The sequence below is a fragment of the Ambystoma mexicanum genome, chromosome 1p (genome assembly GCF_040938575.1).
Source record: "Ambystoma mexicanum isolate Mex_15411 chromosome 1p, UKY_AmexF1_1, whole genome shotgun sequence".
Classification (NCBI taxonomy): domain Eukaryota; kingdom Metazoa; phylum Chordata; class Amphibia; order Caudata; family Ambystomatidae; genus Ambystoma; species Ambystoma mexicanum.
This window is the reverse complement of record NC_090921.1, coordinates 208,636,546-208,708,634: the sequence shown is the minus strand read 5'-3', so window position 1 is coordinate 208,708,634 and position 72,089 is coordinate 208,636,546. Positions and strand designations below refer to the sequence as shown.

Sequence of the window (72,089 nt, the reverse complement as noted above, 5' to 3'; positions counted from 1 at the left end):
TGTGTACAATCTGCATAGGGCTCCCCATGTTGCATTTAAACACATGCAACAACCGTGCGGTTCACACATTACTGGTCGCACATGCATTACCATGATGTCCCTGCACACATACATGCGTACATGGCCTATGTCACACATACAGGCAAGTATCAGACAACCAGCACACTGCAACATGCCCTGTCTCACACAGCAATGCTTGGACACTTACCGCTCAACTCCAGACGGGTCTCCCTCTCAAGGACCTGGGCGTGGAACACTGGGTGTATGCGTTCCAGGACCCTCATCTGGATGGAACTCATGCGGCCCCGGCCCCCCTCCACGAGGCGCCGGGCCTTTATGAGGGTCCTGGACCTCAAGTCCTCCCAGCGCTTCTTGACCTTCTGGATGGTGCGGGTTGCCACCCCCTCCGCATTGATGGCAACCACACAGTCGGCCCAGATCCTCTCCCGTCCTTCCTCGTTGGCGCGGGACGATCCGAAGAGGGCATCATACTGCCCCAGGACTTGCTCCACCAGGACACCAACTTCGGTGGCAGTGAAGCTGGTGCCCCTCTGGCCGGGGGTTGCCACTGGTGCCAGATGTTGATGTGCCCGACATGGCAACCCCAGGGGCAGGAGTGGGTGGGTAACTGGGTCCTGGGGCTGGGCTGTGGAGCGATGTTATCCGAGTCGGGAGTCTTCTGTTCCAGCAGGGGTGGACACAGCAACTGGACCCCTGCAGATGGCTGATGTGCAGGCACCAAATGGCAGGGCATGGTGGCAGCAGGCAGGCAGGCAGCAGCAGATGGCACGTGGGAGGCTGCTCGGGGCACTGGGGGGCAGTAATTCGGCCTTCTGGGCAGGAGCGTTGTCTTCCGTGTGTTTTCGCGTGGCCAGCTTGATACGGAGTGATTTGGCACGTGAAAATCCTGCACGTTAACGTGAAATTCGAGGAAAGGCCCTTAGCGCGTAAGCGCGTCAGCACGCGTATGCGATTTCATTGGACCAAAGGCCCTTACAGCGTAAGCGCGTCTGTGATGTTTCGCGCATGGGCATTGCCCTGGCAGGGCTTGGAGATCCCGCATGCCTTTAAACTGCTCTGTACGTGCTTTTCGTGCGGTGCGTGTGTTTTGCATCCGTTGGGGTTCACACGCTATTACTTCACAACGGGTGTTGGCTATGCCTTCTTCTACACGCAAGGCAGACGGTGAGTGGTACCTCGCTCCCCCAGGCCCGATCGCGTGAAAAAGTTCACGCGAACCCCTGAAATACACGTAGCCCGCTCCCCCAGGCCCGATCGCGTGAAAAACTTCACGCGAACCCCTGATATACACGTAGCCCGCTCCCCAAGGCCCGATCGCGTGAAAATGTTCACGCGAACCCCAGAAATACACGTAGCCCGCTCCCCCAGGCCCGATCGCGTGAAAAACTTCACGCGAACCCCTGATATACATGTAGCCCGCTCCCCCAGGCCCGACGCGAACCCCTGAAATACACGTAGCCCGCTCCCCCAGGCCCGATCGCGTGAAAAACTTCACGCGAACCCCTGAAATACACGTAGCCCGCTCCCCCAGGCCCGATTGCGTGAAAAACTTCACGCGAACCCCTGAAATACACGTAGCCCGCTCCCGCAGGCCCGATCGCGTGAAAAAGTTCGTGCGAACCCCTGAAATACACGTAGCCCGCTCGCACAGGCCCAATTGCTGTATGTTGCCACTTTTGTAATGCGCAGGGACGCTACCGCCTGCCTTCGTGTGGCGGACGTGTTTCGGCTTGTGCGTGTCTTTGGCTGTGCGTGGCTTTGCCCTATTCGATTCCATGAATACGCGTGGTTCGAGTGCGTGTGGGCGTTCCGTCTGCTTCCCTGCAGTACATCCCCAGTTACGCCCTTATTTTTGCCCGTTGTTCCCTATTCCGCGCGTTACGCACCGTGTCCCGCCCACTTTCTGGTGTATGCGCCGAGGTTGTGCGCTTTCACTGTGCGCGTCGCGCACGCCTTTCGGGATGTTGCAGTGACTTGTGCGCCATGCACGGGTTTGGTGCACATTATTAGGTGTACACGCGCCTGTTTTTTTCCGCTTGCGCCTGCTTGCGCCTGCTTGCGCGAAGATTTTCGCCGCACGTTTGTTCCATGAATTGGCCCCTTAATGTTGACACTGCGAATGAGCTGCAGGATAACAATCTAAACTTTTTTTTAAATTTACATATTGATTAAATCTCATAAGCAATAATGTCCATGGTTCTCCTACCGTTCTCAGTGTAATGGTGTCTACATCTGTGTGAATATGTCCTCAAACTCCTAGAGCGGAGGAATCCGTAGCTTCTATTGACTGTCATACGAATAAGACGTCTGAGCTTAGGGTGCTGTGGAGCGTTAAATGAGGCTAAAGTTACTACAGTGCTTACGAACTTGCATAAAAATGTAATTATTTCACACTGAACGTGTGTACTCACTTTGCTTGTTCTCTTGCGTTTAAGGAACTTGTCAGCATCGATGCGGTCAAGAAGCCGAGTCAGAGAGTTGTATTGAGTGGTATTTATGGAAATGTCCTGTTAAATTCTGATGCTGCGTATGCGTGCGTCTGTACGGACGGCACTTAGCGTAATTCTGTTACCTAGGTAACATGAATGCTAATACTGTAACGTTGGTCATAAGGAATGATCGTATAGTTCACGATTGTTACAAAGTGTCAAGAAAGTTAACTAGATTGTTATATCGTAAAGGTACAAGAAGTGCCAGGATGTTTGTTATTTGCATACCGGAAGTTGCATATCAGCCATATATGCATGTCTGTTCGAACTGTGCTATATACTGATCATTGAGATGCGTGGACAGTGTATTTGTTGGTAAGTATACTCGGTACAAGGATAGGTAGCTCAATCCCCTATTACCCAATCTAATGTCTTGTAGTAGATTAGACCTCGCATTGTACATCTCATGTCTAGTCTGCTAAATGCACGGCTAGTATTGTTAAAAAATCAACAAAATTAGCAATTAAAGGATATATGTTTGTTGTGCATTGCTCATGGTTTACATTCAGGGCTTGATGTGCGGCTGCGTGCCAAAGTAGTTGTACTGTTGTTCTTGAAAAAACACAATATGTAAACAAGAAATCAATTGATGGTTAAAAATACGAGATTCTACCAAAACATTTCAAGTAATCATAGTAATCTAAACATAGAGGCAAAATGCCTAACAAATCTATTAACTTATTCCAAGGTGGATAGATATGATGATTAGATCATTAGGGTGGTTTCTTCACATTTAGCTACTAATAGGGTTAGATTTGTGTCAAGATATCTACAAATTATCGGTCCACTCAAAAAATATGTATGCCCAGTGAGCCATAGTGTGTAGATAGCTGACAATTATTAGTTGTTCTGTGATGTAAAACAGTCATTGCAAGTAAAATCTGAAGACCAATTAACTCATGACTTCTTTAACATGTGCAAAGAGTGATATGTTTATCCACTATAGCAACAGTTCTATTTCATTCAAATATACGTACAGCTTATTTTATATAGTGGTCTATCACATTGCTTTGTTCAATATCAAACAATCAAACATAAATAAATTTCTGTGAAGTTCTGAAGTTCTTATTTTTTATAGGAAGCAGTGCAGATCTAATTCTTTGTTAAATCCACAAGGAGATACTGTCTTCATTCTCTCAATCCAATATGCTTCCCTCTGTTCAAGTTTTTTAGAGAAGCTAATCCTTAGATTGGTGGATTGTACAACTTCCAAAATTTGGAACGTAATCTGTGCCACTTGATGGTTAGCTTGATAAGAATTGATACATTTTTGTCACTAAACCTTTTATTCATTTGGCCCAGCACAGAAGAGTTGCATTGAATGAAAAGTATGAATGAGCTTATGATTGAGTACGCTTAATCAAATAGGTTGGATGGAGTTGGGGCAAATATATTTAAAAAGATATTTGCATATTTTTGACATTACCACATTTTTCAAGAATTGTGCATTTAAATAAATGTTTATCTTGTGACTATCCCTGGTTAGTAGTATCTATAATCAGTTCTGTTCACCACTTTTTGTCTCGGTTGGTTGCTTTGTCTATATTTACTGATCACCTGGATGATCGAGACCGTACCAGGTACCCTTAGTATAGTGTATCTTGTGACTATCTATAAAGCAAACCAAAATAGCTACTATTAAAAACAAGTTCTGTCTTCACTTCTCCATTTTAACTTGAGTAGATCACTTCACAATTCACATCTCACATCTATGAAAACGAGGTACCTACCTCAACAGATTGAGCCATGGACCTTGTCTACTATAATTTGTCATGCTCAGGTGACTGTCTCACTTGAAAATGAACCCACATAGTGCTACAAAGATACAGGGAAATGAAAAGAAAAATGCTCAAGTTTCTGCATCTATTTTGCCACAGATACACCAATGTGTGTCCTCTTTTGGCTGCAATTACTTACATAATACTGAAGCTTAATTTTTACCTCGTGCATGGGCAGCTACCCGTCTACTGGATAATGATGGAGCCTGCCATCTGTGCCTAAATTTTATCTAGGAAAAAGTAAGGGCATTTAAATCCCTATACACCAATTGAGACACCTAACACTGTACGTTTGTCATGTTAGGTACGGATATGGTCCTCACTTACCTCTGTTAGTGTGCTCTGACACCCAGGGTGTGGTTCATGTTTGCTCAATATAGCCTTCTCTGTCTTCTCTTTTGTGACGCTGTTTTCTGCTTTTCACCACGCCTCCAAAAACAGCGAGATGGTACACAGTCCAGGAGATATTAATCCCATATAAAAATAATAACTTCCACTATCTAATACATAATGGTATCTCATCCCTAAACATATCTGTTTGTTTAGATGTAGACATCTATATTCCTTCAATGTCACTTTGTCAAACTGCATTATTTTGGTTACTTAGCATGGGCTAATCCATTCATCCACTAATCCATTAATCCATTCATCAAGTCATCCATCCATGCACCCATTTAGTATAAGCCCTGTTTAGTAATCATGGGCAGCTACCCGTCTACTGGATAATGATGGAGCCTGCCATCTGTGCCTAAATTTTATCTAGGAAAAAGTAAGGGCATTTAAATCCCTATACACCAATTGAGACACCTACCACTGTACGTTTGTCATGTTAGGTACGGATATGGTCCTCACTTACCTCTGTTAGTGTGCTCTGACACCCAGGGTGCGGATCATGTTTGCTCAATATAGCCTTCTCTGTCTTCTCTTTTGCGACGCTGTTTTCTGCTTTTCACCACGCCTACAAAAACAGCGAGATGGTACACAGTCCAGGAGATATTAATCCCATATAAAAATAGTACAGTGGACATACATAATGGTATCTCATCCCTAAACATATCTGCTTGTTTAGATGTGGACATCTATATTCCTTCAATGTCACTTTGTCAAACTGCATTATTTTTGGTTAGTTAGCATGGGCTAATCCATTCATCCATTAATCCATTAATCCATTCATCAAGTCATCCATCCATGCATCCATTTAGTATAAGCCCTGTTTAGCACTATAGTTTGTTCATGGATCAATATTTGCTGACAGCCATGAAGAATTATGTACACGTGTTATTTTGTAAAGCGCACATTCTTGTTTCTAAGTGCTAAGATGTGGTTGGTTTTTGTCCATTATGAATCAGGCTGTTGCTGGGCATGAAAGGGAAATGTGTTCGCAACTGAACACTGTGTGTAGGGATGTTATCATAACAATTTGTGTCATGGCAGACTGTCAGATATAGCCTTGACTGTGCCAAAAGACAAGAATGTAAACACAATATGCTTTGTTGTTCTTAGAGAATATATAGGAGAACATGTCATGCCATCGTGAACTAGTACACTGCCATGTTGAAATATATGCACGCCCATAAGCAAAATGCTGTTTCCATGGATTGCTTTCATTGTAAAATGTACGTCAAATGATACTACGTATGACAGTTGTTTTCTGTTTACTAGAGAGTGTGAGTTAGAGAGAGGGTTTGCATTGCTAGAGGGTGCAGGAGGTAGAGCGAGTGGGAGCTAGAGCAGGGGGTGCTGGGATTACTGAAGCTCTCATTGCTAGAGAGTGCTGATTGCTTGGCTTGTTAGTGACTAGTGACTGCTGCCATGCACAATACACATGTATTCCTTTGAAAATATCAATTTTCGTTTCTCTGTGATCTTCTTTTTGTTTCAGTAGATATAGTTTTAGATCCACAATTTAGCATGTGGGTTCATAGCTACATATATCCTACCTACGTGTTTTCCCATGTATTACTTAACTGCCCCATTGTATTACTGTGCTGCAGTACTTGACAATACAGACACAAGCATAGCTCCAGTGCCCCTTGTCTACCTGTGATTTTCTCATCACATCACTTCCACTTGTCCAGTTTATTTGCTATGTGGGACTATATACTACAAGTCTCTCATTCACTACAGATAAATCTATCCTTGCCGATGTTTGTCTGAGGGCTTATGACTTACCTCAGCATATATGCTATTTCAGGATTCCATTGCGAGCATAGGAACTCATGGGCGTCTGTTTATAACGCCTGTGTAATTCCTCTCAATGAAAGTATCCGACATAGAAGAAGGACTAAAAGCGATCGATAGTAGACATAGAAAGGATGTTTAACTTTACATGCTGGTCGGGTAATTTACATCTCCTGGGACAACTAGCAAAATCGTAGATTTTGGGGAGCATCCCAAATTATACACAGTGTATATGTCAATTGTATGTATATTGGTGCCGCCGTTGGCAAATCCAATGCCTCTCCTGCAAAAATAAAGTTTTTATTTCATGAAGAACTGAGGAATTTAATCACGTAGAGCAGATAGTGATAATGATTCCTTGTATTTTGAGGGAATTTGTAAACAAATTTGACTGAGAGCCTCTGCATTGTGTCACTCTCTCCCTTGTCTGCATAAACAAGGAAAACTGCCAAAGTGCCCAGATACACAGACTTACGAGTAGATGTTTAAATACAATTCCTGCAGCTGTTACTTCTCCCTCATACATATACATCCACACAATTTATGTGAACATCAAGTTGTTCCATTCAACTGAAATATTCAGTCCTTGGTTCACTGTGTTTAAACGATTGATCTATATTTGCTCTAATTTATGCAACAGTGAGGCCATGTTGCCTCCTCATGGATGTGTTATTATGGCATGTAAAATAAACAAACAAAGGTCTTTATCTGTGTGTCCCATCTTGGTAGAGTGTTCCCCAAGTGGTTTGTCACATACTTTATTTCTGACACATGATCTATGTTTAGAAATACGTTGTTTTATGGGGCGAGTGGTTTTACCCACATACATTTGATTACAGGGACACATGATGTACAGAACATTTTTCATCTGACAGTTGGAGAGGCTGTTGGTGTGGTGACAAGCAGCCTGGACCCTTTAGATTGGAAATCTTCCAGTCAGCGTGGTCCCTCCTGATCTGTTACTATGACGTTAGAGCTGCCTCAGATTCCCTTCCCTGCTGCTTTACTTGTGGACAGAACTCATCCCCTGGAACAGGAATCTGCCTTTCTGATGCTCTTCAGTTGTCCTCTCCCTGATTCATCAATCCATAATCATAATGACATGTGGTACTCTTCCGTGCTGCTCTTTCTAAAATCAGAATCTCGTCCCCTCTGTGCTCAGACTTTTTAATGTATCAAAAATGCCCATGCTTATGTCAGAATGATGTCAAATTATGTGAATGGGCCATTGTTTCCTACCAATTATCCAACCTCATTGTCAGATACTCCTATTGAATAGAAACCCCCCAATCTTCATTAGATGATTATAATTTCTATATTTGTGCATTTGTGACCAAAATAGGTTGGGGGGCTATCTGCTCTTAAGACTTTAACTGTGAATTCGTTTTTCTTTCATAATTACTGGCATCCACCTGCTACCTTAATAAGATATTGATTTCTGAAATCTGTATTAGCAGACGCACGCCTGTATATGCAACATTAATGTGTGCAATACATATAAACAACATTACAATCAATAATAATTGTGTTCATTATTAACAATCTAAGATGAGTCTCTCGGCTTTGGAACCCACCCAATCACATGTTTGTACCTGTAATGGTACCAAAGTTAAGGGCCAAACCCTTTTCCAAATGTAAGCTAATTGCAACTAATGGGTGCATTTAAACTGTAAACAGGGTCTTGTGCCTTCCATGATGAGTCATGCAATAGTTCTTCAGAGGCCTATCTGTGAAACTAGTTTCCAATGATTGATCAGACACTAATGGCAAGCCCCTCTGTCCTGCTTGCATTAGTCCCAGCAGATGGCTAATTTCTATAAGAGTGGGGTCGAATGTGCCAGCTAATGGATGAATTTTCTTTTCAGGCTCCGTCATAAATCAGACCATCAGGCCACTCTAGACCTTAATCTTAAGACCTATTTTATTTATTTATTGTATTTGATTGTACGCCCAAACCCTTAGGTATCATGGCATAGTTACATACAACTTAGGAACTTGTGAAAATGCATGTATTTTGAACACATCTTGAGCAGTTACATTCATCATAGGCGTCTTGAGCATTTACATCCCTTTAGACAATTTACAGACAGTTGCATAGGTCATGGGTGAAATAAGCAGTTGCATGGGTAAGGCATTCTGTAATGGGCTTGCGCTGTTAGCATTTATTAAACAGCTAGGTTTTGAGTAACTTCTTAAACTTTGGGAAGAAGCTTCATTGCTAAGGTGGGTGGGGAATGAGTTCCAGACACGGGGAGCTGGTATGGGGAAGCTAGTGTTACCTGCTCTCGAGATTGTGAATCGTGGTATGTGGAGATGTGTGTTGGCACTGGACCTGAGCGTTCTGGCTGTGGTTTTGCGGGAGATGCTTTGGTTGAGGTAGATAGGGGCGTTATTAGTGATGCATTTGTGGGTGATGGTAAGGGTTTGTGTAGAATTCTGGCTTGTACCGGTAACCAATGTGCATCTCTTCTGTGTTGCGATATGTGCTCTCTTCTGTTGAAGCCCCGAGCTGCTCTGAGGGCTTTGTTGATGGATTTGGAGTTTATTTAAGTTTTTTTTGGAAGTGCTTAGCAGTAGGACGTTGCAGTAATCTATCTTTGCTAGGATCAGGGCTCTGGCGAGTGTGAGGCAATTCTCGGTGGAGAGGAAAGGCCTTCTTAGAGAGAAGAGTTTGGCTGTATATGCCGTGGATGCGGCAAGTGTGCTAATATGATTATTCATGGTGAGACTAGATTCAAGGTGAACTCCTAGCATTTTGACTTTATTAGAGATGTGGATAGGGGTGCTGTCTATCATTATGGATGGCTGGGGAGCCGACTATGAGAATCTCAGTTTTTTCTCCATTGAGACAGAGGCTATTGTTGGCCATCCAGTTTTGGATTAGGGAATACATTGTATTGATGGTTACCGTGTCCTGTTCAAGGTTGCATGTGATAGGTATAAGAATTTGTGTGTCATCAGCAAAGTTTTTGTAGATGACACCCATGGCATCTAGTGCTGCAAAGAGTAGTTTTGTATAGGCATTGTAAAGTGTAGGGGAGAGACAGGATCCTTGTGGTACTCATAGTGGTACTATGATGGGATCAGCTGCTTCATCCCCTAGGGTGACTCTTGAAGTACGATCGGAGAGAAAGGATTTTATCCATATATTTAATTTTCTTGGTATGCTAGTTTTTCTTTTTTTTTTATAAGAACTTGCCCTGGAAGATTCCAGAGTGCGGGAGCTAGTTTACTCTCTGCTGAAACCTGGGTCAACTTGAAGTTAACCAAATATAGAACTGACAAAAACACAAGTATTATTCATAACCAATACAGAACTGTTGCTTTCTCTTTTATTTACATTTTAAGATATTATTTAAAATCCAGATTTGGGTAAAGTTTATGACAATTCATGCTGATGAAATATTGCTGTAAACGTTGGGTTTATGAGGTCACACCTTTTCCTGCCAATCTATGTTGGTGTATACATGTAATGGGATTGGCCAGATGTTCAGAATGTTTCCTTCAAGGCATGTTGAAAGAAAGCAACCTGTCTAAATGACTAATGGCTTGCATCCGGTTTCATCTTGAAAATGTAAACCAAAAATAACTCTGTTTGCATCTGAGAAAAATTTGCAATATTGTTTGAAACAAAAGTGCAAGAATCGCAGAAATATAATGCAGATAGAAAATGTGTAGAGGATGCATTTTTTATTTGCCATACCCTGAGAAATCTACAGGCCACCTTATTCCCAAGCAATTCCTGTCCGTTTACACAGGGCTTTGCTGCCACTCAAATTATGTTTGGCCAGCCTCCTTGCATACATTAGTATTGGAAGCATATATGGTGCTCCATGCAACCAGAGGCGTTTTGCTGCAGATATATCTAATGTGTTTTTTATCAGGTATAGTGCTCATAACATTGCAGTTCTTTCAGATTAAATGGTATTCCTTTGAAGAACGTCAAGGTCCACATCAAGAATGCTTGTTATGTGACTGACTCTTCCCAAGCTATAGTGGCCTCTCACAGGTCTTTGAGCTGCTCCCATGGACTCCTCCTGTTATTATAAAAAGAATATCAGTATTCCTCATGGAGACAAACTCCGCAAGATGAAACATGATTCACTCCTAATACATAAGTGATTGCAGCCGTATAGGGCTTTGCAGAGGCCAATGTATTTTAATACATTTCCTATATTATCATATTATAATCCTCAATAATATACAATGTGTTGACCTCTGAAAGAGGAAAAGCAGACCCAGGCTGCTTGAAATGCTACTGACTTTGCTGGTCTGACATGCAATCTTAACATTCCCTACTTCAGCTTTACCCATTTGATCAACTTCAGAAGGATGAAAGAATTAGTCATTTTCACCAAGATTCAAACCCGGCACATGCAGGTTGCACATAGATCTCTTCGGTAGGTGCTTTCATCTACTAAAATATGTTACTACAGGGTTTAATGGGCTGTCCTACTTGAGTAACATTCACAGGACTCTATTTCCTCTTGCTAAACCCCTCTTCCCAGCCTCACCTGACACCTTCCTTTCACCTAGACTTTCTCTCCCTTCCTGATTCCTATTAAGTTGTTTTGTGCATGTTTTGTGCCCACAAATCAGCACAAACCTGCTCAATCTTCCCTGATGACATATGGCCCTTAAAGTGATGGCTCTTAAAGGAATGGACTGGAACTGGAACTAATTGAGATTAGAAAAATGTTATTGGTCATTCAAGAAGCATCTCAAGACTTTACTCTTCTCCACACACGTACTGCTTGTCTGTTCCACAGCCATACCTAAACTCTCCTCTGATGTATACCCATTGCCCTAACATTCAGTTTACTGTGTCCCTAAGCTCCCTATATACAGTTTCAAATTCTTGTCTTTGCAATTTCTTGCCAGCGCCTTGATGCCTGCGGGTTCACAAATTAAAAAATAAATTAAAGAAATTAAATGAAGGAGATTTGTGGGAGCCCATGGATTGGTCTTAAGATAGTGTGCCCAGGCTTAGCGATGAATCGTATACGTAGATATGCAGTTATTGTGGAATGCTCACTATTTATAGTTATTGTTTTGTATTATGCATGGGTTATTTATGTATATATGTGAATGTGAGTATGAAAGGTGAGTGTTAGAATGTTCACTTAACCTCTCCCTCATTGGGTATGCTTTCTATCATGTTGGGTCTGTTTGACAGTATATTTATGGTGTCTGTTTTTGATTTATCAGTGGATAAAGAAAAATATATTCTATTTGGTCTTTACTTTTTTACTTTGTATTGCAATGTTTACTGCATTCGTACATGAACACCCCTTTAAAATTCTATTTCAAGTTGATACTGAGGGCATCCATCTAAGTCCTCTCAATAGTGGGTTACAGGGCAGGTGTTTTCATGTCAATAGTTCATCCATCAGCAATGTCTCTAGTCTTCCTTGTGTTAGAAGCAAGAACCAATTATGAAGGGGACGAGTTTTCAGCCCAAGATCCTCCTTACGTCTACTCTTATATTAAAATGTAATCCTTCTAATAACTAGTACATCTTCTCTTATGTAGAAACCATCTTTCAAGCACCCAAATCATATTTCAAAGTCCAGAAAGAGAACAGGTTTCTTTATGGGGTCTTCATTCATGACATCCAATTAATCAACCGCCCATTAACCCCTTGCTGTGCTGTAGTCCCTAAGAGCATCAATATATATGAAATCTTGCCCAGCAAGCGCTTTTCTAACAATATTGGCTTCCATCAACGCCCTAAAGGATTATCATTACACTTGCGAAGGTCTTGATAATCTTCTTCATTTTCTTTCTTTTTAAAAATAACTTTATTCGGCCATAACGCTAATATAAATCGCTAATATATAGTCAAAAATACCATGATACCCCCCCTTTATTTTCACTGTGGAGTTAAAGCACACATAGTCCTTGTGCCATATTGATTGCCCATAAACCTTCTCCCCATGGAATTGAATTTGTTGTAGGTAATGTTTCCAGAGGGGTGTGTGATACCAATAGGAGGATGAGGGCTAATAGAGATTGCGCTATTTGTTTGCAGACCAGCTTTCACATTGCTTCTCAACACACCATTGGCCACCCTTCAGTCCCAGAACTCCAACCTCACAAGGTCACTGGTGGAATCACCCTCATGATCCAGTTTAGAACAGTTTGCTAATATTTCCCGGGATATGAAAGACCAGCCCCTGTGCACACGGAGCCAGTACAGAGACTTCTTTAGAAGCACAACCCTTGGTTCCCTTTGATTGGATTTCAGTTTCGGTACACTATGCAAGAATACTGTGCCTCTCTTTTGTCTCCAGCAGTCTTTTCTGTTAACCAAGCCCTCCCAGTTAAGAGATCTGGGTTCATTATAAAAGTTGTCATTAGGTCCATAATTCCCCACATTTATGAGAGTCCTAATGTCCCTTGTTACATGCTTAGTATTGGGGCTGTGTGGCTTATTGGGTTCCCTGGGTACCGACTACCAGGCAAAATTCCTATTCTGGTCTTGTAAGCCAGATGAGAATGCATGAGGTTCACAGCTATGTTAGAAACAGTCGGCATGAGAGGGCAGGGTGAACTACTATCTCCTAGTCTCACGTCCATCAAGTTCAAATACCAAGTACCCATGTTGGCAACAGTCCCTTTTATGAGTGTACCCCCAGTCTCAGATTCCATTTGTCCCATTGGTTCTCTGGCACTGTCAATCACTACCGGAATATGGGCCTCCATGGCTCCTATTTTCGAGTTTGGGATGGGATCTTCATCTACCTCCAAGTCGAATAGCTCTGGAAACCAATTTGAGGTAAAGAAAACTATACTGTCATCTTCTGCCTCAGGAGGAAGGCCAAAAGCCCTGATTTGTTTTGTCCACACCACATCATCCAGATATTCCAGCCTGATTTCTATGGTAGGTCTCCATTTGATTACTGCTGCTGTTTCTTTTCCCATCTGCATCACTGTTTGGATTATTTGGGTGCATTAAAGGTCCAGCTCAATGTTTCCCTGATCGAGGGTAGAGGTTCTTGGTTTCAGTTTGGCTACATTCACATTTATTTTATTACATGTTTTCTCTAGACCTGACATGGATTTTTCATTTTGACTTAACAGTGCCAGTACAGGCAACAGTGTGACTGACAGAGATGGAGGTCTTGTTCTAGCAGCAGGTCTCCCCCATTGTGCTCTGGGGTTGGTAGGGCAACAGAGCATGCCTCTGCCCAGAAGGTGAGAAAGACATGGACAGCTCCTGGCGAGGTTGCCTTCTGACTGGACTCTGTGGGACAAATAAATCAGAGAGATAGAAGATGCAGCACTCTGAGTAATGAAGCAGGAGGGTAAAGGCAATAATTAACAACGACTGAAATGACTGAAAAAAGAATATATATGGATACTGTTGACTGGTTGCACAGTTAGAGTTGGGAGGTTTGATATGTGGTGTCCAATGGTTGCAGTTCGATGGGCCACCAGGTTTGTTTTTAGGGGCAATGAAGATCGCCAGTGAAGATGCAGGTAGGTCAAACATCATTCCACTAGGTGCACTTCTCCCCCAGCCTCTCCCCTGCACTTCTTGTCTAAATGATACTAGGCTTAGTAAGATCATTTGTCTTATTCTCCCCTGTTTCCCCCTCCCTGCCTGGTTGCGCCTTGAAACACTTATACATAGGGCCATTATAAATAACCTATCAATCAAACAATAAATGGGCAGCAGATGCAACGTGGAGCTTCGAGCTGAAGCAATGACACACTCAGCTAGTGCTATGCAGGCGTGAACTGGTCAAACATGCAGGTCTGTGGTTCAAAGATTGAATAAGTGCTGAAGACAGCTCCGGAGGGTCCGGCTGGTTGAAGCTAGCTCGATTCAATTCTCTTTTTGAAATGATTCAATAGTAGGAAATGCAAGAATCTTGGCTCCCAGGTGCCGTGAGTCCTTCTAAGGGGTTCCAGGGACAAGTGCAGTCCTTGTTCTCGAGTTTTCAAGACAATAGAGACTGGTGCAAACTTCCACGGTCCTTCACCACAAAGAGGTCCTGGGCAGCAGTGTGACTGATAATGATATTTTATTTGTATCACGCTCTTACACAAGTGTTTGACTGGCAGAGACTGGCAGAGATGAAGGTCTTGTTCCAGCAGCCGTCACCACCAAAGTGCATGTGGATGGGTAAGGAACAGAGATGGCCTCTGCCTTGGCTACTCAGTCTTCACCTCACTGTTGGAGGGCTTTGGAAAGTCAACTCTGTCAACAGAAGTCCAAGGAATTCTTCTTAAGATGTTTGCTTCAAAGTGAATCAAAGAAGGAGAAGGAGACCCTATATTATGAAGGCAAAAGCCCACAACTGATTGGACTAAAGCATGCCTTTTTTTTTAGTGGTCCAATCCCTGTCCTGGGAAGAAGTGGACTTTGCCCTCTAACAATGAACCCAACGTGACTTGTGTTATAGGAAGTGGATGTGACAGGAAGGAGGAGAAACATATGGAGAGAACAAGATTGTGGAATCTTCTGTTAAGGTGATCTGAATCGATAAGCAATCATTAATAACAAGATAAACTAAAGAAAATTGAGTAACTACAAGTACACAAGAACACCCAGCTTTATTCAAACATGAACGGCCGGGAAATACATAAAAGTATTCTCAATCATTACAATACAAAACACAATCTTTTAAATGAAAAACATGTCGTAAATTGCATCATGGTTAGTGATAATTAACCACTTTGATTAACTTGCCCTATTGGTTAGTTAGATATAATACTTAAACATTCTATAGGTGAAGGCTACTACTAATGGATATTCTTTAACTGATGGCTCCTCCTCAGATCGTCCTACTAAAAATGTTACACTTGATTTCTACAATTTCAATGGTTGGCACAATGCTATAGTAGGTAAATACAATTAAAGTCAAAGGGCTGTCGCCTCCTGTCTGTACCCTAATGTCTGTAAAACAATCTAGACAGAAGAAAAACAATGTATTTCTAAATCTAAGTCCCTATAAATAACTAGTTTGCCCTGTGTACATTTCTACCTTCTGTATTGTCTAACCAGCCCTGGTGTTCACTGGTATGATGCCTACAAATGAGGTGTAGAGGTCCTCTCCCTTTCCTCACTCACTACTTTCCTATGCTTAAAAAGGTCAAGAGCACACTTATTGGTGGTCGGTTCTCATCTTTTAATATTACCACCTCCAATATGTGTGTTATATCAATACTGACTATTCAACCAATTGGTCAGCATGTGTTTAAAATTAGTTATTTATAGGGACTTAGATTTAGCAACAATTTTTTAACAAAATACAATGCTATAGTAGCCAACCTGGCAGATGAGATTGTAATTCATCGATGGTTTGCTCATCCAAACTTCTCCTTTATCACCTGTATATATGCAGCTGGCTCCACATGTATCCCCATTTATCCCCATTGTGCATTTCATATCCACACCCATGTCTGATGTGTCTGGGAATTGTACCCTCAATGCCCTCCAAACGCTGGGTAGCCTGCCCTTGTCCATCTATCTTCGGATTGTTCCCCCAACCAAGAACCAAAAGAAACTCTTTGTATCCCCTATTGCCGATGTAATTCCTGACGTTTGTTTTTCCAACTCATACATCCACTTACCTGCTGATGCTGTGAGTGATGGAACTTTAATCATTAAATTGCCTTTGTATGTCTGTGACCATGCTATATTCTGAGCCAGACCCCAGGCTTTCTGCAGCAACAGTACTTCTGTAATCCTGCCTTTCGTATGGCTGCAATCACACCCTTCTTTCCTTTTACGGTTATTACTATGCGATTTGTTGAACTGCCTGGCAAGTTCCTTAATCTTTTCCTTGCTGAATTTACTTGTTGAAGCTCCAGGAGTGATGAACTCCCATTATTTCGTAACTCACTAGCCTGCAAGTCTATTAGTGGATATTATTCTGGTGTTCCGTGCACACCCCCTTGAGCAGCTTGTATCACCTCTTCATCTCCCTCTTATTCCTCTTCTGAATCTTTTTCCTCATTTTCTTCTTTCACTCTATTGCAAAGACTTACCTGACATACACTCTGCTTTATATCTCCCCTATTATGTCTCTGATAATGCTGTCATAAACCTCCCTTGTGGTATCTTCTCTTTCTCTGTCACCCATATTCTAATGTTAGCATTAACCTCCCCCATGTACTCATTTCTCCTTCTCCCTTGCTCGCCTCCTCTTTCCAATGCCTCTACATTGTCATTTTCAGTGTTTATCCCATCTATTTTAAATACTATTTGCCCGCCCATCCATTTGTCTGAGGTAATTACTGGTTCTCGTCCCCACTTTCTCATACCTTGCACCATTTTCGATTCTTCTTTCACTTCTATCAACTGGGCTTCTACACTGCGCATCACATAACTTTCTGCTTGTAATGCTAACCCTTTTTTATCACCCTTCATTCCTTGTATGCTAACATAATGTTGTTCCTCTGGGGGTGAATGGTTGGGATTTGTATAGCCTGCGGTTGCTTGTAATGAATATAACCCTGTCACAGTCAAAAATGGAATTCATGGTTGAGGAGGAGGAAGAGCATTCAGCTGCACACACCATTATTCATGTTGATTATCTATTTAATATTTGTTAACCTGCTCCTCGTTCTCAAACATTTTCCATAGCTCAAGTATGCGCAATCTGATTAGCAATGTTTTCCCTTTGTATGTGACATGTGTGCACGTATGCATATCTTGTAGCAAACTTTTTGAATGGGTCTCTTATTGAGGCCAAGGCTGAAACATTTTGCATGCCGCCTATTTGACCCACTGCACATGGTATTTGACAATCTTCTCCTTATATTTGGGAAGTGACTTACACAGGGTCTGGTATTATAACAATATAAACAATTCAGTTTACAATAGCAATCAGCAATCACTGCTCCAATACACTCCCACATTCTTGTTCACACTCCTCCCCTTTAGTTCCTTACAATGTTAACACAAAAACATTTCTACTGTCCCTATTATATACAAAAACAATGCTGGCAAATATTCAACATAAAAGAAAAACCTGATTTACAAAGCTGTCTTCCCTTTATACATGGTATTTCCTCTTTATCTCTTTTTTCACTGCCCCCAAAGGAGGATGGGCTTTACACCCTACCATGCGATATTCCCCAACTACTGTTGGAAGTATTTTCTTTCTATCTACAATTCTTTTTTTCAACTTAAAATTACATCAACTCCCCGCTCCCCTCAGTTATTTTCATGCACAGGTATACTCACAATCCCTGTGGTCCGTCAGCGTTGAGTCCCCTCTATCTGCCTGCTCTGCCCTCCGCGCTGAGCATGCCACCTGAAAGACTGGGCAGACCTTTGCAGGAATATGGGCTCATGCCAAACTCTTCTTGATGCCCACTTAAACCTCTCCCCACAGGCAGACTCTGCTGTCCAAGGGAGACGCAGCGAGGAGTCCTCGATTCTCCGTCAGACTCTGCGTGTCTCAGCAGTGCCTCCAAGCGTTAAGGTGCTCCCAATCAATAATCGATAATCAATTACAAGACAAACTCAAGAAAATTAAGTAACTACAAGTGCATGAGAACACCCAGCTTTTTTTAAACATGAATAACTGGGAAAACACATACACACATTCTCAGTCATTATAATACAAAACACAACCTTTAAAATGAAAAACATTTCACAAATGGCATCATTGTTAGTGATAAGAAAACACTTTTATTCACTTTTCCTATTTGTTAGTAAGATATAATACTTATACATTCTACTACTATTTTATATTCTTTAACTGATGGCTCCTCCTAAGTCTGTCCTACTAAAAATGTTACACTGCATTCTACAGTTTCATTGGTTGGCACTATGCAAGGGTAGCCAACCTGGCGGACGGGGTGCTAATTGGTTGATGGTTTGCACATCCGACCTTGGGCACTTTCATGTGATGCCATGGTCTGTGGTGAGGAAGGAAAGATGAATTGACTGCTATTATTCAATTCAGTTTGAAGAAGTTACTCCCTTCTCATTTGCAGGCCTGAAACCTTATCTGCCAATTTGTTTGTGGCCTTGGCGTGTTGTCCCTGTGTCTGGATGCACCAAGTATATAGAAGGTGCACTGTCTAGTTGAGCCAGGAATACGTGATCACTGTTCTGATCACATGTTCGAGGACCACTGTTCAGAACTCATTTTTGTATACTTTTGGAGTTTTCCTTCTATACTAACCCATGTTTGCTGCACTGTTTGTTTATTCATTAGGAGGCCACTTGGCGCAGTAGCGATTTGCACCTGGCTCAGGGCTATCTCAACATTCTCACTGCTACCAACATAAACTAATTAACTTTATAGTTGTATGCTGGATGCTTTTTGAGAATGTTATCAGTGTGCTTTTGATTCTCTGTTGGGGCCCCCTCGCTCACTGGCTTTACAACCTGAGCTTCTGTTTGAACATTGTGTGGCTTGGGATTGCGTGCAAAGCAGTTTGATGTCAGAATTCAGTATTTCAGAATAAAGGCCTTTCAGAGTTCTATCTAAAAATGGTGGCACTCGCGTTCAATCTCTGCTATGTTAATGTTCATCATGTCTCGTGCGGTGCTTGCCACCATACATTGCTTCCTGCCCATGTACACTGCAACCTTTCCCTAACTACACCCTACTTCATGCTACTTGTGTAACCCTACCTGTGTATACTGCAACCTTCTCCTAATTTGTGAGTGCACTATACTTCTCACCCTGCTTATGTGGCTTGATCTATTCTACTATTTATGGCGGTTCCATTATCACTAATGTTTAAACTGGCTCAAAAGGTTACTTGTCAGCTTGCACTGTGGTTCACTACTGTGAACATCTAAGGGTGGGCCAGACTTTGGTTAGATTTTGTCTGTATCACCACACTTCCTCCAGATGTAATGAGCTACCCATGTCAACCCTAGCTCCGCCCCATCCCTTGTCAATCAAATCAAAGGTATGAGGCACTTTTGTGTGGAGCTTGTCCTTCTGGGATGAGTGTGACCTTTGATTCCTTCTTCTTACGCCAGTTCCTGCTGGGAAGCTGTCCCACTGGAGATGCTGTTACCAACCTTCACAAAGGAGAAAATGGAAAGGCATAGCCTCCCAGTCTCTTGCCCTGTAAACTGGCCAGAATATATATAACCCTTCCACAGCTGAGCTGAGCTCACAGCGCTGACAAATGCATGATATTAAATGGATGTGGCTGCAATAAGTGTAAGAAATACATGCTGCCATACCTTAACCTTACTCAAGTATGGCTTATATTAAACGTTTACAACTGCCACTAGTAAAGTAACTATCATAGTTATGCAGTTTGCGCACATAGATGCATATCTTAAATGCAGCCCCTGTGCTGCAGTGAGTTGCTCTGCGCTACTGTAGAGCTGGTCCAGAAGTTCAGGCGGAGTCAGCAGGGCACAGGTGTTACACTATGCTTTTGGCATGGAGCTTATGAAAGGGGGACTGGGTTAGCAGGTCACTCTTTATGAGATGGATTTACCAGCATCATTGTATTAATAAATAAAAATAAAAAGGCCAGGGTGTATTCACCGTTGCCAAATGACAATCCTTCACTGCACCCATTTTCATGTACATGTTATGAAGATATCATTATTTATAAGAAATCATTTTTAATTATTTTCAAGCTTGCTGGGATGCAATTATTAAGCACTTTTGAGTACGTATGATGGGTGACTATTTTATCTAGACAACTGTTATTTTGTGAAGACAGTCAATAGTACGCCAGGATATAAACTGTTAAATACGTTTCCAAAAGTGGTACACTTATACTTATAAAATATAGAATAAATTCATCCTGTTTTACTGATGTACTTTTATTTCACTACTTACCATATTGTTCTTTGAAAGGTTCTGATGCTGGTACAAGTCTCTAGTGGGTATACTCTGCCAGCGGCCCATGCTACCAATGTAGAGGCAAAGGTGGTGTACTATCTACGTTTAGCTGGTTTATCTTGGTTGAAACACCTTTGAGTCAAGTTCTAGTATACACTTTGGTCATAGTACATTGAGGCTTTGACCCCGTCTTTGTACTGATTTTTTGTTTACAGTATTACACTGTACTATATCACAATGACATACTTTTAGAAACGCATTAGGTTTACAGGCGGCAAGTAGGTTACTGAACAAACAAGCTAGCCTTTGAAAGACCTTTAAGAACGTTTACAGAATTATCCCAAAAGACCTAATTAAAAGCTTATATTTCTTCATGTTCTTGCTAAAAAATCAATAACCTAGTAGCAGGGGTCTGCAACCTTTGGCTCACCAGATGTTTTGGACTACACCGCCAATCTGGCCTAGGCAGTGTAGTCAATGGTGAGGGATGGTGGGAGTTATAGTCCAAAATATCTGGAGAGTCAAAGGTTGCAAACCTCGGATCCTTCCTGGTGAGAGAGTTCTAAACGAGAACTCATGAGTGCATGCACTCTTCTTTCGAACCCCCCACTTTCTAGCCTAGAGTCACTCCATCCCGTTAGTGGTCTCCAGATCAGGCAGTGCGTTCAGGAAAATGCACCCCAGTATCAGCAAGAAATTACCATAAAATGGAATTACCGGCAGATTACAAGTGGCCGTAAATGCTGGAATTCCCCATTTGATCATTGCTCATTACCCGCACCGGTAATACAGGCTTTTTTTGGTGGTGGAGTGTCAGAATTACTGTCAGGTAAGACCTGCAGGTAAATCGGGCCACACCACCACCAAATGTGTAGTATGCCGGTGCAGGAACGTGCCGGTACATATTATTAGCGCCATGTTATTTCCACACAGGAATGCTTGTAATGAAGCCCTTACGTGTTGTTTAAAAGACCCCTTATTATTCCAAGTCTAAAAATGTATGCCAAAGACACCAGCAGGTACTCTTTGCCCATGGACGTGCAATCAGCGGGCACGCAAGTACCCTTTCCCCTGGCTCTAACGCGATTGCGCATGCCCAAAAGATCAATCAGAGCACCCGAGAGATGGAAGTATCATTGAACAGCATCGGAAAGATAACCCACCGGCATATGTCTGCATTTAGACTCCCCTTTTCAGGGAATTGGACTTGCCTCAAAACACACTCCCCTCTGCTGTGAAATGATCGAGAAACAAAATATCTACTGAGAAATGATTGCATTTGTTTTTAATAATCCAGGGGGGGACTCACACTTCCCCCTACCTTATCCCCTTACCCCACATCTATTGTTGATAAAAATGAACAAAAATACCTAACGCATTCAACCAAAACAATTCGGTCATTTCACATTCGGTATTTTTGTATTCGTTCATTTTCACAGCTCTCCCTCTCAGCTGACCTGCTTTCAGTTAGATACATTAAATGAACCTACAGGTGAGAAGAGCCAAGTTCAGACAGGAATCCCGCTACCCCCTTTAGTGAACACCAAGCATTTCATCACTCCATTTTCAAATTTACTTTGGATTGACAGAATTCTCGCGCAGCAATGAAAACCTGTTCGACGTGGCAAGGAGTTCAAATGCTTGTGCTGATCATTTAGGGCTTTGAGAATGTCGTTGCATGTTTCTGTGAATTGCGATATCCCTGGAAAATCTGCATTCAAAATCTGCGGATCCGACATTCTGGGAATTGGGGATGTTTTTCTCACCACGTTTCACTAGCTAATCACAACTGCCTTTTTTCCCCACAAATATATTTAGATTTTCAGATTTTCTCATGGAAGACATTGAGGGCCCAAGCGTGAGATTCTTGATTCAATGAAAAGTGAATTTGGCAACTAAATCCGTTCATGTACTGTATTTATTTAGTCCAATTTTGAATGTACCGTGAGTACCTTGGGGATTTCCATAACCGGTGAGCGCCGATTCCCAGTTGACTGTAGTTGCAGAGGGCTGGAGCACTAATGTAGATCTCAACCTCAACCAGGAGAGGGCGCCATGATGCAAGAATGAACTGTTTCAAAGTGCAAAGGCCTAATTTACAAAAGTGTTTTTCAATGGAGAAATCCAGTTGTAATACGCTTTACAGGTTTGGCCCCTTGATATTTATGTAAGGCTTACTGAACATGCACTTATTTTCTGCTAATCAACAAACGATTAGTAAATCAAATGAGTCCCTAACATTTAAACACGTTTTTAGAGTAGGCTTTTATTTTTCTTGCAGTTGTTTACAAACGTAAACCTGGGTGATTGTGTTGCGAAAAAGACAGCGAGTTCTAAACATTTTAAGAACACATTTCTTTTCTGCCTATAAATCTGATCCCCCAAAACACAATCGCAGCAAGGTTTTAGAATACACTATGAGCCTCATTACGCCCAAGGCGCTCCCGTAATGACCTTCATTACGGGACGCCCTATTACGAGGTTCCCTTGTGGGACCCCGTAAGGATGCCTGGTAAAACCAGGCATCCTTAGCGGGTCCTGCGTGGGGACCAGGGAGCTAATAAGGGCCCGCTATTTACAGGCCGTTATTAGCTCCCTCCCCATTCCCATTGAGTCCTATGGGGGATGAAATGGGAATGGGGATGTTTTTTTTCCAATGAGGACTTACCGGGTCCTCCATGGTTGGAATAGCCCGGTAAATCCTCCTTGGAGGAACCCGGTACTGGAACCCGGTATGGAGGCAGCCTCCATACTCGTAATGAGGCCCTATGACTTTAAAGAACTCCAATTTGCCACCAATGCCCTCATTGAGCTAGGCAGTAACAGCAAAAACAGGTGGTATTTCAAATTCTAAATGCTTTACTTTTTAATTTGAGGAATACCACATGCTGTGTATTGTTATACTTGTTGTTATAGCAGAGCACTTTAAATGCTGAATTTATTTATTTTATTTATCTATTTGCATTTATAAAGCCCCCAGGCGGCCCGGGGGCTTCGAGGCGCTGTTACAGACATCGTATCAGTACATGTGGTTCTAGCAGAATAGTTTTGTTTTCAGCAGTTTGCGGAAAGTGGGGTAGGATTTTTCGTTTCTTAGTGAGGTAGGCAGGGCATTCCAGTTCTTGGGGGCCAGGTGCTGAAAGCTGGCCCCTCCCGCTTTAGTTCTTTTGAACCTGGGTACGTCTATCTGATTGGAAAGATGTGACCTCATGGGTCTTGTTGAAGAGTGGAGGGTGATTCTTTCGGACAGGTAAGGTGGGCTTCCATGGAGATGCACCTGTGCATAATGGCCATTGTTTTAAAGAGAATGCGTGCTTTGACTGGTAACCAGTTTGGTTTCCGCCCAGGACATGGCACGGAATCCGCGCTACTCGAACTCAAAATACAATTAGGTGACATTATGGACACAGGCAAACCGGCACATCTCCTCCTACTAGATCTATCCGCTACCTTTGACCTAGTTAACCATGACATTCTAGGGCTGCGCCTAAAAAAAGAGGCCCACTTCTCACCAGAAGCCATTGCTTGGGTAGCCTCCTTCCTGAACGGAAGACTCAAGAAAGTCTTCTCAGACACTGCTTGCGCCTCACCGGCCACCATCCATTGCGGAGTCCCCCAGGGCTCCTGCACTGCCCCCACACTGTACAACATTTTCACCCTTCTGCTTTTCAATGACCTGGACCATCGCACCATAGCGTGTACTAACTACGCTGACGATACCCAAGTGCTTCTCCCTCTATCTGGCATATATGAACAAGACGCCACAGCACTAACCAAAATCTACTCTGCCATCCAGACTTGGATGGCCGCAAACGGTCTCTGCTTAAACGGGGACAAAACAGAGATCCTCATAGTAGGCACCAGCGAGACCCTCAACAAACTCCCATTACAATACAAAACATTCATAATTGACAACTCTACCATCACAGTCTCAACAGTGGTAAAAACGCTTGCAGTCTACCTCGACTCCTCTCTCTCCATGTCCCGCCAAGTCAATGCCATAGCCTCCTCCGCCGCACTCACCATCAAGGTTATTAACACGGTCAAGCCGTTCCTCTCCACTAAAAATTGCCTATCCATCGCTAGGGCCACAGTTGGTACCAAACTGGATTACTGCAATGCCCGCTTTCTGGGCACCTCGGCCAAAAACCTTCATAAAGTTCAAGTCACACAAAACAGTGCTCTTAGAGCAGCCCTTAGCATTCCTAAGAGGGAACACATCTCTCAAGCCAGGAAAGATGAATCATAAGTTGTCCTTTGTATTTCACATATTAACCTCCCTCCATCATGATAAACATATTTTTTTACCTTTTTTAAGTGACTGATGGAGTGAATCACTCCTTTCAGGAATGAAGAACAGAAGGGTGACTAAGGACCCTTCTGTGCATTATCTTCCAAGGTACAGTAGCAGTGTGATTTTCAGGCACGTTATTTTCAAGTTCTAGTGGTCAGTACATTCCTGTGAAGACGGAGCAGGCCTTGCGGTTCCTTTGGAAGTGAGGACACTGCATGGAATAGATGGATTGACCAGGCCTGCGTATTCACTTCCCTTTGCTTCTTTATGGTCAAGTGATCGCAACATTCAATATCGGTTTCTCACCAAAGCATTGCTGACTTTTATATTCTCTGCAATAGACAATCCCAATGAAATAACAACTGTCAAGGTCTTAATACTGTGTCAGGTGTGCAAGTGTTGTGTCAGCAATGGGGTTCTATGGCATTCCAGGAGCACTTCATGTATATACAGGACCTTACCTTGACAGTCATGACCGCAGCACAAATCGCAATATTACAGCCGACGACAGAAGGCAATCTGACAAGGGTGTGAGAGCCCTAGCTTTGTTGATTTTTAATATCATAAAATTATGTTTCTGAAAGGGAGGCCTGCTAAACAGACCCCATTTCATCAAAGTTCCATTGGACTATTATACTGCATTGCTGTAACTTCGCTGCAGCAGTCTCCACCCTCTTCAGTGGCCTTCAAGCTGCCACAGCACATGCAGTGCTGCATTTGGCACCCTTAACCACACTTTGAACCACTTGCTGCATTTTGAGCCACACAGATTCCGGATCAGCCCATTGCTGGGGGTTTCCCTAACAACCTGAACCGTACGCTCGAACTTCGAGGTGGTAACTGATTCGAGCGCCACCTCGAGTTTGCCGCTGATAACACTGACTCGATCCAGCAGAAGTCTGTTGCGTGCCATTATCTCACCATCTCAACTGCCGACGCGACCCTTCAGGAGCCTGCACCATTGCAGTGACTGGACGCCAATTGCCATTGGGATCATAATGACTCGAACCATCTCGACTTCGGCTTGACCGCAATGTGTGCCCAGACTAGTGTGCATGCCGGGGTGGAGAATGAAAAAGTGGCATGTATATTCCCGGCACCTGGTCTCTTTGTCACAGACCAGGCACAGAGGAAAGTCCAATAATGCTAAGGGTTAGCGAAAATATCATATACGAAGTGATATTACCATTGATGGAAGTTGGATGTTGGATGATGATCTGTAATCAATGAGAGCCTCTGCCTTTGGAAACTTACCTCCTAAAAAGGAGTTTTCTAAATCGGAATACATCTAAAGATGTTGGAATCATAATCACTTAAAACAAGTAGGTAATTACTGTAACAGCTGGTACCATAGCTGGAGACTACAAAAGCACAAAAAGGCGGACTGGATATAGAAGTAAATTTTTAAGCTACTTGTAAACATGTGTGTGCTTATGTTTTCCTGCAGAGATTGACTGGATGTAGTGTGCAGACTGAACTATCATTTTCCCTTTGCAAACCCTTCCATGACCTCCTTGGCCCAATCAATCCACTACCACTCACGGTTTGAGTACATCAGAAGATTGTGTTGTCACTTGTGGCAGCCACACTGCTCCATCGGTGTTGCCCGATGTAAACGTGTCTCAAGAGGATAGCTCAGGGGTAATGTGCTCGCCTTGGAAGCAAGACACCACGTAGCAACACGGGTTCAATCCCCGGGTCCGCGCTTAGAAACCTCTGTGTATTATGTGCGTTATAAATAACCTATCATATCATATCAGCAACTGAGGAATCATGTTCAAGATTGACAGACTGCAGCACCCACTGCCCCCACGCAGTGTGGATCCTGTGGGGACTTCACTTTCAGGAGCGCTTAGTGAGTTGGAAACATTCTGAAGTGAGCCCACACAGGAAAAACTGCTCATTTGTCATGAATGAATAGCCCTCAGAGATGGCATCGCTTACCTAGAGTTGCATCCTGGCTTTGAATAAGAGGCATATGTGAGCTGTCCTGTGTAAGTGTCCTTCTGGGCATCCCCACTTATTTTAGGAAGTTGGCGGCTGTACGTGAAGGACAGGTTAGTGAATGTTGGGTGGGTGAGGACCTGTGAGGGTTCTCAGTGTCAGTTGGGATCTGAGCTTGTATGCTTGCTGATGACCAATCGGTGTGCTCGTGTTTTTATTACCTTGCAAGTAACTGGAACACGGAAATATGTATGAATAAAAATGACTTGATTCATGCAACCGGGTACAAAATGGTCTGTACACCTACACGTAGGAGTCAAGTCCCAAAAAAAAAAGAAGTGGGGTCACTCATTAACATACCAATTGAATACGGTGTCACCATAAATTAGTATATCAAGGTGCCCTCTGAAAAAAGTGGGGGGAGGTCTGAAAAAGTGGGGGGAGTCCGTCCACCCATGTGTACCCTCGACTTGAGCTATGCCTACACGCCCCAAAAAATCTGACATCCATCCTCAGGTGATATCTATTATATTAGCTGCACAGTGAGTTCTTATTTTACGATGAGACATTTTGGGCGCCCTCATGGCCCGTCCAGCGCTTCTGTACGTGACTTTGATAATTCGTTTGAAACTGTACACAAAATCTGGTCCGTGTATCATTTCTCTCTTATAAATGACTTTGAATATGGCTTTGAAACGACTCGTTACGAGTGGGGCAGCGTTGTAAACATGTGGCAGTAATACTGTTACCGCCGCATTTCTGCACGCCTATGAGTTTAGTAGAAAGTTTGAGGATTCACGTCCAACTATGAGTTGGTGGTAAATCTGCCACCTTTCTGCCAAATGTCGGTGGAATTACCGCCGGTGGAATTACTGTGGTGGTAATTCTGCCGAAATCCACCATGGAGTCCTATGGACTCCACATAAATGGGGACTAACACCGCCACGACCACTTGCAATCCTGTGGGGATACATCCAGACGAAGTAGCAGTACAAGTATTACAGTTTGGTGGTATCTCAGCAGATTTTTCTGCCAATATACCACCTAACTCCTGATTAGCCCCTTTGTGTAAATATTTTTTTCAGACCAGCATCCTGCATACTCATCCAGTTAATATTATCACTGTATAGCAGCCACGCTCTGTTATTGTTAAGGATCAGCGAGTGAAGGGGCGGTTCTCAGCGTTAAGAAGCTTTGCTTTTTCAGAGTCTTCTTAGCTGCGTTCAGAGTATGAGTGAGTTTAACTCATGCCTGTTTCCGCCTGGGGATTAGCCGATTTTCCGCCTATCTTCCTTTCCTTGCCTATTTGTCTTCCTTTCTTCGCGCCAGGATGACCTGTGGTCACAGTTTTCGCTTTACAAGTTTACCTACCATACCATACCATACCATGCCTTACTGACCCACATACCCTGAGGAACAAGGATTTTGTGATGCATTTCACTATTATTATCCCCCAACTGTCCGATTTAGCTGGAAGGGTGTGCACTTTTGTGCTTTTGTGTTACCTGCACTCAGAAAGGAACAAGGAGAGGAAGTGCCAAGGCTACAGTCCTTCTAAGAGTACCAAGGACAGCATATTTGAGGGAGAATACACAGCACCCTTCCACAGCTTACGTGGGCTCACAGGGCTGACACATGTGTGATATGAAATTGATGTGGCTTGGATAACTATGAGAGCTGCTGGTCACCATACCTTAAACTCAGGTATGGATTATATTTACAGTTTTACATGCTACCAGGACAGCATACTCAAACCCATGTCATGTTTTGGAACAGGGTGCATATCTTAAATGCCCCACTGGAGAGCAGGCGCTGCAGCTCATGCTTCTGATCAGTGGGGCATAAGTGTACACTACGCCTATGGCATGGAGCCTATGAAAAGAGGAATCTGATTGGCAGATTTCTCTTTCAGAGACAGAATTACCTGTATCACTTTATTAAATTAATTAACACCCAAAAACCCTGGGCGTCTAATCCACAACCTGGCCAAATGTCACAGTGCCACTCCTTCCTTGATTTTTTCCTGGACATCAAGAAGAAGACACCTGTGGAATCCTGTTTGGTGTTCAGTCCATTCCAATGTCCCCTACCATATAGGTGAAGACAGATGTATTGAAAGCAGAGGATAGCTGTATCCTATAACCATCCCCAGAGAACATTGGGTGTGACTGCCGTTTGTCACTCAGCCAGATGCACTGGGACCATGCCCCTCACTGGAAGTGTAGGAACCCCTGCCAGTGCCAGCCAAGCTCTCTGGACTGCGAGTGAAGAGTAATGAGGACTCACCTTATCCTAGTGCCCATGAGTGGGACACAAACCACCCTGAGAATTAAAAAAGCAGCTTGGACTCTGGTTTCTGCCACTTCAAAAGATCCCCTAACTGATTTGAGCATGTTTGAAGCCTTCAAAGCACTCATGAGTCACAATGGTGCCTTTGGCACTCTTGGCAATCTTTGAATTGATCTTTGCATCCTTTGAACAAGTTCACAGCCACATCACACGAGCCATGCTCATAGACGCTTCGGCTTGAACAACAGCTCACCACAGCGGGTGGGGGGCGTTGCTTTGATGTATAGGAGACCATTCTTCACTGAATTTTTGGGAACTTGTAAATTGGTAGGGGCAGTCCCAAGCCGCAATGCAGCAGAGTGTTATTCCTGAAGTAGTTTGGCGGGCACATTGTCTCCAACTCTATACGAAAGCGGAAAGTGATCATTTTGCTGTGGACGATTGGGTCCCATGAGATATTCATTTATTACAGGAAACTATTGAAGAACTGACAAGGAAGGCATCTTCCTCTAGGGCCACAGGGCCGAATAGGCTCACAAACGCTATTGTGAGGGTGAAACACCATTGTGGTCGTGGATTCTGTGCGACCTCTTTAATAACATCTTAAAGACAAGAGAGTTCCCAGCCTCGTGGGAAACTGCATTAGTAATTCCTATTTATAATAAAGGGGTTCAGTCCTCAACGCTCAACTATTGCTCAATATCATTACTTGATGGAGGGATCTCTCAACCTCCCTGAATGGAGCGATTGTGAATTTAGCTATAGGAAGATCATGGCAGAAAGGAGGTCCAATACTCTATGGGCGTGGTTGGACCTCTCCCTCGCCTTTGACAGCAGAAGATTTCGAACCACAAGGACTTTTGCATCGACTCGACCCTGGACCTTACTTAACCCATGTGCAGTGTCTAAAGATGGTCCACCATTGAAAGTATCAGTGGGCTTTCAGGTCCCACAGACATTGTAAATCACAATGGTCCTCATTACGAGCATGGCGGTCTGGGAACTACGGTACCAGTAAGCATGGCAGTACTGTAGTCCCCGGACCGCCATACTATCAGCTCTGCTCGTGGATGCCGTCTCACCTGCCAGTTTTTCCTGGCAGGTGTAACGGCACCTGCGAGCAGAGCATGTCGGATGCACCGGCACAACTCTGAATGTTCCGGTACATCCGACGTCCCCATCCCCATTCAGCCCATTGGGACAGAATGGGGATCAGTAGGCCCTTGATTCCGGCACCCGCAAATTGGCAATTACCGGGTCCGCCGAGCTTGGCATGACCTGGTTCTTGCCCATTCACGGGTGCCGTAAAAAATGCAACTCTGGCGGCTACCGCCAGAGTTGTAATGAGGCCCAATGAGTTTGAGAAAGTGCCTCTCAGCACGTTTGTCTTCTAACCCCAGTCTTTGTGGTGGGCAGCTTCAATTTGTGTCCTGTCTACTGTTTGGTGCCTGGAATGCATGACTCACACAACTGAACTGTCTACAGCTGCTCAGTGGCATTTTGTTTTCTCCTTCCAACTACTGTTCATTTAATATTACACATGTTCTTGCCATGCTACATACGAAATAATTAGGATGTTTTAAGGCACTTTTAAATATTGATTCATTGAACTCTGGATGAACATAAATGTAGTACTCCTCCAGTATAGCTTGTTACAAAGTTTTGATCATATGTCTATGATCCAGTATGGACTGTCCATTGCCATGGATCATGCAGTCCTGGGAATGGTACTCAAGATTTGCATGATTTATTTTAGCATGAAAGCTCATCCACCTCACGAGGTGTTTGTTGACTGTGTTCATTCTCTCCTTTATCCTAGATCCCTCAATCTGTCTGCAGTGAAAGCTGCCCCGTCGGATACCGAAGAGCCGCCCGGCCAGGTCAACCGCTTTGCTGCTTTGACTGCTTGGCATGCTCGCCTGGGAAGGTTGCCAACACCACGGGTGAGGCTGCCACTTTCAACAGGTTGAGAATAAGGGACTTCCTTACATCTTGTACTTTCAGGAATGCAACACTGAACCTCTACTTGACCGTGTCGATTTTTCACACCAGGGCATTAAGGATCGTGCCCACTGTCAGCACTACCCTTTATGGGGAGTGAAACATATGATATTTTTCTCTTTGCATAGCTATGCACAGCTACATTCTGTTAATATGTGCATAGGGTATCCAAAAAGTGAATAGACACGTTGTCTCCTATCAATGTGGCATTTAATATAGTTCTTCCAGTTATGGACCTTAGGTTGGCATCCTTTGTTGAATTTATAAGAAGGGTATCACTGGACAGAGAGATTGCTTCCCTAAGGGTTTTGATTTAGCCATTACTGGACGGAGAATAAAGGGCTCTTGACTAGGGCATTAATAATAATAATAATAATAATAATAATAATAATAATAATAATGATAGTAATAATAATAATGTTACTACTACTAGTACTAATATGAATACTAACAATAATACTTTAATATTTTCTGTAGCGCTTTATGACAGTTTTCTCCAGCTTCCAAAGCATTGCATAACATCACTATGTTGAGCTATTAGCAAGTAATATACATGCTGATTCATAGGAGACACATGTCTTTGTTAAGTTACAAGGTGGGTGATAGTAACTCAGGACAGTTGAGGGTTGGAATCTGAAGAGGCAGTAGCAGCACACGCTTGTTAAAGAAGCGATGTGTGTGGTAGTTATTCAATGATAGGGATTAGTTAGAGTTAAGAAATTGTGTTTTTGAATTTTTTAGGGGAACTCGGGGTAACCCCGTTTGTGGGTGGCACATGAATTGTGTTTGGAGGAGCCCTACAAACCCACATGCATTCAGTAGCAGAACACTAAGGCACTCAGAACCCCAGGTATACTTGCTAGACATAGAAGAAGGCCATAGTACTTGGAAACTCAGGTGTATTTCTTAGACATAGGAGAAGGCCAATGCATTGAGAACCCACACACATTTACTAGGCACAGGAGAAGGTTAACGCATTGAGGGGCCTGTGGGATTCATTCAATTCATCAGGTCCTCACTTGCATTCACTAAGGGGAGCAGTACGCCTTAGCACTGATAACCCTGTGTGCATTTACTAGGCATAGGAGAAGGCCAACACACTGAGTATCACATGTGCATTTATTGAAGGGAAATGGTAAATCAAACAAACATGACAGAATCTACTTAAGTACCCAATGTGGATGGAGATGGGGTAAGGGCCCATGGAGGAACATATCTGTTGGGAGTTTTTAACTTGCTACAGCAGACACTGTTTGTGATGAGGCCCAGATACCACAGGGATCACTGCACCAGCAACACTGGTCAATAATTAGCTGCAGATCTCTGCCGCTTTATAAAACAGTGGAACCTGCCTCGCATCTGGTGAATTGGTGGAAAATGTCATTGTGCCTGCATCAAATGTGGACATGCATCAGACATGCAGTGTGAGGAGAATGCAGTTGAACCACCACCAGCTGAGGCAAAAGAGGGAGAAGATATGACATCAACTGTGAAACAGAGAGAAATCCACAGGTTTGGAAGAAGAGGTGATTCCTGAAAATTACCCTCCTCTGATTTCTTTGGAAACAGATGATAATCAAGAACTTGATAGTGGCAGTACAACTTTGCAGCTATTCACATCGATAGCACCATCTGCTCAGTCTACAGAACCCACATCATCACTTCAAAATAGACCAAGCCGACTCCAGGATGCCGAAGAAGTACGGTCCCATCTCAGCCCTCCCAAAAGATTGAGTGTAAGAAAAACATCGAGCTCATCTTGCAACCTGCCATATATGTAAGAAACGTGTCTAGCGGGAAAAACCAGAAAGCAGTGTAGTCACCTCTTCTATGTTGGCCCTATCTGCATGCTTGGCAAAAGGAAAGAGGGGCATGGAAGCCTTCCACAAACTTGCCAATGCAAGCAGTGGATACATTTGGACACCACCCCACAACAGTGCACAAGGGAATATTACTGATTGACAGATTTTCACAAACCTTTTTGGAGCACCATCTTTGACTGCAGTTGGTATTTATTTGTATTTATTAATTGGAAATGTGTATGGCGCATATACACAAGTGTTTCCAGGTGCCACAAGACAAAAAACGGGGGTGGTCATAGGGAGGGAAACAACAGTAACAGTCGTACTAGGCCTTATGACATTCATACCTTGCAAGTGCAGAGACAAAAGGAGCGAAGGCTGGAGGGACTAGGGGGGAGGGCTGGGGAGGGGATAGGATAGGAGGGAAGGGGGTGATGTGCAGAAGTGTGGGGCAGAACTTAAGAAGATGCAGCACAAGTCTGAGGTGGGCAGGGAGGCCAATCCATAGAGTGGCTCCTGCCGAGGAAAGGGATCTACCTCCCACTCTCTGCTTGGAAAAGCATCTGACCTGCAGATAATTGGAGTTAGAGGACCGAAGAACTCTAGCAGAGGTATTTTGGGAGGGAAAGCTGGATGTAGAGAGGTCCCAGGATCCAGACATCCATGTGGCTGATGCAAAGGATCCTTGCAGTCACTGGGAGACAGTGGAGAGATTTTAGGGCTGGAGAGATGCAGTCCCTGGGCTTGAGGCCAAGGAAAAGTCTTGCACCCCTGTTCTTCATTAGTTTTAAAGGATTAAGGGAAGGAAAAGGCAGATTGAGGAAGAGGCTGTTGTAGTAATCCAGCCTAGATATATCCAGAGCTCTGGAGACATTGAGCTTCTGGGGGAAGGTGAGGAAAGGGAGGCTGCCTCTGAGGAGGTTGAGCTGAAAGTTGGACTTCTTGGCAAGATCTGTGATGTGCGGGGAAAAGGAGAAACAGGGGCCAACGATGACCCCACGGTTTGTAGCCTCATAAAAGGGTGTGGGATGTTTTTATCCATGCATCCAAGCCCTACCTCAAACCTGTGCAGTACTGACATGGAAAACATCATGATGGCCAGAGCTTCCCAGGGAAGTGCATGAAGAATAGGCTGCCACCCATTTTGCCGATGTTATGGGCACAGAAGGGCACTGCCTAAAACCACCATTGGACTACCCACACAGTAGTCTGAAACCATTGGGAATGGCAATGCTGATTGCCAAAAGCAACCTAGAATTGTGGAGAATTTATTTTCTTAAATCCCAAAAAGGGGTGCAGTACCAGTACTCACCACTATCAGAAAGCCGGCGTTTTGAAACCACCAGATTTTGTTTAAAACTGAGTAAATGAACCCAAAGCAAGCCAAAGAAAGACTTACTGAGAGGTGGATACAATCTAAAGTTATATTCTGAAGTGACTTGAATGTTCCTAACAAGACTGGCTGAGCTCTGCAGGTCTGCAGCAGCCTAACTGAAACTGGATTTAAAACTACCAAAAATCGAAATGTTTAAAAGAAATGAGTGACCTACTTTTGAGTGTCCCATAAGTTGTCACTGTTGAAATGCCATAGTTTTGAACTTAGAATCAGCATTCTAGCTGCATATGTAAACATTGTCTTGACTTAAACTGGGTAACAAAAAGTGACATTTTATCTGAAGCCTGGCTTAAGGAACTGAATTCTGCCCACCAGCTACCCCCGACAGGAGATGAGACTTGCACAACAGCTGTGTTCCCAGGCCTAGCTGCCCTTTTGCTGCTCCCACCAAAAGGGATATGACACTTCCCTGATTGAATTACCTGGGCTCTGCAGGAAATTGAACAAAGCCCTGTCCTGACTCAGGCAAATGTTTTATTATGGGGTAATAAAAGTGGCTTCCTCCTGGAAGCAAAGGGGAGGAGCACTGCCTGTGAGAGCAAGCTGGCTTGGCAGAACTGGAAAAACCAGAAATTCAACCTTGTGCTGGGGGGAAACCACACCCCTGTAGCCAGAATATGGTTTTAGAAAAAGATGAATAACTCATAGTACGGACTTGTCATAATTATTTAAATGATACCATAATTCTTGTGATTTTTCTGCCCACATTTTAAGAGGTTTTTAGAACCGGTGGCATGATCTGGGGGCAAACTAGCAGTTAAGAGGGTATTACTTAAAATGTATGCATGTTAAAAATCTGACACTTCATCAATTAATGTCCATACTCCTTGCGCACCTGTGTGTAAATTTGGGGTAATGTCCGATATTGCGAAACCAGTTAAAAAGTGCAAATGTCGCCATTTCTGAATGCAAGCTCCCAGGAAGAGCAGATTTGGACAGGGTATACCTCCTGTGATATGTGATGGGTGCATGTAATTTTAAACAAATGTGTACCTGTGCAAATATGTCTTTTAGGTCAAAATATAGATTGTGTGTAATTTGACAGGGGTGGGTCTCTGTACCATAAACAGACCTCATCATGATGACACTTCATTTCATTCCCCCAATCAAGGGGAAGCGGATGAAGTGGCCAATGACAAGTGGAGAGGGGTAGAGCTTAGTGATGCTGCACACACACCCATTTTCAAAACACATAAAAGCAGACAGACAGGACAGATAGGGACCTTCAAATCCATTTGCTGCGGGACGCTCTGCCGGGAAAATCCATACTTTACCTCCATCAATCTCTAGAGAAAGCTGTGCAGAAAGATCCAGACTTGAAATCCATCAATCTCCAGAATCCAGAGAGAGAGAGAGCTGACCCAGATCACTGTGAAGTGCAGAGACCAGACCAGAGTCCAGTCTAAAACCTGACCAGATCTGTGGCGAGGCCCATTTATTTCAGAAATATAGTGTGAGTACCTAGCAAGACTGTGCAGAACCAATCTCTTAGTTAAAATAATATAATTCAATCTATTTTAATCCAAGCAGAACTGCCTCCTAGCTGTCACCTGTCATTTCTAGTTGCTAGCTGTCATTTGTCATTTTGAACTTTAAAATTTCAAATCTGAAAAACTACCTTTAGTTAATCGTTCATAACTCAGTAACCGTTTGTGCTAGAGACTTGCAGTAACTTTCCTCTGAAAGCTGGGAATCGTGGCTTTTCTAGGAACCTAGAACCGCATTCCTACCCCCGATACTTTTGCCGCAATCGCGAAAAACGCACGCACAAATTTTACCGCGATTTGCAAATTTCTCAACGTGTGAAAACAGCAGTTTTCTTGCTTTCAGTTGCCAAAAATTCGTTTAACCTGCTAGTTACTCCTAGATCCTTGCTAAAGTGAGCCTGAACTCATCCCAAGTATATTCCACTCACCCTGAACCTCTAGAGGGAATTAAAAGCATTGTAGCATATTTTTCACTTCATTGCCAGCACAAGTAAAAGCATTTTGGGCCTGTGTTCCAACTTCTGTGGTCTAAGCTTGCTGGGGTGAACTGAATTACATTTGATTGCATTTCTGAGAACTGTGTGCTTTCCTTCCATTTCCTTGCATTGCATAAAGGGGGGAGGGGATTGCCAGAGAAAAGTGATTACATTGTTTTGTTGAACGCATATTGAGTATTTTCTGTACTGCATTTTCATTCCACCTTGCATCCATTTGAAACCATAAAGTATTGTTGCTATCTTATCCATCCTATAACCACTCATCATTGATTATAAAGAAGTGTGCTAGTGCCAGACTAACCATTATTGATTACTGCTCAGATTCAGTGTGATATTCAATTATTAATTTATTATAAAGTGTGATATATATCTATATTGTTTAAATTATCAAATAAACCTTTTAACTTGCAAAACAGAACTACTTCTTGGCTCAGTGGGGTCAGGGTTATTCAAAGAGAGGGGTGTTATATAGGGGTAGTCATCCAGAACGCATGAACTGGACATAAAGATATATTAATAAGGGTTTCCATTCAGTATCCCAGACTAGGCATTGACTTAGCTGTAGTGTTGAATTGAATCCTCTTACAAATTGGGGGCTCGTGCCGGACGTTTGGGTTAGATCTATCACTTGTGCAGATTAATACAGTGTGCCAGCTGACCAGATACACATATCCGGTCAGATCACCACGCTGTGTTACGCTGTAAAGCACTCCTCAAAGGAACGCTCTAAGGAAAAGCTCTGTTTTGCAAAAATAAAATACAAACTTCTGTAAGTCAGGAAGGAACTCAAATTCCAGAATGACGACCTTAGTAGACATGAAAATAGCCAGAGAGCACTTCTTACATAAGTTATTTGTGAGAGGTGAGTGGACTCACCAGGACCGCATGGTCTGGTTGCAGGCCATCACGCAACAGGTCACGGAAACAGGGTCAGATATATGGAGAGATCAGGGTCCCTTACATGTGGCCCTGAGTGAACTATATTTGGCCCCGAAGGCTAAGGATGAACAAGACAAGATGGTTAGGATAGCGGCATACCTGTACCTATATATGGGAGACATGCAGGATAAATGTACTGAAAGCCAAGATCTGGCGAATAAGCGACAGATGGCGTTAGAGAAGGTCCAATCTGACCTGGTCTCTTCTGAGCAGAGGTTGCAGGGGAGCCAGGAGTCAGAAAATGAGAGTAGACAGCACATCATTAAAATAAAGAGGGATATGGACATCCTGCAACAGGAAAAGGCTGACCAGGATACCAGATTTCTGGCCTTGCAGAAGGAGTACCAAGAAGGTTTGGACTCCCTACTGCAGAGCCAGAAAAAGCTGGAGCAACAGTTAGACTTCAATAGGGCATGTGCTGAGCAGGTAGTCACCCTGCAAAGCCACCTGGATAGGGAGAAGGCAGAGAGCAATAAACTGATTTTGAAAGACCTGGATACCCAGGCAGAGTTTGACCAGGAGCGCCAGAAAACTGGTGCCTTCCATAGGCAAAGGGACGAGCTGGCGGCACAGATGCAGGCTCTTAGTCAGGAAAGGGATACCTTAGGCCAGGAAGTCTGCCACTTAAAAAGGAAATTGGAAGAAAATCACCTGGCCCACCAGGGACTGGGTGACCTCCAAAAAGAACACCAGGACTTGCCAGAGCACACCAGGAGGGTGGAGGATGCTCTGGCAAGACAGGAGCAGGCCAATAGGGACACAGCTCAGGAGGTAACCCTCCTGCAGCAAAGACTGGCCCAGTGCTCCAGGACCAATCAGGAAACGCAGAGAGAGAATGAGGCTCTCTGCCAGCACAATGATAGGCTCCAACAACAGGTAGCGATGCAGGAGAGACTGATAGAGTCGAGTAAGGCCTTAACTGAGGAACTGAAGGCGCAGGCTCTTGCATTGCAACAGGGACCAGGGGCGGATAGAGATGAGGTTCGCTGGGAAAGAGAAACTCCTGAGCATAACCCCAGGAGCCCTAGTACCAGAGGCCTTTATCTCTCTCAGTCCCTGGACTCTGCCACCCCCATGTCCCCTGGTGCACATGAGCACAGGGCCACAGGGATGGCAGATTACTATCCAGCCAGAAGCATGGGGCTCATAGGCCAGTACCACCCAGGAATGGAGGGGCGGGCATCCGGGTATGGGCACCCAAGCACAGTGCAATTTGATGGGGAACCCCAGCAGAGTAGGCCCATTAAGGGCATCCTGAAAACCTCTGCCCAGTTAGGTCAGTGGGGGGGGTACCCATCAAATCCTGGCAGCAAGGAGGGATCAGAAGACTCCTCTGAACGGTACAGGACACAGGAGACCAGGTCCCCACATTCTGCCAGCCATTCCCAGGCTCGCAGAATCCGGAAAAGCCTGGAAGATCAGACAGGAACCTCTGGGAGCAGTGCCTCTGAGTCAGAGGACGAATGGACGAGGGTTACCCGAACCAAAAAGGCCAATAAGGCAAAAAGGGCCTTGATTAAGGACCCATTGAAACAGATTAAGGCAATCAGGAGTGTCATCACGCCTTATCATAAGAACGCCAAGTACTCTGTTTGGGAACACTTGGATCTCTATGAGCAAATGATGGAGACTTTCCATTTGAAGGACAGCAGTAGCTGCATCCAGTACGTCAAATGGACATTCTCACCAGAATACTCCAGTTTCTTTGCGGGGTTGGAGGACCAAAATCATTTAAGATGGTCCACCTATAAGGCGGCCATCCTGAAACATTTTTCTATTCACAGAAATCCCCAAGAGGCTTGCAAGGCAGCCTACAATTTGCAGTGTGGGGAGGATCAGGCCCCACAAGAGTTTGTGCAAGAACTGAAACGTGCCTTTGCGCAGACCACCAGAAGGGTGCGCACAGACAGCAGAGAATTCGTCAATACATTTTTCCATGCCTTGCCCAAATATATAATGACCCAGCTCGTGAGAGATTTTCATGAGAAAAGATCTTTAGACTGGGTCATTGAACAGGCTACCCGGATTTATGAGGTGCAGAAGCCCATAGAAAATAAAAGCAATACCCAGAAAAATCCCAAAACCAACAATACCCCTGCTGCTGCCAAGGTGGCAGAGGTAAAGGTCACCCCCGTTTTAGATTTGGAGATGGGGGAGCCTAAAAACCTACCTGCACCTAATAATGCTAGGCCCAGAAGGTCCTCGGGCCAGTCACAAACAGGGAGTCAAGGAGGTAGTCCCACAAATGGGGTCCCTCGCTCTCCTGACTATGTAAGTCCCCGTTACAAGGGAAATCGACCCATCCTGGGTTATGTGTGGACTCCTCCAGCCCAAGGGGGGGGATCCAGCCAAGCACCTAACCCAGGGAACTTCCCTCCCAACTTCCCACAGGAGGGCAGAAATTCTCCAAATCCTGGGCAGAACTTTTTCCCCAGGTATCCACCCAATTTCCAACCCCAAAATCCTCCACCCTTCCTTCCCCAATTCCCTGAGCCCAGACAACCGAATCCGGGAGAGGGGAGGCCAAGGGTGGAGGGGTATCAAAATCTTCCAAAACCAGGGGTACTACCAGAGAAGGGATAGCTACCCTTCCCGGGATCAGCCCAGGGGAGAAAACAGGGCCCCGTATCAGCCTGAGCGGGTTTCCCAGTTAGAGCGCCAGGTTCAAAACATGGCGCGGGATCTGGGTCACATACTGAGGGCTCAGCAGAACCCTCAGATCGGCATGCCGGCGCAGAACGCACCCAACTCTGGACCTGGTGCTCCAGAACAATGACGGGGGCAGCACCCCGATAACTCACCGGTTCCCAGGGAGGAGGCACAAAGGGAAGGGGGGTGTAAAGCCTTGGAGGAAGCTTCCTTCCTCACTTGTAAACAGCCCCTGGAAACCCAGGAACCGGAAACAAAATCTCTTGCCCCTGAAAGTCTACCTCCTAAGGAGCAGAGGGGGGGGTAGGAGAAACAAAAGACCCAAACAGACTCAGTTTGAGGAGGAGGTACAGATCTTCCAATTTGAGGGAGAGGGATCCTCAGAGGATCCTGGGAAAAGGATCTTCTCCTTCAGAGAGGGGGGAACTCCTCCCAAAGAAATATGGGTCCCTAGGGATTCCAATCCAGACTGGGGAGATGTGGAGACTGAGCTACCGCCGCCCACCATCTCATCCCAGAACCCACAATACCAAAATCCCCTGGTTCAAACCCATCCTGATGACTGCCTCCAAAAAGGGGGGGCGGCCCGGAACCGGAGCCAGGGGAACCCACAATGGCTCTGATCTCCAGTTGCCAATTTTTTCTTTCAGATTCCCAAGGCTCTCCACAGAATTCTGCCCAAATCTCTTCGCTAGCGATGTCCAAAACCAGAAAGTTAGCCCACCAGTTGTCCAAAAATGTGCATTATCTGTGCCCCCTTGAGGAGAAGGAGGGAAGATACTATGCCCCGGTACAAGTACAGGGGCAGGGTACAATTTTGGCACTGATGGACACTGGATCTCAAGCTACCCTTCTGTCCAGAAGGGCCTTTGATGAACTGAATGCAGGAAGGGGAGGGAATTACCAAATTCCTCTCACCTCACTTCCTGGACAACTCCAGAACTTTGACGGGAAGGAAATTCCCGTCGAGGGGACGGCAGATTTGGACATTAAAATTGGGCGACACAAGTTGAAACACCCAGTCATAGTAGTGACTCCAGAGGGCACCCCTTGTTTACTGGGGAATGACCTCCTGAGGAGGTTGTCACCCTTAATAGATTGCGTAAACAAGGTCCTCTGGACCCAGACTAGCCGACCAATAAAATTAAAACAGAGTGTCAACCATGTTAGTTTAAACGGCACATGCCACATGGTTGAACAAAAATCTGACCAAGTAGAATTTCACTTCCAGAATAGCCAAATTCCAGACGTGACAGTAATAGCAGTAGGACAACAGACTGGTGATGGAGGGTCCTCTCTATTTCTGAAAATCAACCTTCCTTCCAGTCTAAAGTGGTACTCCACACTGGAAGGAAACACTCTGAGATTCTATACTAATCCACAATCAGAAACTCCCAATCCTATAGTCCAGAAAGATGTGAAATCAGCTCAGAGCCTGGCTGATATTCAGCAAATTGGAGAGCAGTTGTTCATCCCTGTCCAGTTAAATGATGGGAAGGACTCTGTTCTCGCTCGAGTGTGTGTGAACAACGGTAAGAGCTTCATCAGCGAAGCCATGTTCCGCTAACTCCCAAAAGATCCAGCCATTCCCACATTCAAACTGATAGACAAATGGGGAATGGACCTGGAAGCACCTAATTCCAAACATCTCCTGCCAAGCAGGTGTATGCTCAAAATCTCCATTGGCAACAAGAGCATAGTCCACAATTGTTGGGTCGTGCGAGACGTCCCTGCCGCCTTTTACTTAGGCAGTGACATTCTCAATCGCTTTGCCATTAGTTTGGACCTAATAAACTTCAAAGCTTGGTCCCGATTAGCGGATAATCCCATGGGCTTTGATGATCCAGAAAAAGCATTTAGGTCAGCTCAATTGCTACCTTATGCAGTTGAAATTCAGATCAAAGAGGAAGTCACCATCCCAGAAAGGACCCGACAATTCTCCCTGGAAGTGAAAGTTAAAAGAGGACAACATTTGAAAAACCCTGATGCTTACATACATCTAAACGCTTCTCTCCAACAGCAAGGGTTGGGGGTAAACCCAACTCCATTAGTCAACATAGAACATGACACCATTCCAATAGAGGTGGATAACAGCGACTTAAAGAGTATTACTCTAGCCGCAGGCACCATTATTGGAATGGCGGTTGATGACCGACATTTTTCCATAGATTTAGGTAATGAACTGTTAGGGCCAATCCCCAAGGACTGCTTTGACAGTGACAGTGATGACAATACAACACCAGACAGGATTTTTACCCGGCATGGGGGGAACTTCCTGGTGTACACTTCTTGCCCTTATGGTAAGGAAGATGTGACTTGTGACTTCAGAAGGGATGAGGTGATTTTCCAGGTCCATGAGGGCTGCCTTTCCCACCTGAAGCCTCCAGTCCACATCAGCACTATGACCAAGGACTTCTCCACCCAGCTGGAGGAGGCCGCTGAGATAGCCAAACCAGAAGTCTTTCCAGGCTTCAGGCAGATGGTGGAAGAGAGAGTCAACCTAGCTGATGCCTGTGTGACTCTGGAACAAAAGCAAAAATTGAAACAAGTTTTCTTGGATTTCCAAGATCTCTTTGCGGTAGACTCATATGACTGTGGTCGCACTGACATCCACACAACAACAATCCCCACGGACCCTGGCATGACTCCTGTGTTTGTGAAGCAATATCGCTTGCCTCTCGCCTCAATGGAGTCCCTTACTGAAATAATTAAGAACCTGGAGTCCCGGGGAATAATCCGCCCAGTCCACAGCACCTTCAATAATCCGGTGCTGGGAATATTGAAGCCAAACGGCCAGTGGAGACTCTGCGCCGACCTCAGGGAGCTCAACAAACGGGTCCATACTTCCCGATGTCCTCTGCCCTACATTGACCAAGGGCTGGCCAGATCCAGGGGTCACAGGTATTCACTGCAATAGACCTGACCAATGGATACTGGACTGTGCCTGTCAGTAGGGAGGACCAATACAAGCTGGCTTTTACCTTTGGGGGCCAGCAATACACATGGACCCGGACTCCCTTCGGATACCTCAACTCCGGCAATGAATTCAACATTTTCCTACATAAGGCCATGCCCGACCTGGGTGCGAGGGGTAACCTGGCTTATGTAGATGATGTCCTCATCAAAAGTTCATCTGTGGAGGAACACATAGCGGAGATCCGTTATGTTCTGACACAGTTGAGGGCCGCCGGAGCAAAACTTTCCTTTCAGAAAGCACAGTGGTGTAGAACCCGTGTTAACTTCTTGGGGCATGAGATTACTCCTCAGGGTCTCTGTCCCCAGGAAAAGAAAGTGGAAGCACTTCAAAAACTGAAAGACCCCACAACTCTGCGGGAACTAAGGAGCCTCCTTGGACTGACTAATTACAGCAGAAAGTTCATTGAGGGCTACGCAGAGATCACCAGACCCCTGATTCATCTCCTGAAGGAGGGGGTCAAGTGGGAATGGGGTCCAGAACAAGCCGAGGCGGTAAAACAACTCAAAAGAAGCCTCTCACAAGCGCCTTGCCTGGCCTACCCTGTCAGAAACAAGGAGTTCTTCCTGGAGACAGGGTTCTCTAATACGTGCTTGACGGCGGTATTATACCAAAAGCATGACAAGGTCAATAAAGTAATCTCCTATGCGAGCAAAACTTTATCCTCTGTGGAGGAAAAATTCAACGATTGTGAGAAGGCACTCCTGGCAACGGTGTGGGCATTGAAGAATTACCGCCCGTTTATCCAGGGGGAACACATCATAGTGGAGACTCCACACCAGCCTATGCAATATCTCCAAAGTGATAGAATCCGGGCCGGAAATGTGAGTAATCCCCGAATTACTTCCTGGATTCTGTCAATGCAAGGCTTTCCTGTGGAGGTCAGATATGGCCAAAACAAGAAGAGTCCCCTTGCGCAAGGTCTGGCTGACTTGCATGATTGTGCCAGAGAAAACTGTCTCGAGGACGAAAGTCTAAAAATCAAGGACAACACGGAGGCATACCTTAATTCCCCACACAAAGTCTTTGAAGAGGACAAGTGTGAGGGAATGCCCACTGTCTATGTGGATGGATGCTCTTACCATGTTGACAACGACGGGGAGAAAGAACTGGTGGCCGGCGTAGGGAATGCATGGGTGAATGAGTCACCAGAACCCTCCGCTGGATACAAAATTGGTCCCCGAAGTAGTCAGGTGGCAGAACTGATGGCTGTGCATCAAGCCATCCTCACTGCTGTCCAACATCAACTCCACGAACTGGTCATAATCACAGATTCGTATTATGTACGGAACGGGTTCGTAGAGCACCTGATTAATTGGAAAACCAGAGGCATGTTATGTGCTAACAACAAACCCTTGAAATATGGGAAGTTGATCCAAAACATTGATGATCTGGTCACCTCGAATGAGATGACCATCTATTGGAAAAAGATCAAGGGTCATTCCAAAGTAGAGGGACCATACAAAACTGGAAACGACTTAGCTGATCAGCTGGCCAAAACCGGGGCCATCCAAGGGGATCTAATTGAGATTGAGTCCCTGTTGGGGGAAATCCAGGTCACTGCGATCACTAGGTCCCAGACAAATGCTCACAACGACCTTTCAATTGCACAATGGAGTAAGGAGACCCCTGATGCTGATTTGATTACAGCTCAGAAGGGGGATCCAATAATTGGTAAATTTTACCAACACCTTGAGGACCCTGAGAACTTTCCCCTGACGGATACCGATTACATTGGGAAAGAGGACCTAAGAGTGTTGATGAAATGTCCAAAAATGTTCCGAATCCAAGACGGTTTGCTGGTAAGGAAATCCAAAGCTGGCCACGATCAGTGGGTGCTTCCTACCTCATTCCGAAGCCTGATGTTAAGTCACGCCCATGATGCGGCCACCGCCGGTCATAGGGGGTTTCACACAACATTGGAAATCTTAAGAGAGGTTGCGTACTGGCCACACATTGGGCAGGACCATGACCAATACTTGAAGGGGTGTCTTGTGTGTGCACAATTTCAGCCATCATCCCTCACGCACCGTGCGCCTCTCCAAAAGAGGGGGATGACCCTGCCATGGTCAGATTTACAAATCGACTTCGTAGGCCCCGTGATTCGCTCGGCTAGGGGGAATAAGTACATGTTGACTGTGACATGCTTGTTTACCAAGTGGGTGGAATGTCTCCCAGCCCCAAATTGCAAGGCAGAAACTGCAGCTTCCCTGATGATTAACCACATCTTTTCCCGTTTTGGTCTACCTCAAAGGATTGAGTCAGACAGAGGTAGCCACTTCACCAGTGAAGTGATGACAAAGATGTGGGAGATACTGGGGGTCAAGAGAAAGCTACACATTGCTTACAGGCCAGCTTCGTCTGGGGCAGTAGAGAGATATAACCGAACCATTGTGAGCATATTAAAGAAGTTTGTGGCAGATTCTGGGCCAAGTTGGGATATCCGATTACCTCTGGTCCTAATGGCGATCAGATCTACCCCTTCATCTGCAACCAAAATGTCACCATTTGAGTTGATGACTGGGCGCAAGATGGTGCTTCCTCAGCATTTGCTCTACAGGACCCAAGAGCAGACACTGATAAATGCCTCCACAACTCATGAGTATGTGGAGAATTTAAGGAAACACCTTCAACATGCTTTTGCCTATGCTCAGCGGAATCTCGAAAGATCAGCTGAGAGTATGAAGACCCACTATGACCTGAAAACTTCCAGGAAGGAATATCAGGTGGGGGACCGGGTCTATCTATACAATTTCCAAAGGAACCAGGCCAAACAGCGAAAATTTTTGCCTACATGGAAGGGACCCTTTGAGGTTATAGACAAAATCTCCCCTGTGGCCTACAAGATCCGCATCCCCAAAGGCGGTTTGGCAGAGGGGGAAGACAAGTGGGTCCACATAAACCAGTTGAAGTGTTGCCATCCCAGGCACACTCTGCAACAACTGGAGGAATCCTCTGGAATCCTAGAGGGTACTGTCTCAGATTAATTCAGTTCTAACTTAAAATATCCTACATATCGCCTATCAAATTCTGTGTTTCTCAAGTTTATGTGTTCCTGTCTCTTAATTTAAAAAAAATGTGCATGTTCATATCTGTTGAGTTCTAAAATATATATGCCACCCCACTATATCAATGGTGGGGGAAAAATGTCTATGAATAGGTATTGCCGCTCTTCCTTTGTCGTCCTAGGAGAAAGAAAATCTGGAGATGGGCCAAGGAGGACGATCCGGAGACCGGGAGCAGAGACGCAAGGGGCCCAGAGTACCGCCCAATATTCCCATCAGGACCGGCGAGGAGAACCGATCGATCAGTACCGGATGGAGGAAAAGTGCTGAACTGTGCCATCTATTGGAAGAAGATGAGGAAACATCCCAGGTCTTGCGAGTCCCATCATTGAAACAGAATGGCCATCGCAAGAGGGGGGCTTGTGGGATGTTTTTATCCACGCATCCAAGCCCTACCTCAAAACTGTGCAGTACTGACATGGAAAACATCATGATGGCCAGAGCTTCCCAGAAAATACCCAGGGAAGTGCATGAAGAATAGGCTGCCACCCATTTTGCCGATGTTATGGGCACAGAAGGGCACTGCCTAAAACCACCATTGGACTACCCACACAGTAGTCTGAAACCATTGGGAATGGCAATGCTGATTGCCAAAAGCAACCTAGAATTGTGGAGAATTTATTTTCTTAAATCCCAAAAAGGGGTGCAGTACCAGTACTCACCACTATCAGAAAGCCGGCGTTTTAAAACCACCAGATTTTGTTTAAAACTGAATAAATGAACCCAAGGCAAGCCAAAGAAAGACTTACTGAGAGGTGGATACAATCTAAAGTTATATTCTGAAGTGACTTGAATGTTCCTAACAAGACTGGCTGAGCTCTGCAGGTCTGCAGCAGCCTAACTGAAACTGGATTTAAAACTACCAAAAATCGAAATGTTTAAAAGAAATGAGTGACCTACTTTTGAGTGTCACATAAGTTGTCACTGTTGAAATGCCATAGTTTTGAACTTAGAATCAGCATTCTAGCTGCATATGTAAACATTGTCTTGACTTAAACTGGGTAACAAAAAGTGACATTTTATCTGAAGCCTGGCTTAAGGAACTGAATTCTGCCCACCAGCTACCCCCGACAGGAGATGAGACTTGCACAACAGCTGTGTTCCCAGGCCTAGCTGCCCTTTTGCTGCTCCCACCAAAAGGGATATGACACTTCCCTGATTGAATTACCTGGGCTCTGAAGGAAATTGAACAAAGCCCTGTCCTGACTCAGGCAAATGTTTTATTATGGGGTAATAAAAGTGGCTTCCTCCTGGAAGCAAAGGGAGGAGCACTGCCTGTGAGAGCAAGCTGGCTTGGCAGAACTGGAAAAACCAGAAATTCAACCTTGTGCTGGGGGGAAACCACACCCCTGTAGCCAGAATATGGTTTTAGAAAAAGATGAATAACTCATAGTACGGACTTGTCATAATTATTTAAATGATACCATAATTCTTGTGATTTTTCTGCCCACATTTTAAGAGGTTTTTAGAACCGGTGGCATGATCTGGGGGCAAACTAGCAGTTAAGAGGGTATTACTTAAAATGTATGCATGTTAAAAATCTGACACTTCATCAATTAATGTCCATACTCCTTGCGCACATGTGTGTAAATTTGGGGTAATGTCCGATATTGCGAAACCAGTTAAAAAGCGCAAATGTCGCCATTTCTGAATGCAAGCTCCCAGGAAGAGCCGATTTGGACAGGGTATACCTCCTGTGATATGTGATGGGTGCATGTAATTTTAAACAAATGTGTACCTGTGCAAATATGTCTTTTAGGTCAAAATATAGATTGTGTGTAATTTGACAGGGGTGGGTCTCTGTACCATAAACAGACCTCATCATGATGACACTTCATTTCATTCCCCCAATCAAGGGGAAGCGGATGAAGTGGCCAATGACAAGTGGAGAGGGGTAGAGCTTAGTGATGCTGCACACACACCCATTTTCAAAACACATAAAAGCAGACAGACAGGACAGATAGGGACCTTCAAATCCATTTGCTGCGGGACGCTCTGCCGGGAAAATCCATACTTTACCTCCATCAATCTCTAGAGAAAGCTGTGCAGAAAGATCCAGACTTCAAATCCATCAATCTCCAGAATCCAGAGAGAGAGAGAGCTGACCCATATCACTGTGAAGTGCAGAGACCAGATCAGAGTCCAGTCTAAAACCTGACCAGATCCGTGGCGAGGCCCATTTATTTAAGAAATATAGTGTACCTAGCAAGACTGTGCAGAACCAATCTCTTAGTTAAAATAATATAATTCAATCTATTTTAATCTAAGTAGAACTGCCTCCTAGCTGTCACCTGTCATTTCTAGTTGCTAGCTGTCATTTGTCATTTTGAACTTTAAAATTTCAAATCTGAAAAACTACCTTTAGTTAATCATTCATAACTCCGTAACCGTTTGTGCTAGAGACTTGCAGTAACTTTCCTCTGAAAGCTGGGAATCGTGGCTTTTCTAGGAACCTAGAACCGCATTCCTACCCCCGATACTTTTGCCGCAATCGCGAAAAACGCACACGCGAATTTTACCGCGATTTGCACATTTCTCAACGTGTGAAAACAGCAGTTTTCTTGCTTTCAGTTGCCAAAAATTCGTTTAACCTGCTAGTTACTCCTAGATCCTTGCTAAAGTGAGCCTGAACTCATCCCAAGTATATTCCACTCACCCTGAACCTCTATAGGGAATTAAAAGCATTGTAGCATATTTTTCACTTCATTGCCAGCACATGTAAAAGCATTTTGGGCCTGTGTTCCAACTTCTGTGGTCTAAGCTTGCTGGGGTGAACTGAATTACATTTGATTGCATTTCTGAGAACTGTGTGCTTTCCTTCCATTTCCTTGCATTGCATAAAGGGGGGAGGGGATTGCCAGAGAAAAGTGATTACAATTTTTTGTTGAACGCATATTGAGTATTTTCTGTACTGCATTTTCATTCCACCTTGCATCCATTTGAAACCATAAAGTATTGTTGCTATATTATCCATCCTATAACCACTCATCATTGATTATAAAGAAGTGTGCTAGTGCCAGACTATCCATTATTGATTACTGCTCAGATTCAGTGTGATATTCAATTATTAATTTATTATAAAGTGTGATATATATCTATATTGTTTAAATGATCAAATAAACCTTTTAACTTGCAAAACAGAACTACTTCTTGGCTCAGTGGGGTCAGGGTTATTCAAAGAGAGGGGTGTTATATAGGGGTAGTCATCCAGAACGCATGAACTGGACATAAAGATATATTAATAAGGGTTTCCATTCAGTATCCCAGACTAGGCATTGACTTAGCTGTAGTGTTGAATTGAATCCTCTTACAAGGGTGAGGGGGTACCCAAAGAGGGTGGCCACAGAGTGGAGGGAAACAGGGAGCAGGTTTCCCAATGAGAAGGATCTCTGTCTGACTGGCATTAAGGCACAGATTGTTATTATTGCACCATGGCGGAATAGCAGTCAGGCAGTCAGGTATGCGGGAGGATAGGGAGGAGGTAGAGGATGGAAGTTTAAAGGAAAGCTGAGTGTTGCCAGCGTAACACTGGAAGTGGGGTGAGAGAAGGTGGGGATCAAGTGGGTGGGGGGACAAGGTAGATGTTGAAGAGCCATGAAAATAGGGTAGAGTCCTGAGGGGCATCACAGGTAGAGAGTGAGGTGGAGGAGAGGGACCAATTGCACTTGGGAGGGTCCGTTAGAAAGGAAGGCGGTCAGCCACACCAGTGCCTGGTCTGTGATGCCTAGGGAATCACAGAGACGATATATGAGGATGGCATGACTGACTGTGTCAAAGGCCAAAGAAAGATCAAGAAGGATCAGAACAGAGGCAGAGTTTGAATACAGGTTTGAGAGTAGGTCTTCACGTGTGTTCAGGAGAGCAGTTTACGTGCCTCTGGATGCTCTGAACCAGACTGGTGGTCGTGGAGGCAGCCAGCCCATTCAGAGTGGGGGGGCAGTTGGGGGATGACCAACTTCTCCATGACTTTGCCCAAGAAAAGGGTGATAGAGATAGGGCGGTAGTTGGCCGGGCAATGAAGGGTCAGCAGACGTCTTTTTTATAAGAGTGTACACAAGAGAGTGCTTGAGGGGTTGTGGGAAAGAGCAAGTGGCAAAGGAGTGGTTACAGAGGTCTGCCAAGGAAGGGGCAAGAGAGGAGATGTTGTCCTTGATAGTCCTGTAGGAGCAGGGGAGAACCAAACTGGAGTAGACTTTCATAGGGCGGACTACTCTGGAAACATCACTCGGCGCAATGGGAGAGAATGAGGAGAGAATGAGAGGGGGTTAGAGAGGGGCCCAGGAAGGCAAGATAAGAGGGGGGTTGAGAGGGGAGTAGATGACAGTGAGAACAGGATGGCCTGAGTTTTGGTGGCGAAGTGGCAGGCAAGTACAGTAAAGAGAGCTTGGGAGGGCAGAGGAGAGGGGGAGACTGCAGTAGGATTGGCAAATCATTGCCGATTTTGAAAAGTTCAGCTGTGTCGATTGTTGCCCCAGAGATGTGGGCTTGGACATGAGCCCTCTTCTTGGAGTGGATGGCGAGACGATAGTTCCTTTGGAGCAAGTGGCAGGCCATTTTGTCAGAGGATTTATCTGAGTCCTGCCATTTCCGCTCGGCAGCTTTACACTTGCGTTTCAAGGCTGCCAAGTCAGAGTCATACCAAGAGTTGCATTTAGAGGCAGGCTGCAGGCTGATACTCATGGCAGGGGCATGGATGTCCAAAGTATTAGAGATGGAGAGATAGAGGTTAGTGCGCATTGGAAGTGCCATTGCAAGTGGCTGTTGGGCTGCATCTATGCTGCTGGAGCTGGCTCTTCCTCGTTGTTTGTGCTGATACGTCGTCTGCATGTGGAAGTGACTTTCTTGCTATTTGCCGTAACACGGCTTTGGATTAAGAACATCTGACTAAATTACCCAACTTCCCCCTTGTGGCCCCCCCACCTGCCCGCCAACATCCAATCCTCAGTTTCTACAACTAGTGGAGTGCACGCGCATCGCGTACGTGCATTGGAAGTGCCATTGCAAGTGGCTGTTGGGCTGCATCTATGCTGCTGGAGCTGGCTCTTCCTTGTTGTTTGTGCTGATACGTCGTCTGCAAGTGGAAGTGACTTTCTTGCTATTCGCCGTAACACGGCTTTGGATTAAGAACATCTGACTACATTACCCAAGTAATTGAACTACCATTGGCATTGGTTTTGTCTTACTTTGACAAGCAGCTTTACCGCGGTCCGTGGTGCTTAACCTATATTCTTCCCTGTCTCTCCAAACTTGTTTCCTTTTGCCTGCATCTTCCCCCCTTATGGCCCCGCCCACCTGCCCGCCAACGTCCAATCCTCAGTTTCTACATCGCGCGCATCGCGCGCGTGCATTGGAAGTGCCATTGCAAGTGGCTGTTGGGCTGTTTGGCGGTGTGGCGGGTGCGCGGTGCCTGCCTTCTGAGTAAGCATTGTGTTCTATAATGCATATATGACCAATATTACGTTCTTTATATCGTTGAATTGGGTTGAATGCTCTATGTTGTGACATTTCCTGATTCGAGTAAGCAACAACTACAGTCTTAGCCTCCCTACTGATAGTATTTTGGGAACCTCACCCAGAGTTTAATTAAGTGTCACTACTGTTTTTAGAAATTCCCAATACTGGTTGGTATAGATATTATTTTCTCTCCTGATACTTGACACACTGGTGTGTGTCCGGCAATATGGTGAATGGTCTAAGAAGTGGAAGAAAACATATGGGAGTACATAGTCCAGCAAGGACTAGTGTGGAGATGATGAATGAAATGTCCTTAAATGAAGACTTGTGGAATCAGACAGCCTCAGAGGGTGAGGTTGTCAATTTTGAATGTAATGAATCCTGTCCGGTTTCGGTACCCCAGTCCACATGTGTGAATGGTGAGGTTGAAGGAACCGCTGCTCTTTGCAAAGATGTGAAACAAAAGGGAAGGGTACCTAGAATTCTAGAATCCTCCTCTATCAAGTACAATGTAAATGAAGTTAATGACCTCACCATTACAGATAAAACAAACAGGATAGATGTTGAGGATGAGGAGTGGCTGAGCAAAACGGTTGATCCACGTTGAATTATACAAACCAAATTTGGAGGTCTGAATGATTGCTCAATATTGGGACCCACTATAGAGGCTGAGTAGGAAAGAGGATGAGATTCTCTTTGAGACCATCTACCCCAGCGTCTAAACTAGCGTTTGAAAGAGAGGATGTACATATGTTTAGTCTTACTGTGCAGCAAAATCGGGGTTCCTACTCCTTTTCATGTGGTATCACTGATGCTGATTTGTGCAAAAGTAAATGGCAAAGAGAAATAGAAAAAGAGAAGAATCATTATGCACATATTAGCAGTCCTCCAGCCCGAAATAATCTGTTTACCAATTCCAAAGAACAAATCAACTTGCTTGAATTCACGACAGGGATTCTTCCCAGAGAGAAACGATTTGAGCATGTCACTCAAGAGGAAGAAATTCATCTTCGTGCTCGAGATGTCCTTGGGTTTGGGGCAGATTTTGAAATTTGATCAATATTCCTGCACTTAATTGAACTGAAATTTCCATACGTGCGGGATCCCACTTTCAATTAATTGTTAACATACACATTTGAAGTTAAAAATATCTCTTGCTAATAGTCAATTGTAGAGAGAGCAATGGGAGCATCTTGAAATGCCTTGTAGTCTCCACATCAGACGACTTAGGATTGTGAATGATTTGATTAATACAATAATGATTAATCGCTGTCAATTAAAACTTTTCTGGTATTTTTTTAACAGATTCTGCTGAATGTGCAGTCTGCCCAGATGAACTTTGGTCCAATGAAGAACGGAATATGTGTATCCCAACGCCCACTGAATTCCTGTCCTACAGGGAACCTCTGGGCACAGTTCTTGTGGCCTTTACCAGTAGCTTCTGCTTCCTATTAATGCTTGTCTCAGTTATATTTGTCAAGAACCGCAACACCCCTATCGTTAAGGCCAACAACCGTCAACTTAGCTACCTTATGCTGATAGCCCTTCTCCTCAGCTTCCTCTGCTCATTGCTTTTTATTGGACGTCCCAATGGCCTCAACTGTTTACTCCGCCAGGTAACCTTTGGTCTCATCTTTACCTTCTGCGTCTCGTGCGTGTTGGCCAAAACCATTGTGGTGGTTGTTGCCTTCAAGGCAACCCAACCTGGCAGCAAACTGAAGAAATGGGCCGGGAACAAGCTTCCCAACATGGTCATCGGCATTTCTCTGATGCCCCAGATTATGGTCTGCATAGCTTGGCTCACCGTATCGCCTCCATTTCCAGAAAGAAACATGGACATCGAACCTGGAAAAATCATTGTTGCCTGCAACGAGGGATCTGGCAAGGTCTTCTGGTGCATGCTTGGATACATGGGGTTTCTGGCATTTGTGAGCCTTGTGGTGGCTTTCACAGCCAGAAGGTTACCCTCTAGCTTTAACGAAGCACAGTCTATAACTTTCAGCATGCTTATATTCATCAGCGTCTGGATCTCTTTCCTCCCGGCCTACCGCAGCACTCGTGGCAAATACATGGTGGCCACAGAGATATTCGCCATATTGGCTTCCACCTGTGGTCTGCTGGCCTTCCTATTTTTCCCAAAATGCTACATCATTTTGATAAAGCCAAGAATGAACACACGACAAAACTTGCTGAAGAAAGAGGCTCACCGAAAAGAGAACAGCAAATAATCGTCTTATAGGGAGAAGCTCAAATTGCTAAAATCAAAGTTCAGCTACATATCTTAAAAAGCTAATGGTAGTTGTTTTAACATAAATCATTCTGTATATATTCAAGAGCGCCTTAACTCGGGATTAAATGCGATATTTTCACTTTCTGTGAAAATGTATATTAAATACTTTGCTGTGAAGTCCATGTTCTACTACGGATACGGTTGTGGATATTTATTGTATGGAAGAGCATTCTGCATATTTGTTAGCATGATACTCTATTCTTGGTGACTGTAGTTGACAGTATTAAGGACACTTTCTATCAATACTGAGTTAAGGCAAAGTTCTTCGGTTGAAGGTTTCCCACCAAAGGAGATGAAGAATGAATATGCGTTTACTAAGCGGTAAGTTGTACCCATAGCCATTGGTATGGTTCCGTCCATCTGAATAGTTATGTGAACCTTTCATGGGGCAAAATGGAAAGCCACAATCAGGACAACAATCCTCTGCAGAACAGACTCTGCCTTCATCTTTGGGAAAACCCTGTGATGATCCTGGAGACCTCTCCTTTGCAATCTCTGTGAATTCTCAAATATGATATTTTACAAGTATGCATGCAAGACATTTTTGCTAGCTTTGATAATTGTTTATTTGTGGCTCTTATCAATGGCTGTTTATTCAGACGTTCCGCCTTTGATCAATAAAGATTGCAAAATAAAAAATGCAATTGTTTGTTGAAGATCATGCGATGTCACTCCCTGTAATGTCATTAAAATGTCAACTGTCGAATAATCTGAACCCCCCCCCCTCCCTATGTAGTTTTAATGAAGGGACACCACTGATTATGTTTCCCCCCATAAACATTGATGTCTTTGGAAAGAGAAGTGAAAACAGAATTCAACTGCACAGCAGGCATGATAGAGTATTGATAAAGCTTTGAAGTAATTCAAAATAATCATTTCAAGACATATAAATGTACAATGTTGGGAATGTATACATGTATAGGGGATCCCACATTTTCTGTGGGAGGGGGAATAGTAAAGTCGGTGCGCATATAACTCGTACGAGAATGTCATGGGCTTAAATTATATTGTGGCTTGTAGTGACATCCAGCGAGCGGATACTTTCTTAATGTGTGTCTTACGTATTTATGCAGTGTTGAAATCTCAGAACCTCTCATGATTTTATGCACAGGGTGTGTGCTTTTAATAATGAAAATACCTTTACTGTGTAATGTGTGCAATTTATTTGGTGTAGAAATAGAAATTGTCTAAGGAGCATCAGGCATACACTAAGACCACCTGGTCTTTCCTCTCAGTGACGTGAGCTGTGCGTTTCGCAGTTCCAGATCTGTCATCACTTTAAAGAATAAGATGTGATGTTGTTCTCTCTGCAATGCGAGAGTGTCCGAGGTGAGAAAGAAACAGGTATTGTTAGGTAGCTGCCACATCACAGCTGAGCAGCATCCATCAGAGACAATCCAGCTTGTTAAGGTCAAAATATATGATGTCCAAGCAATGTGCTTCAGGCTTAATTCACTAGTATTTCTTCAAAGCTGTTTGTTGTATTGTGAACAGCTGCAGTCGTGTGTTTCCATTTGAAAGATATTTTTGTCAAGGTGGGTAAGAGAATAATTTTGCGCTTGGGGTGACAATCTCGGTGAATTACCATCATTGACAGGCGATATATATATGGGTGGGTTCTCAGTTCGCTGGAACCGCAGAGCTTTAAAAGAGCCAAAAAAGAGAAGTTTAAATTGTGAAATGACTTTTTTAAATGTCCCCTTAACCAGTAACCCTAGGTGAGGCAAATAAGGAATTCTTCCATGTTTTCCCATTGAGAAGGATTACAACAAATAATTTAAGACTAAAGAAAAGCTCCTAATGTGCTGTTATTTAAAAGCAAAAGGAGGTCTGTGGAGTCTACAGCAGCACGCGAGGAAGGGGTTGTCAAAACAAATGACACATAACCCGAAGATCCCCAAACAATAAGGCTGCTGGAACAGGAGACATGCGAAACAAGTTATCACCAAACTAAAATATAGTCATTCACCTTTTCAAGGGTGACTGCAGCTCCTGTTGGTGATATTTTACCTTTAGTAACAAGTGGAATCCTAATAAACAGTATATATTAACATATAAATTCAGTTAATATGCTATCCCTCTACTATATAGGGTTGCCCCATAATTCTCCAATTCTACAAAGCTCTCGAAATGTGGCTGATCAAAGATTAATCCTGATGACTGTGCAGACTATTGCAGTCTGCAACTCACAGTACTGCACTACTGTTAAAAGACGCCAGCCCAAGCCCTGGATGCCCACATCTTGTACAGTGATCCGCTGATCTCAAGCTCGGTCTGAGCTTTAAATAGTACAACATGGACACAGAGAATCCACATCCAAGGAAACAGGGTTATTGGAATCAGCGGAGCAAGAAGACACGGCTCACCTTGACTCTTGCCTGACACGCTGTAGTGACATAAGAACTAAAAGATAAGTGGGAAGCCCATCGGCAGACAGATCATTTCTAACTCGCTGAGACTGCGGTCTAGCCAAAAGGGTCTCTCACTCCTGGTTCCAAGCAAGACCGATGAGCCTTGAGGACAGTGCCAGGGGCAAAAAACCTGTGGAATGATAATGCAGGTGTTTTAAGGTGAGATCAAGGAGGACAGAAAACTCCCATGGAGCAGAAGGGCAAAATCTTGCTTGGTCTTGCTTTTCGGTGTGGATACTAACTTTGAATATGAGGAATTACGGTTCTTTCTGACATTTTGTTTTCTAAGCATGAGGTGTCAGAAAGGGCACCACAATAATAAATAGTTTGTGGCAGCCACACATCCATAACAATGTCACTTTGTGATGGCTCTTCCTATTAATGTGCAGCAAATTCACCAAGCGTTGAATTGTTCATCCACAAGGAAGGACATCCATAACAATGTCACTTTCTTTTTGATGGCTCTTCCTATTAATGTGCAGCAAATTCACCAAACCTTGGATTGTTCATCCACAAGGAAGGACCATGAGCTTAGTTTTGGAAACTGAGAGAGGTTAGTTTCGCCCTGCAAATGATGCATTGTTGAAGAGCCAGATTTCTGGTGAATACGTATTGCTGAAGAGCTAGTGGGGCCAAGCTATTATCTCTGAGTTTATGACTGAATGATTCTAAATCAGAATCATCCCTAAAGGTTACCAGTACCGGAGCGTTGTGAGGCTCTCTTAGCCTGAGTGGCCTAGTCTCTTTTCAGCTAAGATCTCTTGCCTTTGAGGGTCAGTAAAATAACAAACAAATGAAAGTTTTGTTCAACCTGGGGCTATTCCTAATACCTTAAAGCACGCTCTGGTTATCGCCTTGCTAAAAAAAACAAACTCTTTGGACCCTGAGGAGTTTGGCAGTTTTCGCCCCATTACCCTCCTGCCCTTCTTGATGAAGGTGCTGGAGGCATTGAGGGCCCCTTTGCTTTCCTCCTCCTTTAAATCCTCTGGATTTTTTGATTCTTTCCAATCTGGGTTCCGACCTGGGAGAGGCACAGAGTCAGTCCTGAACTCTGTGCTAGATGACCTTGCCTGTCTGGTGAATCAGGGGGGTGTCGGAGCAGTCCTTCTGTTAGATCTTTCGGCTGCTTTCGACACGGTTGACCATCTCACCCTGATCTCCAGTCTTTCGGCGGCGAGTCTTTCTTGCCAAGTTCTAGGATGGTTTACGGCCTTCTTGGCTGAGCGTTCGCAGTTGAGCTCTCTTCCTCCTTTCCTGTCAAAACCTGTACTGCTCTCTTGCGGAGTCCCTCAGGGATTCACTCTTTCCCCTATACTATTCAATATTTACATGAGATCCCTTATTCGTCTCATTCTGTCCCATGGGTTTCGATGCTATTCCTATGCCGATGACACACACATTTTGGTCCGTTTGGATCTTACTAGATCTGATACAGCTGCTCAGTTTAGGACGTGTCTGGAGGAGTTGGGCTCATGGATGGCGACCAACTGGCTAAAGTTAAAGGATAATAAAACTGAGGTCATGGTTGTTGGTACCACCTCTTCTCTCCTTTTTTGGATTACGGATTTCTGGCTTTTATTTCTTGGCCCTTTTCCCTTGCCGTCACCCTCTATGAGAAACCTGGGGGTAAAAATCAGATCTTCCCTCTCCATGGACAAACAGATGGCAGATGTGTGTAAGATCGGCCACTTCAAGCTTTGTACTCTGCGTTAAGTTCTTCCATTCATTCTGGTTAAATGTCAGGCCCCTGTGGTGGCTGCGACTACTGTAGACTATTGCACACTGTTTCTTGGGACTTTAGACTTCGCCCATCTTTCCTGGTATCCCTCCGCCGGGTTCACTCTTGCCACTTTACAATTTCTTTAGCTGTCAGCGATTGCAGGATTCACTTCCTTTACTTTGTCTTGATGCAGGATTCACTGCCATTGCTTTCTCTTGATGCTGGTTTCACTTCCCTTGCTTTCTCTTGATGCAAGATTCACTTTCCTTGCTTTCTTAACAGTTTGTCGGTCAAAGACTTGCGACTGTGCAGGGATTTTGCTAGACCACCTGTATGACCACTTTGACCTGTTTTAGCGGCTCTCCTATGGTCTTCTGGTATCAGTAGTTTCTATCAATAGGGGATCAACTAGAGTTTCTCAAAATAGAATCCACGTGGTGCCGGTCACCTCTACAGCTGGTCTTCTCTTAACAGTTTGACAGTTCTTTGAATTTTTCTCAATAATCCACTTTGCAACTTTATTTCAAAACAGCTCGGTTGATTATTGGCTCTCCTCTCTAATCACTGGCTGTGATGAACCGATTGACTTCTTTGGTATCTGGAGTCAAGGATGGCACCACGGTAGCAGGCGTCGCTCTCGCTCCTGCTTATTGGCATAGGCATGAACCGTGTACCGTTGACATCTGCTGCAAGACTGTACAGCTATTTTTCTCAGGCTTACTTTTTCATCCTTGAAGGTTTCACAGGTTTGAGTCAGAAAGGGCAAGGTTGCTTCTCTCCTTGTCCCCCTTTCGATTCTCTCCGCCTTCCTCCTTCTCTTGAATTGCTGGGCTTGATTAGTTGTCTCGTTGTGCGGTCTGCCTTGATTGTACTGTGCTCTCTTGCTCCACCTTTTATCCCTGTGGGGCAAGGAAAGGGCTGTTAGGTGTGTGTGATTCTGGCCAATTGCTTGACTTTGCCTGACCCTTGTATTGGGACATGTCAGGTAAACAGCTTGGGTGTTAGTCCGTTGTCTTTTGTGTTGTGCAAAAGCGTTCGTGTCGGAAAAGGGGGGGCAGTGTTTTTGAATGTCTTACGTAGTAGGATGGGGAAAAGGTGTTAACGATGGGTATTACCGCATCTCACCCATCCGTGTCCCACTCCCCGAGGACCCCCTATCCAGATGAACCTGCCTCACTGGTCCGCCCCCAGCAACTGGATACAATAGCGATGGCCATGTCCTGGCCACCTGGTTAACAGATCCCCGGGACTAACTAGGGAGACACCTTCAGGTTTCTCACACACTGCTTAACAGTTTCCGAGAACAAATACCCTGAGCCATCCCAAGGCCCCAAATAGCCATTCCCAAGTGGTTTAAGCTGTCACCCTGCCAACCCCATATGTTTAATACACCTGCACGTGAAAACCTGTGTGTTTTAAACCTCAGCGGGCTAAGTTGCACAATATGTTTCCATATTATATTCATTCAATTTTGATGTTGCTACATGTATGCAAATCGAAATTGAAGTGCTTCTACGTGCTTCAAGGCGGGAAGGGAGCAATGGAAAACCAGAAGCCATTCTTAGGCCTTGAAGCTTTGTAAATGATCTAACAAAAGGTAAATAGTGTACTATGCATTTCACCTAGTGCAAGGGCATGTAGGATAACAGGCTCAAGCAGATTAGGGAGGGGGACAAAGGTGGAGAGGACAGAGGGTTCAAGTCATGCAAAGGTTCAGGCAGAGGTGCAAGGGAGGGAGAGTGGGGAGGGGGAAACACGTGCACCCAGTCTAGCAGGGCCCTGGGTTAAGTGCAGAGATGTTACCTCTCTCATGAAACATATGATGAAGGGCAGTAGGGTTACCCCTCTCATGGAATGAAAGCTGAACGTGAAGTAGTGATGTGCATAGTGCAGAGGCCCAGAGGCAAGTGTAAAGATTGACAGGGGAGGCTGGGACCTGTGAGGCTCTGGAGGTGAGCCAGGCTACCAGTCAGCAAAAACTGAGCAGAGTTAGGGGAGAGATGGAGGAGTGGGGCTGGAGAGAAAGAGAGGGGAAGTTAGCAAGGGAGAGAGAAAGAGGAATAGAAAAGGAAGATCTTGAGGAGTTTCCAGAATTTAAGGAGTTCTGGCTCAAGGAGGACAGAGGCAGGGAGGCTGTTCCAGAGGGATGCACCTGCAGAGGATAAAGATCTACCCCAAAATCTCTGCTTGGAAAAACGGCTCACAAGCAGAAAGTTGGACGAGGCCGAGCGGAGGGCTCTAGAAGGAGAGTATTTAGGAAGAAAGCGGTGCAGATAGTGTGGGCCACGGCCCCAGAAAGCCTTGTAGATGGTCTCAAATTGATCCTAGCAGCCATGGGGAGCCAGTGGATGGATTTCAGTGCCGGAGAGATGTAGTCCCTGGGGTTGAGGCCAAGGATTAGTCTTGTGGTTCTGTTCTGGGTGAGTTGTAGCAGGCAGAGAGTAGTGGGCAGATTTAGAAAGAGTCTGTTGCAGTAGTCCAGCTTACAGAGAAACAGGGTTCTGAAGATGGTGATCCTCCCGGGAAGGTGAGAAAAGGTTGAATACCTCTGAGGAGGTGCAGCTGCTAGTCGGAGTTTTTAGAGATGCCCGAGATGTGAGAAGAGAATGAGAGAGTGGAGTCAAGGGAGGCCAGCCAGTGGGAAATTGGGAAAGCGGGGCTGGGGTCCCAATGAGGATGATCTCTGTCTTGCTGGCATTGAGGCAGAGATCCTTGAATATGAAGGATAGCTCAGGGGCAACATGCTCGCCTTGGAAGCAAGACGACACAGAGCAACACAGGTTCGATCCCCGGGTCCACGCTTAGAAACCTCTGGGTATTTCACGCGTTATAAATAACCTATCATATCATATCATATCATATCATATCATATCATATCCTTAGCAGCCCAAGACTGATTTGCTGATAGTAAGGAATGAGCGAGGAGGAGGAAGAGGCTGAGGGTAGCCTACAGGGAAGCTGTGTTTCATCCGCATAACACTGAACATTAGAGGTGAAGGTAGAGATCAAGTGGGCCAGAAATATTACACTTTCTATATGGGAACATGATCTCTCCTTGCCCCTACTTTCACCCCCGACAGACACATGTAAACATAACGGGGAGAAACATTATGAGCAGACTTAACATGACTATTTCAGTCACTGACAAGGGGATCGTGTGCTCCACACCAGGGATATACCTTATCACTGTAAGGGAGATCATTCAAGCTTATTGTGGACAAAGAGTACAGAGGATGGTTCCAGAGGACAAGGAGCTGTTCCAATATGGGACTGAGATTGCAATAGCAAGGCTCCCAGGGATTCAAGGGAAGATGTGGTGCATTCCTTATGAGTACTTGTTTAGACCAGAGATATCATTAGATGAAGAGGAAGGAATCACATTGCCACTAGAATTAGAGGCAGTAATCGAAGGAGATGAATGGATAGCAGTGCATGGGACAGATGACACAGGGTGACCATGGCGAGCAATGATTGCCATAGCTGAAGAATACAAGTTGACCACAGTGAAACATGAAGAATTATTCAGGGACAAAATATCATAACATGAGATGGTGTTTGAAATGAGTGTTACATATTGGGTGAGGATACATTACAAAGAGGTACCACAGATAATGGCGATGGTGCTGAAGGTACCGCCAACCTTTCTCAAGGAGGACTTGTTCAAAGTACACAGCATCAGTGCTTAATTTGTGCCGGTGTTTGCCGGTCCCCAACACCAGCACTCTTTTTTGGGCACCAGAACACTAGTGGCCGGGCCGAAATCATGATGAGGCCCTGGGGGCTGGTTCCTGAGGCCTTGCCAGACACGGGACACCTACGTTGAAAAGGATGTGTAATTTACAGATCATTTGCGGCCCCGCCGGCACCTGCCCGCTGCATTAATCAAAAGAAGGTAACACTGAAGTGTTACCTTTGTTTGATTAATGCGGCAGGCCGCGACACTATGGTGCCAGCAGTCAGTGTTAAAAAACACTGGGAGGGAGTGGCAGGGCTGGGCAGGGCTGCCTCAGCCCGGCCTGCTCCCTATCAGTGATTTGTGTCTGCCTCACAGCAGAAACTGCGTCAACTCCCCGAGCAATGACTTCCAAGGAGCAACCATTATCAACGGAAGCATTCTCCAAAGCAGGTCAGTAGGTTCCAAAAAACCTATGACAGCACCTAGAGCAAATGGGCACCATTTGTAAATACAATTTCAGTCACACTTGTATACGTGTGTTCCACAATCTTCGTATCGGACTCCAAAGACAGAATGTGCCCGCTCTCATCCCCTCCCCTCAACAGGAAAACAATTCGACCAACAAGTCTCCAATACCCTCCACCCCGCAAACTCATCCAGTCCCAGCTCCTTTCTACTTGTAGGTCTCGGCAGAAAAGATGAGTCGCTTTATAGTTAAGCTGAAAGATGCACCTGAGGCTTCACGTCATTACGGTTCCCAACCTTTTTACAACAACATGCGGCGGGGCTGATAAATGTTGAACTCAATCGGGCTAGGAGGTTTGGGGGTGGGCAGCGGGGACGCAAGGATAAATCAAGCAAGGGGCCCAGGTTTTTTTTTTTTTACTTTAAAGAATTAGGGTTTTTTGTTCTCGTCGGCTGACGGTGGCCATGTACGCACAGTTTAACACCTGTGACGTGACTTGGTACTGGGGGGCAGACTGCTTAGGTGTTATTGCTTCCAGGAGCTAGAATTTATTATCAGTGCACCCGGATTGAATGCATGAGTCTGGGTCGGCGCCCTCGGCCCTGGTTGCATTTGTGTGTGGTCTGTGGGTGCAGTAATCTGTAATAGCAGCCCACCGATTACGTTAGGTAGGGTTATTTTTTAACGCCTTAACAACTTGTGGACGGGGGCAGGAGGTCATGAGTCTTTTCTCTTCCGAAAACAACTTTGTGAGGGCGAGACCAGGATAGGGGGCTGTCCGTGGGCCAGACATAACACAAAGAGCCATCGGTATGCAGTGGTTGAGGGGGGGGCCTGGGCGAGGGGTGGGACAGCACAGTACATCTGAGTGTACCGGTCTTAGTTAGCAGGGAATTTAAAACTCACTCACTGTCTGTAGGTTCTCAAGCCGTTCGGGTCTTCACACACGCATTTTGTTGCACTGCCACTAATATTAATGAACAGCTTTACAGTGCTTTGTGAGTTGCTTTAGAATGCTAAGCGCTTCAAGCAGAAGCATTTTGTCCAGGCGAGATGTTAATAAGTGCAGAGCACGTTCCAGTTGGCACATGCTAGAGAACTGCCACTTAACGCCAGCGGCTTGAAACACTTTAATTTGCTGTCGAGGCACTGTAACTCGCACCTTCAACCTCAAGTGCACCCCACCGCCCCCCCTTGAAGGTCTTGCCTGCTGCAGCATGTACCTAAGGGAAGCGTCCCACTCCGCTCCCTCCATCAAAAGTGTCCGGGAGGACTCGGGATGGAGGATCGGCAGCACATTGTGCTGCAGACACAGGAAGCGGGCCAGTGTGCAGAAGAAAGTGTTTGGGGTGTGTGCAAAGGACTGGCTTTCATGTCCCTGGGGTGTCACCTTTGAGGCAGCCCTCTCTGATGTGCCCTGGCCTCCCCTCCGGCTCCTGCCAGCGAGCGACTGCCATTCTATAAGCCGGGGGCAGTGCAGACAGCATGAGACCCCGATGACAGAGAAGGCAGAGCTGCTCAGGACCGGCCCCCGTGTTCACACCCCACACCTGACAGCAGCACCATGGAAGCCGCAGCGTGCACGCTGATCCTGCTCTGCACCCTCTGCCTGGCCAGCGCCTTCACCACATAGGAGGTCAGGGACGCCCTGCTGCACAAGCTGGGGCTGCCCGAGGTGCCCAGGATCCAGAAGAGGGACCTGCAGCGCCTGCTCATCCCAGATCTCATCAAGAAGACAAGTACACAGACATGCTACGGCGGGCATGGTTAGTGTATTGGAGCAGGATGTATGTTTGCATGTATGAGGTCATGCTCAGAGTATGGGATGTCCTGTGAGTGTGCTGCTTTCCCTATTTTGCCAACCTCTGAAGCCTGAAAGTAGATGCATGCAGGCTTGGCATGTGCCAACTTTGCACCAGACCTAGATGAACTTAACTTAGTTAAGTCTGCTGTTAAATCTCAGTTAGTAGTTTAATGGTATCCACTAAAGAATAATCACTAATTCTACTATAGCATATATGATAGCTCAATCGGTTGAGCGCTCGCTGCTGCAATGTGTGTGTGATCTGCAGGTTGCAGCTTCAAATCCACAGCAAGGCCATCTCGGCCTTTCATTCCTTCTGAAGTCGATAAATGAGTACCAACACAGGTACTCACACCATTACCCAGCTATTGCCATTTTACGGCCAGGTACCACCATTATGGAAGTACCTGACAAATGCATATCCCACTGAACTGACCCGGGCCGCCCACGCTGCAGGCGTTGCCCGCTGGCTCCGGGGCCGGCATTATGGGGCCAAGATTTTTGGGCACTGGCACTTATTTTTTTACAAATTAAGCACTGCACAGCATCCTATGGACCACTTGCCCCTATCATGTGGGGCTTTTGAAGAGGGTGGGAGCAGTAAAGATGAAGCAGAAGCCAGGAGCAATTTCACTGCAAGTAAAACAGTACCCACTCTCAAGAGAAGCAGATGAAGGGATCTACTGAACCATTGCAGCGCTAGTGCAGCACTAGTGACGCAAGGCTAGGCATCGTAGTGCCATCAGAATCACCATGCAACACAGCAGTGTACCCAGTCAAAAAGATAAAAAGACGAGAGGAGGGTTGTGGCATTTTACACAGGACTTGCACCCTCTTATTCATATTGAAGAAGCAGAATATCCTTTAGTTCCAAATCCAGCGACAATTTTGGGCAGCTTCCCAACAGAGACTGCTTGTTTCACTGTCTTAGATTTGAAGAATGCGTTCTTCTCCTTAACAGTACACCCAGACTCACAAGACTTGACTTCATTGCTATATAGAAATAAGAAGTGGAAACATACAAGACTTCCCCAAGGGTACTGTGAATCACCGTCCAAATTCAACAGGGTCTTTCAGATGAACTTAGGCAACATACAGATGAAGAGCACAGTCATACAGTACGTAGATGACATATTGATCTGTAGCACGACATACGTAAGACAGCAAAACCCACAACAGTCATAGAGATGTAGCAGTTCTTGAGACTATGCAAATATTGCAGGGTATGGGTATTTGACTACAGCACATATACCAGACCCTTACTAACTGCACAAAAAGAAGCACAGAAAAACGATGAACAACAGAAATGACTGAAGCATTTAACTAGCTGAAAGAAGCAATCTGCACAGCTCCAGTGTTGGGATTCCAGACTATCAAATGGAATTCTTCCTATTTTCCAACTCCGATGAGTGGTAATGACACAGAAGACTAGCCTGGGGCACAAGACACTAACCTACTACAGTGGGAAATTAGACCCTGTAATGAGAGGACACTATCCATGCGAGCGAGCATTGGCTGCCACCGCATTCGCAGTGGACAAATCAGCGAGTATTAGCATGGGATGCAGCACCACTCTTTACGTAGAGCATGCTCTCTTTGCAATACTGGAAAGACCAAAGAGCACACTGACAAAAGAGAGAGCCTTGTGGTATGAGGGGTTACCATCCCACTCATACCCTCAAGGTAGTGAAATGTAGATTTATTAACCTGCCAACATTTATCGCTGACGTGAGGAGGGTGACAACGCACATGACTACACAGCAAATCCATAAGAATTCAGTGACACTCGCAAGGTACAGGAGGACTCACTTGGGGAGGGAGATGTGCTTTACATTGATGGATCACCAATAATTGACCAGACAGTTGGGGAGAGACATACAGAAACAGCAGTAGTGAGACTGAGAGAAGACAGGACTAGTGAGGAAGTCACAAGCACAAGACTGCCATCACATTACTCAGTACCAGCAGCACAGCTAGTAGCCTTAGTATTGGCCCTTGAGCGCAGCTGGGAAAGGAAGTGACACTTTATTCAGATTCAGCGTACATGAGATCCACAGAGCAACTAGCAATAGTAACATGTCAAGCACACACAAGAGGAGAGGACCCTGTCACAAGGGGACATGAGGCTGCAGACGTGGAAGCAAAATGCACCACATATTTTGGGGACTGGCTAGAAATGGAGGCATTGTCAAACGCATGTGATCATGCAAGGACAATGATACTAAAGGAGGGATACAATATATTACCAACAACACAAATTATGGAGCTGCAGGGAGCTGCACCCAGGGAGGAGAAAGGCCTTTGGCTCAGGAGGGGGTGTACAGTTTCTCTGACAGAAGCCCTATGTTTTCAAAATAACACAGGGAACGTGGTTATACCACTTGCACTATTGCACACGGCATTGAGACAGCTACATTATCCAACACATACAGGGAAGGAAGTGCTTGCAGCCCATATTAGAGAAACATGGTTCTGTCCAACATGTGGCTGAATTCATGAGTAATTGTCTGACTTCTAAGCAGTTTACTTCAGAACATACATTGAGAGTTGTGAGAGGAGCCATACCTCGTCTAGTTGGTCCATTCCAACACCTCCACGTCGCCAATGTCAACATGATCCAAATCTGCCAAGGGCACCATTACATATTAATGGTTGTATGTCCCTTCTGCTGTTGTAATGAGGCTGGCCCCTGTTCTCATCCTGACGCCCTCAGAGCAGTGAAGTTTCTGGTCCAGGAAGTGTTCCCACAATGGGGAATTTGTGAGGTCCTGTGGTGTGACAATGGCCCTCAATTTGCCAATCAGATGTTCCAACATATTACATTGTTGCTGGGCATCCAACACAAATTCTCCTGTGCTATCACCCAGAAACGAACGGGGTGTGTGAATGCCTCAATGACCTGCTTAAGAAAAAATAACTTAATAAGAATTGGCTACACTGATTGCCCCTAGCCCTGTTCACAATGTTCAACAAGCCCGGCTCCGACCACCATTTAACACCACACGAGTTGGTAACAGGATAGCGCATGCAACTTCCCTTGGCTCCTTTCACTAGAGAAATTAAGAATGGGCAGAACGCTGCAAATGTATTTGGTCAGGAAATGTATGATTATGTGACTTCCTTGATTGCTAGTGGCTCTTTTATCTTGCGCCAGATATTACACAAGGAGTGGCCTGAAGTCGGCAGAGAAAGTAACAGCGTCAGTAACCCAGAGGACTTGCTCAAGCAGCCACCTGTATATCCAAGAGACAAGGTTCTCCTTAGAAATTTCTCTAGACTTGTAAGTCTAGACACACCCAGGTTCATGGCTCCCTGGACCATCAAGGCAGTGACTGAAAGAGCAATGAAACTGGTAGGGAAGACAGTTTGGTATCATATTGGTGACATCAAGCCCTACAAAGCTGTGGCCTCACCTGGCAACGAGATTGACAGTGCCAACGATCCTCAGCAAGAAGAGCAAGGAGACACTTTGGAGTGTTGGGTATTTTGTGTAGATTTGGGGCCTGGCGGTATTTTCTTACCGCCGAAAATAATTTAGCAACAATCACTCCTTGTATTCAGATTGGGTTATGTATAATAATAATACAGTGTATATGTATTATTTCAGTACACAGACATGCGTGGTTGGTATGTGTGGTTGGTATGCGTGGTTGGTGGTATTTTTGGTTAGCATAATTCCTTTTGTTTTATTTGTGGCCCCAATATCCAGAACCCCTTATTTTTGTTTAGATTTTTCGTGTAATCACTAGAGAGACCTCAGGCTTGCATTTCAGGAACACCACATTTTCATTTTTAGGGTGCCACCATGGGCAATTTCTCGCTGTCTTATCTACGGCAGCGAGCTATCATGTGGTATTTTTCACTAACTTATATACGGTAGTGAACTATGTCCCGGGTCTCTATTTTTGCTGACTCATGTACCTTCAGCAAAAGGCTATTTCACACCCAGTTACTTATTATGTTCTGTCCAGAAAACACACACTTATATACTGAATGGAATCATGCACACAACTGCAGCCAAATCTTATTTTTAGCTATCTTAAAAATGACAATTGCACTGTCTAAACATCTCCCCACATCATCAGCACTGTATTGGTAAAGAGAAAATAAAACACACCACCCGTCTGCTTTCAGATATTTTTGTGTATTATAAAAGTTGCATTTAAACACGATCTCACTCTTTTTACAGAAATAAATGAAAAAGCACAGTAACAGCATTATTTGTGATACACTGAGAAGAGAGTGGCGGGGAACAAGAATTCAATTTGCAAAATTAAACACGTGGGTAAAGCACAGGAATCTCCTTTCCTACACTGACTGAATATTTTCGCACATACTCAGCCCCCACACTTCAGCGAGATAATTACCAGGCTTGTTCAGCATGTAACCTCTTTGGCTGGTCGCCTTCTGGAGGGGTTCACCCAGCAAGGACAAGCATTTGCTGTCACTCAAACTGGGACTTGTTGACTGGGAATCCCAGTCTCTGCAACCAAGTTGAATCTGCTTTAGGAATCAGGCATCCCCAGCTATCAACTCAGTCCTTCTCCGAGCTGTGTCAAGATGTCTCTCCCCAGCTTCTTCCTCGAGATTATACAAGAAAACTCTGGTTACCTTCTACCAAAGGATCCTAACCAATAAAATTCTATCATGCCCTAACCACCCTCTGCACACAATGGCTTGGCTTATACAGTTGCAACTGTAACCAAACTGATTTCCTGCTTATTCGAGGTCTTTGCTTCCTGCAAATACTGTGGACAGAGCACAGATAGAAGCAAAAAAAAAAAAATCTGAATGTGCGTTTAAATGACTTTCAGAGCCTGTCATTTTCCATTCATTTTGCACTGGAGAACACATTATGTTATTAATGAGTTAGCGTGTTCGTTTTTTGTTAATGAGGTTAGTTCATTAATCCTCAAATGTGTCTCCTGCAACAGAGGAATTTCAGGTAAAAATAGTGCGCATTTTGAATGTACAAATGTGTGCTTTTAACTGTGAAAAAAATGATTTGCATTTTATATGTAAAAATCGTTTTTGACTGAATAACCTGCCCTCACTTATATGTCCATGTTACATTGGCAACACGTAGCTTGAAACAATTGCATCATAGCAATGCACCAAACCCATGCAGTGGTACTGCATAAAAAAACATGCTACACATTGATCCTGTGCAGTAGTGCTGTACTCTGTGCTGTACTCCGTGTTGTAACACGCTAAATAACCTTACATATCCTCCTTTTCTTTTAGAACTTGGCTACGATCCAAGCCAATTTTTAAAAAAACAAGTTTGCCCCCATCCTTCTTTTAAAATGCATGTGTATTGGGATATCTTTCTCTTCCTGACGTAGCTACCAAAATCAGCAACATTTTCACTTTTACTGATAGCACAATCAACCAACCACCCATGATTAGCACCAGGACAGCCAAACCCACTATTGAGCGTTCCCCCCCCAGTTGCCCCAATTAAATCTTTCCACTTCTATTATCCCCAGATTACTAACTGTAATATTGTTTTTTCTCAGATTCATCTTTATAACATGTTTTTCTTTGTGATTCAATTAAAACTCCACATCCGGATCTATTGGAAAAGGGTCCCTTTGAAAAAAATTGATATTCTCCACTTGGCTTTCCCAAATATCGTTTGTTACATGAAACAATGTTAACCCTCCAATTGACACAATTGTATCCTTTGGAACCTGTAAATAAAAAACATTATATTTCACCTGTTTAACCACGTATGTTTTATGGTTCAAATGTACTAATGTCATGTTCTTTAAGCAGGTGCTGACCAACCATTTACTTCTGACCATCTTAGCCTGTGCCAGTTCGTCACTCCCCATTTTGCAAATAATAACCTCACATCCTTCTAATATACTTGGGTCAGATTTCAAACCACAAATAGCATCTGTGGCATCAGGAACAAACGGTTTACCTGGACACATATAATTTTGTTCTTTAAAGTTGACACATGTTTCCAAATTTGGTATTAAATAAACTTCAGGCTCCCATGACTGAAATGCCACCACTTCTGGAGTCTTAATCTTAATAAATTTGTCCTCTTGCCAAAATCCCACGTTGTGTACCCACTTCGTTTGATAAATAAGTTCATGAGCTACATATGGTATGCATAGTAGAAATCCAATTTCCAACCTTTCTAGGTCCACATATAATGGCATTGCATTACCCATTTCAAATGCAATTTTTACCTGTACCACATTTGATGAACAATATTCTGCGAAACAAAATACCAGGGGATATGTCCTTGAATCAATTGTGAAACTGCAGTTTGAACTTCTCTCATATAATTCGTTAATAGTCTATTAACAGGACTCATTATGTTCAATATTTTATTTAAAGTTCTGTCATGCTTAATAATTAGCTTCGTTGCCCGTTGCATCACATCCGCTTGTTCATTTAGAATGATTGCAGTTTCATTTATGAATCTTACTTGTTCATCCAGTCTCCCTCTAATCCCATCTAATGTTTTTTGTATTATTTCTAGGTCAATACTCAGTTGTTGCGCTTTAGTACTCAGTGTTCCTACCGAAATAGCATTGGCTGTTGATATTGTGGTACCTATTATGGCTCCAACTATAGACATTACCAATGATATATGACCGCACCTCTCTTTCCTCTCCTCTTCTTAATGTCTGCTGAATTCACAAATGTTTTCTCCAATTGCATCAATATATCTCTTATCGACTGCTTAGCGTCCTCTTTTCTTATTTCCAGCCACTCTTTAGTCTGTTCAATTTTAATGCCGGTATTGTTCAAATGTTTTTCAATCAAAATCTCAGGATTCAATGGTATGTAGATATTTTGGAAAATCATCCTTCTATCACTCATGATGAATCCCGGTGCCTCCTCCACCGCAATACCAGATGCTGGTCCAGGTTCAATGACAACCTGTGCTTCTGAATTCTTGAAGATCCCTCCGAATATCATCACCATTAAACATATTGTTGGTGTCATCTTCAATGCTGATCGCTTTGCAGCCTTGGTCTTCGCCCCCCGCTTGGGGCTTTCCCGGCATCCGTCCACGTGGGCTACAGGACTCCATCGTCTCCCGTGACCTCCGGTATAAATAGTTAATGTTCTAAATCAAAATAGAAAAGAAACAGATTAAAGGATAGTTCCGGGACTTTTTTTTAATTGTCCCTACGGTTCGGCCATGTGTTTTTAAGCATAAATCGGTAGATCGTAGAAAACTTTCCTATGGACCTTACCCGACTTTTCGTCCATTAACGCACTCGAAATCATCCGCCATTTTGTGATAATCCTATCATTTCCCCCCATCGACCTGGCTCAGCTGCTTTTGCGGCACTAAATCAAATCCCCCGCCCCTGAAACAGACTTTATCAAAACATTCATATTCCCCACCTCTCTCCGTGACGTGACTGTGCTGCGTAGGCAAAAGCGTCCAGGCGTCTTCTATGCGACTCCACACAGAACCCGGAAACCAACACAGATCAGCTCACAACACAGCACGCCACAATTCGGAATATGAAACTGTACTTTTAAATCAAACCGCAAGATTGTAAATTTGGTAAAGTACATTTATTGGACATCAAATGTTTAGAGAATATTCAGCGATTTGCATTTTTCTTTGCTCTCGATCCAAATTAGTTCGTCTTGAGGCAAGCGATGTTCGTGTGCAGTACACAGGGTGTTGGTTTACGATAAAATAAGCTCTTCGGTCGCACTGATAATCGCATGGCTGTTCCAACAACGAGGCACTATGCCACCACAACGGTCTGTATGTTGCATCTAGCCGTTAGTACCGCGTAAGGGCATACTTGTACTTGGCGATCGTCCCATAAAATGGTCAGGGTGGTAACGTTGTTCACGCGGAGAAGCAACTGGCGGTTGTAGAAGCCATCCGCCGGTGTCTGGTACTCGTGACACATACAATAATGAAGGATGTACCTGTTTTAAAAACATAAAAAATGAAATTAGTCTCACCATCAGATTTTTATTAAAATTATTCATTTTATATATTAGGTCGGGAAATTATTTCATAGCTAGGACAGTGCAACTGGGTATTATACGTCAAGGGGGGGCTGTAGGATACTGAGACAGTCCCCCAGTGCAGGGGTTGACAGGGAGGCAGTGCAGGTGGAGAGTGGAAGGGCCCAGGACCGAGGTCGCAGACAGTGGACAAGTTGTAGCAGGGGAGAGGGAGAGAGAAAGCAGAAGCAAAGAGGAAGGTTTTGAGGTGCTTCCGTAAAAGGAGATGGTTCTCCTCAAGATAGTGCGCGGTACAAAACAATATGCCACATAGAACGAACAAGTACAACTTAACCCGTCTTTAAAGCTACTGTATAGTAATTAAATTGCGGTATAAACTCATCTAAAGAGTTACTTACATTATATTTGCATTTTCCATTGTGTCTGTGCGTAGGGCAGCCCCGAAATACCACTCCTTCTATGCCGACGTTATTTCTTCTAATGAACGAACATGAAATGGCTTTCGTTTCTGAAATTATATTCATTATCGTTTACGTTATTGCACCACACCCCCAAAAAGAAGTCTTTCGGGATGGTCCCAGCCTGTCAAGGTCAAGTAACAATAGAACCTTATACTGAGTCGTGGGCCATTCCGGCACCCAGCAAAAAATCAAAGCAGCTGACCTTCACTTTGAACGAGCACACATTCCTAGTTAGCTACATTCAGTGTA

At 44.5% G+C, this 72,089-nt stretch overlaps 1 protein-coding gene across 1 annotated transcript; it reads left to right on the top strand.

Annotated features, from left to right (window-relative positions):
* The first annotated feature begins 24,960 nt into the window (after positions 1–24,960).
* LOC138471491 (vomeronasal type-2 receptor 26-like) lies at positions 24,961–53,901 on the top strand. The gene is made up of 3 exons (XM_069609146.1): positions 24,961–25,080; positions 30,603–30,726; positions 52,353–53,901. The coding sequence occupies exons 1-3, from the start codon at positions 24,961–24,963 to the stop codon at positions 53,273–53,275; spliced, it is 1,167 nt and encodes a 388-aa protein (XP_069465247.1). The 3' UTR covers positions 53,276–53,901.
* Positions 53,902–72,089: the final 18,188 nt, after the last annotated feature.

What these genes read in the sequence shown, in the direction of transcription:
- LOC138471491 (XM_069609146.1), top strand. Translation starts at nt 24,961, where the DNA reads ATGGGGTTCTATGGCATTCCAGGAGCACTTCATGTATATACAGGACCT. An exon ending in GAAGGCAATCTGACAAGGGT is followed by an intron (nt 25,081 to 30,602) that starts GTGAGAGCCCTA and finishes CCTTTATCCTAG; the next exon opens with ATCCCTCAATCTGTCTGCAG. An exon ending in GAAGGTTGCCAACACCACGG is followed by an intron (nt 30,727 to 52,352) that starts GTGAGGCTGCCA and finishes TTTTTTTAACAG; the next exon opens with ATTCTGCTGAATGTGCAGTC.